Raw genomic sequence first — 72,089 nt, 5'->3', positions numbered from 1 at the left:
TGCTCAAGTCAGTTCTCTGCCTCAACAAGAATTGAGTGCTCGAACGAAAATTTTAGGAGAGTTTTGGGATAGAAAATAGAGCTTAGAGAATAACGTATCTGGGGTCTCCCTTTTATAGGCGGAGGAAGCAACAGACTGATAGCGATGCCTGTAACCGTCTGGCAGTGGGCTGCCCAGAGTCAGGAGGAGTTTGTTGCAAAGAGTAGTGGGGTGGAATCGTGGCTATCACCGGGACATGCCACGTGGAGTCTGTCGCGGGGAGTGGAGCGGCGTCCGTTGTCGTGACTTGCCAGAGGATGGAAGAATCGTGCGGTATCCATCGCAGGAAGTGTAGCAAGATCGTGGGCATCATAGCGGTCTGCCAGGGAGTAATGGAGCCGCACGGAATCCGTCGCAGGAAGTGGAGCAGAGTCGTGGCCGTTACTGCGACCCGCCAGGGAGTGATGGCCTGTCGACTGAAGTTCGGCTGGAGTGTCTGGCGGAGAGAGGTGGTTAGCTATCCGTTTGAGAGGAGCCCGGAGTCCGGCTCCCGTAGGAGTCTGGATGAAGTATTCCTTCAGCCGAAGTTGGAGACGAGGTCCGGCTCCCGTGAGAGTCCGGACGGAGTCTTCCCGCAGCCGGAGTCGGAGATGAGGTCTGGCTCCTGTAGGAGCCCGGGCGAGGTCTACCTGCAATCAAAGTCAGGGGCGAAGTCCGGCTCCCTTAGGAGTTCGGACGGAGTTTACCAGCAGTCAAGATCGAGGGCAGAACCCGGCTCCCATTGGAGTTCGGGCGAAGCCTTCCAGCAGTTGAGGTCGGGGACGAGGTCCGGACGGAGTCTTCCTGCGGCCGGAGTCGGAGACGAGATCAGGCTCCAGTAGGAGTCCGGACTGAGTCTTCCCGCAATTGGTGTCGTGGGCGGAGTCCGGCTCCCGTAGGAGTCCGGGCGAAATCTGCCTGCAGTCGGAGTCGGGGATGAGGTCCGGCTCCCGTAGGAGTCCTGGCAGAGTCTTCCTGCAATTAAATCAGGGGCGAAGTCCGGCTCCCGTAGGAGTCCGGACGAAACTTACCAGCAGTTGAAGTCGGGGACCGAGTCCGGCTCCCGTAGGAGTTCGGACGAAGTCTGCCTGCAGCCGGAGTCGCAGGTGGAGTCCGGCTCCCGTAGGAGTTCGAGCGAAGTCTGCCTGCAGCCGGAGTCGGAGACGAGACCCGGCTCCCGTAGGAGTCCGGGCGGAGTCTCCCTGCAATTAAATCAGGGACGAAGTCCGGCTCCCGTAGGAGTCCGGACGAAACTTACCAGCAGTTGAAGTCGGGGAGCGAGTCCGACTCCCGTAGAAGTCCGGACGAAGTCTGCCTGCAGCCGGAGTCGCGGGCGGAATCCGGCTCCCGTAGGAGTCTGGGCGAAGTCTGCCTGCAGCCGGAGTCGGGGACGAGGCCCGGCTCCCGTAGGAGTCCGGGCGGAGTCTTCCTGCAATTAAATCAGGGGCGAAGTTCGGCTCCCGTAGGAGTCCGGACGAAACTTACCAGCAGTTGAAGTCGGGGACCGAGTCCGGCTCCCGTAGGAGTCCGGACGAAGTCTGCCTGCAGCCGGAGTCGGAGACGAGGCCCAGCTCCCGTAGGAGTCCGGACGGAGTCTTCCTGCAATTAAATCAGGGGCGAAGTCCGACTCCCATAGGAGTCCGGACGAAACTTACCAGCAGTTGAAGTCGGAGACCGAGTCCGGCTCCCGTAGGAGTTCGGACGAAGTCTGCCTGCAGCCGGAGTCGCGGACGGAGTCCGGCTCCCGTAGGAGTTCGGACGAAGTCTGCCTACAGCTGGAGTCGCGGGCGGAGTCCGACTCCTGTAGGAGTCCGGACGAAGTTTGCCTGCAGCCGGAGTCGGAGATGTGATCCGGCTCCCGCAGGAGTCCGAGCTGAGTCTTCCTGCAATTGGAGTTGTGGGTGAAGTCCGGCTCCCGTAGGTGTCCGGACGAAGTTTACCTGTAAGTGAAGTCGTGGGCGGAGCCCGGCTCCCGTAGGAGTCCGGGCGAAGTCCGCCTGTAGCCGGAGTCGGGAACGAGGTCCGGCTCCCGTAGGAGTCCGGGCTGAGTCTTCCTGCAATTGGAGTTGTGGGTGAAGTCTGGCTCTCGTAGGAGTCCGAACGAAGTTTACCTGTAAGTGAAGTCGTGGGTGGAGTCCGGCTCCCGTAGGAGTCCGGGCGAAGTCCGTCTACAGCCGGAGTCGGGAACGAGGTCCGGCTCCCGTAGGAGTCCGGATAAAATCTGGTAGTTGTAGGAATCTACCGTTGGAGAAGTTCAGCCGTTGACGAAGTCCGAGGTAGTTCGGATTGGAGTTGAACCTGGCTGGAAGAAGTCTGGAAGGGATTCGGGGAACAGCTGATAGTCGTAGAAAGTCGGCTGGCGGCGGAGCTCAGTGAGCACTTGGGATGGCTTAATAGATGACTGGGGGAACTCATGTTGAAGGAGCTCGGGTGGTGCAGTGGGAGTTCGTCCGTCGGGGGAATTCAGTCAGCACTGTGGGAATCCGGCTGTTGGAGAAGTCCGGAGAGATACCATCTGCAGTCGAAAGCCGGAGGAGTCATGGGAGGGTCAATCCTGTCAAGAACTTCGGCTGAGGGTATTTTATACCCAACAGGCCCGATGACACTCCTTGCCTATGGGCAAGTCGAGCAAAGACCACAACAACAACAATTAAAAAGCATCAAGCGGAGCCCACAAACTTCAAATCATCTGGACCAAAGGCCTGAATGATCAAGAAGCGAGGGCTAATCTAAAGGAGACTCGAAGGCCCCTCAAATGTGTAGAGCCGATAAAAAATTCTTGATTGTACGAGAAGCAAGGGCTAATTATAAAGGACCATCGGAGGCCCCTTAAATGAGTTGAGCTGATAAAAAATTTTTGATCGTACGAGAAGTGAGGGCTAACCACGAAAGACCCTTAAAGTTCATCAATAGAAGTTGTTAGGAAGGACACTCGAAGGCCTCTCAAATGAGTAGAGCCGATGAAAAATTCTTGATTGTACGAGAAGCAAGGGCTAATTATAAAGGACCATCGGAGGCCCCTTAAATGAGTTGAGCTGATAAAAAATCTTGATCGTACGAGAAGTGAGGGCTAACTACGAAAGACCCTCAGATTTCATCAATAGAAGTTGTTAGGACTGAAGACCTCAATGATCAAGAAGCGAAAGCTAATCCGAAGGACTCTCATAGGTCCCTCAAATGAGCTGTGCTGATGAAAAATTCTTAATCATACGAGAAGCGAGGGCTAACCACGTAGGACCTTCTGAGCCCACAAATGCAAGTTGTCAGGATCGAAGACCTCGATGATCAAGAAGTGAGGGCTAATCTGAAAGATCATCGGAGGCCCCTCAAATAAGCTGAGCCGATGAAAAATCTTCGATCGTATTAGAAGCGAAGGCTAACCAAGAAAGATTTTTGGAGCCCACAAATGCAAGTTGTCAGTATTGAAGACCTCGACAATCAAGGAGCAAGGGCTAACCTGAAGGATCCTCGAAGGCCCCTCAAATGAGCTAAGCCGATGCAAAATTCTTGATCTTATAAGAAGCGAGGGCTAACCATGAAGGATTCTTAGAGCCTACGGACAACTATGAGTGAAGAATGCCACTCATCCCAAAGGTGAGTAGAGCAAAAATCATTGACGACTATGAGCAAAGAATGTCGCTCATCCTAAAAGCGAGTAGAGAAAAAATCGTTGACAACTATGAGTGAAGAATGCCGCTCGTCCCAATATGAGTAGAGTAAAAATAGCCGATGACTATGAGCAAACAATGTCGCTCGTCCTAAGATGAGTAGAGCAAAAATCTCTTATCGCAAAAATCTCTTATCATCCAAAAAGTGAGGACTAATCTAAGAAATTCTTCGAAGGTGCTTCATCATCATGACGAAGATCGTCGTGATGATCAGGCACTTTGTCACCACGATGAAGCCTGCCATGATGAGAAGGCATTTTGTCTCCTTGATGAAGCCCACCACTATTTTGGGCACTTGGTCATCAGTATAGCCATGATGACTTCATCCAACAATCTCCGTACATCGGATGGCTGAATTAGGGATCGCGTCGGCTATTATATGCACTCCTTTCATTCGATCTAATTCTAGTTCGTACTCGAGACTAAGAGAGCTTATGTTATATGTAGAAAAAAAATTTTTCTTAGATAAAGCCGACGCACAGAGAAGGTGATCCCGATCTGACCTTGATGATGGCCGACCCAAGCTAATTTGGTATTTGGTTTACGTCAACTAAAAAAATCTCAAAATCCGTATGACAACCTACCGCGACCGAATAAGGAAGAAAATAATAAACATATCTCTACAGATAAGACATGTGACAACAAACTATCTCTCCAGATAAGGTAGAAGATTATAAGTGTATCGTGTCCGATAAAATGGGCTAATCATCTGATTCTCTTTCTTCCTCACGGTACCTCAGTCTCTGTCTATAAATATAGGTCCATAGGGGACCTTCAAGATATGAATTTTTTTTTTTTTGTAAAATATTCATTTATTCTCATCTGTTTCAAAAATCTGACTTGAATGTTGGAAGATCTCTGCTAGAGCCAACTTCGATCGGATACTTATTTTATAGGTTTTACTACCGTCATTCTGTCATCACCGACATGCAGTTGCTGTTCTACTCCAGTCAATCTGATCTAAAATGAATTTTTGCGGCAACAAAGCTCAATAATTATGAAGAAATGATAGTACATGTTTGATTTGGTTGCCCAGGATTATCGTTTAGCATCCTCTGTTGCCGACCTGCATTGTGAGGTGTTGGGAATGGGTTCGGACAAAGTTTGTGCGCGCTAATCTGCACAGAGCATTCTCCTTTCATGGTTGATGATACGATAGCCAATACAAAATTTGGGCCTGATTAGACCTACGCAATATGACAGACTTTCTCTAGCTTTGCTAGATTCTTGATGTGTTACCACGGTACCAAGCAGAGAATGACCATTCCTGCCTCCTAATTCTCGGTACCCATCTAGTAACGTCCTGACATAAATTACTGAGGATATCAACAAACATAATTGATAAAGTCGTTGAGGCTCCCTACCATTTCCAAAGATCTAAACACGGGTCCCGCTCTCCTTCAATTTTGGATAGGAATTCAAAAAGAAAATTATTGTGAATTGTCAAATTGTTTATCGTTTTCTCGATCAACATAAAACTTGTCGAGCTCTTTGGGATTAAAGCTTCTCCGTCAAGTAAAATTGGCACCCTAGTGAATACGTCTAGTGAATATCCTGGGATTCCTCCAGATTCGAACTTATTTATCTGCTGAAATGAATTGCATCCGTTTGTTACCCATAGAAAAGCATGCCCCTAATTATCGTTTTAAATTTTCCTTTATGAAGGATGTCACATCTAACGTAACATCCCTCTTCCACCCATAAAACGTGATTTGAGCGACAAAGAAGAAAGAAATATCCGCCACTGATCACGTGGCCCAAGCGAGAGCCAAGGAGTCCGTACGAGAGAGAGAGAGGGGGGAGTGGCTCCGTCCAGACAACGGAGCCGCGGAAGGCGACGCGCGCGCCGAGACACGCGCTCCCTTGCAAGCGCTTTACCCGGCACGGTCCGAGTCAAATCCGACTCCGCCCGAATCCCGATCCCCCCATCTCGGTAAGATGGTAACGCATCCGGTCCGCTCCGGTCCCCCACCGCGCGGTAGTCTATGAACACGTTGGCCCTTTCGCTGCCAAGCGACATCTAGCGGACCCACCAACTCCTCCCACGCGCATGCTGTCTCTAGCTAAAAATATAATTTGTTAGACCACGTTCGCCACATCAGCTGTGAACCACGCTAACCAGAGTTCAATATGTGCGGTCCACCCCACATCAGCTGTGGGCCGTGCCAATCAGAGTCCAACATATGTAAAAAGTGAAAAGCTCCATATATGTTGTAATTTCAAACCTCACTGCATTTGATCTCCATTCTCCAGCTACCCCTTTCCTTTTTCTTTTACTGTTTGGGAAGGAGGATGCTGGCGGCCTCAGCAACATTAGAGATGATAAGGAGGCCGACAATGAGACCCTACTCCTTCAAGACAAATTCTGTTGGAGATGAGCACCATTCATTCCATCATTTTTGGTAACATTACCAACATCTAATATATTATGAACCCTCTAGTTATTTTTGATGATCCTGAACCGTCACAAACCTATGACCTCCATAGCTATCTTTAGGCATCGTGTTTGGTATGCCTCCGATCAACTTGAATCGGAGGCTTTCAATTCACCAAAAAATAAAGGTTGGAAATTTGAAAATCAGAATCAAATCAGAGGAGGTGGAGGGAGTTGACCCACTACCACTTAGTGTTGGTGCTAAAGCCATGAATGAAGGGGAGCTAAGGGCGGACAGGGCCACCAGATTTTGATTTCAACAGTGGATGATGGTATTGTTATTGAGAATAATGATGGCCGAATAAAGTTCTATAGTGGAGAAGGTGCATTCATAACACCGATTTCTTGCGATAGTGAAGCTGAGACACCAAGCTATCTCTATGAGAGTAATTATAATTCGAAAGTCGGATTTTTGATCTCTAATCGGATTCTATAGGAGGAGTTAGCAAAAGAGAAAGGATCAATTGGTGGTAGAGAATTTAAATTTTTTTTTATTTTTTTTTTAATTAGAGCAAATATTGAATACGAATTTATCATTGTCAAATTCGGATGTCAAGACTTCTGGCATCCCTTTCTCCCGTTGGTCGGAAAAAAAAAAAAAAAAAAAAAGGCGAAATAGGGAGCCCAGAAATAGAGATTAAACGGAGTAGGATTTGAAATTGGAACCGTATCGGGGCCCTTTTTTCTTTAATATGCGGTGGACTCTGATTGGCATGGTCTACAGCTGATGTGGCGAGTCTGGTCCCATCAATAATTTCTTCCCCCTTAACCCCACGGACTCAGAATCCACGTGGCAGGTGGTGGGCCTGTGGATGCCCAAGTGGGCGAGGCTTTCCCTCCGTCCAAGGCGCCCACATGTGGTGGACTCGTGGCCGCGGAACGAGGCGGCACCGTCTCCCACTCTCTTCCCCGACCTTGTTAAACTTGTGGGCCCACGTGTGGGCCATCTTGCGTTGTACTTGGAGAGGCGGAGGGACGGATCAGACGCTCATGTGCGGTTCCAATGAATGCTGCTGCCTGCCACGGCTACTCTTTTTATTTATTACGTGCACACCAACGGTTCTGCGTGCAAGTCATTCTATTTGTCGTTACGTCTCTCTGAATCTTGTGCCTCTAGACCCAGGTCCTCTTAATTTTTGTTTAATCTTATTCTATAACTAACTCAATCTCAACTATGCTGCTGGCTGCTGCTGGTGCCTGGTTGCCCTCTTGCCGTGGACCATCTACTTCTATTATAATTTTATTCCATATCTAACAACTGGACATATACTACGCTCGTATTGCTTATATGCATGCACCATAACGACAATGTGTCAACGTCATCATAGACATAAAATCTAAACAATGTATACAAACCCCTCTGGATGAGAAAAAGAGTTCTGTGTACCATAGGCCTCCACATTTAAGAAAGTTTTAGTTGAATTATAAGTCTTCACATTTGAAAAGGCCTTGATGAGTTAGAGAAAAAGTTGAGCGAGTTACATATATGGTTCTGCATTATGGTAGTTCATTCTTGCCCCCTTTTATCAGATAGAGATCATGGCAACCCATACTTAATAGCTGGAAGAAACATTATATTTATGTTCTTACTTTTTTGGTAAGGAGTTAAAGCTGTAGAATGACATACTATTCAGTATAGGTCGAATGCACTAGTTTAAGATCCAGAACAAGCTCTAATTAAATCAATTAACAGTGGTAGAAGAAAAAAATTCGGAGAGAGAAAAATAAATTTATTTAAAAAAATAAATCTCAAAATAATGAGTTTAGCTTCCCTCTCACAAAGAAGTCTCGTGCCTGTATAAGACACCTCTCTCAAGTCACTCTCATCCGCCAGAAAAACAAAAATCCACCATCCTACTTCCAGTAAAAAATAAAATATTTGTATCTCTTATTAAAATATAAATTACTCAGATATATTGAGTCCAAGGCTCAGTCCAACCTAACATGTATCTGAATCCTAAAATTATTAGAACTAATAACTAACTAAAAAAAATCTTAAAATGTTTAGGACTTGGTAATGAATCTCCACAAATATTAGCTTGCCACTCTATCTCATTTAACATCAGAAATTTGGTTCCCAATGAGGTGCCTTATTTAAAGTATTTTACTTTGAAAAGTTACATACGGAGAAATCTCTTCTAAAATAATACAAAGTAATGCTTTGCAAGTTTTGATAAAAACTTCAGGGCTATAGCTTTTAGTTAAGACTTGTTGCGGTCAATCCCCTGTTGCGTCCGTCGTCGGAGAAGAACACCTGCAAAAAAAGTCCGCACTGACTGAAATTATGTCTGACGGAGACCCTCCGATTCTTAAGTCTGCAGAGAGTGGTGAACAGCAGATAGAATATTCAAAGTGGTAGAGTATCCGTTCAGAATTGCCTTACCAAATACTGTTTATCTACCTCTTTTTATAGACGTATAGTTAGTAACCATTTATAATAGTTAGACACGTGAGTTTCGCTTATCTCGACATTGTGTGATCGTGGGATGGGTGGTTATACTCACCACTAATCATATTCTGGCCATTATGCACTTTCTACATTGGCGGTTTCTGGTAAGTCGACTATATGTCGGTAATCAGAATATGTCGATCGTATGTCGGCAATTGTGGAAGTCTGAATGACCATCGATCGGTAACTTTGATATGCTGATGATCATCGATATGAAATTAGTCGAGTTGTCATAATTGGAGTTTACTGATGGCTGAGAATAGCCGACTGTTCGTCGGCAAGCCGATTGATAGTCAGTAGTTTGTGCTTATAAGGCCGATTGGGAGTCGGAATCGGAGAGTTGGCTGAATTGTCCCAACAGTTTGCCCTCCACTCCCAAGTCTAAGATAATCTGACATGTGGATTGTCACGTGGTCTAGCACATTGGACGAAAAAAGTTGCCACGTGTTGTCTCGAACCCTGATTCGATTGCAGATATTAATGATTTTTCAAAATATGAAGGGTCTCTAGCCGTTTTATCGTTTCGATAACTGTGAGATCATCATTGGGATGTCGCTTCGAGAAGATAGTCTGACGTCCGATGAATCCGGATGATTCGATTCTGATTAGTCGATTTCGATCACGTGTCCAGATGTTATTGTTCTATGTAATTCATGCGGATAGTGATGAGATGGCGTGATCTGAGGGTAGGTGCATCGAACTGTTCGATCAATAGTCGATTTTGATGCAGCTATGTGTCGAAATCTGAGAGAGTCCTGATTTGAATAATTTCATCCGGACCGTTGAGGGGTCCAATATATATAAAGTCACTTTCACTTGGACTTTCTGCTTTTCTATTCATCATTTTTCTCTACAACAGAAGGTTCTGCCTCAGGTGCCGAGAGCTTTCCCTGTTCACGTCATTTTCTAGTTTTGCAGGTCGAGTTCTCGTTTCTTTCTCCTAGGTTTTTTCTTCTCTTCTTCTAGATTCTTTCATTTTCAATGGTAAGTAGGGGTAAGAAGGCGAAGGTCTTGACTTCTCGAGATAGTTGGTCGGAGAATCCGACTGATGATTCTCCTTCGGATCCGGAGACGGAAGTCTCTTCTTTGTCCGGGCTTAATGTCGAACAACTCCAAAAACAGTACCATATCTCGGAGCAATATCAGCTTTTTACTCCTGGTTCGGATGGTCGGGTGAACTCTTCCCCTCCGAATCAGGTTGCATTTTATGTCAAGGACCTTCGGATCAGTCTTCGATTTTTGATTTCAAAATTTATCCCAAATCTTTTTGATTATTACCGTCTTTGTCCTGCTCAGTTGGCTCCGAACTTCATTCGGCTAATTATTAGCTTTGCTTTGTTGTGTTGTCTTATCCCGACCAACCCTCATCTTTTACTTTTTCGAGCTTTGTCTTCCATCCTTACTCAAAAGTCAAGGATTGGTGATTTTTCAATCCGAGGAAGGATCTTCTTTTTATTTTCGATTTTCCATCATCTATTCATGGATGGAAGAATTAATTTTTTTTCATTTCTTTTTCATCTTCTTGAGGCTTTCCTTTATGTTGGGGTGATCCGAGAACCGGCCCCAATGAGCATAGTTGGGCAGACATCATCGATCGAGAAGATTTCTTCTGAATTAAAGATATGGAAGTCCCAGCGCAACGAGAGCTGATGATAGAGCAAGCTCTTCATGATACCGGACTTAGTTCGGTAACTTCTTTAGGTATAGCATAATCAGTCGCTTTATTTTTTGTTTGTTTTTGAACTTTGTATTGAATTTTATCTTTTGATTGCAGCTATGCGGTCGACAGTGCATGCCTCAGCTATTGACATCCATCTACACACTGCTAAGAAGAGAGCAGCGATTGACGTCGGACCATCCCGACCGCTGAAGAGAGGTCAGGATGACTCTGGGTCGGTACCGACGAGGGAGTTCGACGTTCCATTAGTGGTAGCTCCTGGCACCGAACCGTTATAGCATTATCGGCCCCGACAATGCTTTCTCTAATTGAAGTGCTGTCGGTCAGAGTTGAAACAACAAAAGGTGAAGACGTCGCACCAGAACCATCAGCGGCTCCATCTACGAGGGTTCGGGCCGAATCTGCGATCGAACTATCTATCATTGCACAAGCCATTCCACAAGTGGCGTGGTCTCGGGCGCAGTCAAGCAACGATTTTATGGTAGTTTCAAGCAAACGACCGCCGACTATAGAGCGGAGAAAGGCACCGACTACTTCTGTCAATAATGGGTTGTCGGTGGGTCTTCCCACTCTCTTTGACATCCGAATCTCTATTAGTGAGTCGGCCTTGGCCAATCCGTTATTGGCCAAACGACTCATTGAGGCAGCTCTTCTCCTAACAGACAGAGAGAGAAGGAAAGATCGAATAGTATCCAAAATATTTTCTTCTTTTTACTCGATGATGCTTGGGGTAAGTTTTTTTCTTTTTTTTTTTCCGATCTGACTTGACTTATCTTTCTTTTTCAGTAGGCGCACGATATGTATGCTCTAGAGAGCGGATATTAAAAATTCATCGAGCTTCGTTGGATGTGCATGGACAAGGTCGCGATTGCCAACGTCGAGAAAGCTGTTGCCGTTGAACAACTCCAAGCGACAGCTGAATGGGAGAAGATGCTCCAAGAAGAGATCTCCCACACGATGATCGAACTACAGTCCTCCAGAGCCAAATTAGGGTCGGCTCAACAGAGCATCACGTCTCTTAAATCTCGGATCAAAAGCAAGAAGTATTCCATCCATCGGCTCTAAAAAGAGAGAGACGAATGCATAGAAGAGCTTGAGGTGGAGTGCAGAAGGTATCGGGCCACCATGGAGAGGTTGGCACTGGTCAATGCAGAGTCGGCCTCCATCAAGAAAAAAGCTGAATCGATGAAAGGTGCTCTGAGTTTGGCTATCGAGAATTTCAAAGAATCACAAGAATTCAAAGATAAAATTTTTGAGGGCGGATTTGCCTCCTACTGTGTCAGATACGAGGATGGCAGAGATGCAGTCAAAAAATTATATCCGAACTTGGATCTGAGCAATATCGTCTCCCTTAGTTCGGGAGAAGAGATTGCTGAAGAAACCACCATGTTGAATGAAGAAGATGCATTGACTGCACTAGAATCTGCTCCAACCACCAAAGTTGTACCAGAGCAAGGTGAAGAAGAAGTTGACTGGTGATTGGTGTAATATTTTTTTTTTCTTTTATAATCGGACTAAGTCCAATTTTGTAATCGAACCTTGGGTCCAATTTTGTAATCTCTTCTTCAATGAATAAAAAGATATTTTCTAAGTATGGAATCCCTTTTGAAACTTGTACTATCAATGTCATTGAATAACAGTCGGATTACCGATCATTCGTTGGAGAATTAAATGTCGACCAATAATCATAGTAAAGTTTATTCACTAGTCGGACATCAACCGACTTAGCTTGTATACCTTTTAGGTATTTAATAGACAGTGATAAGTCGAATATCTTTCAACTGATCATAGTCAAGTCGGTGTATTTCTTACTCGATCAGGATCGAGTCGGCATAATATTCTGCTTAGCTAAAGCTAAGTCGGCATGAATAGTCATTTGACTTAAGTCGATTTTTACAATGAAAAATTGAGATATAGTTGGTAGAAGTTGACTGATTATTTATCGATTTAATACTATTGTTCGACTTAAGTCAATTTTTACAGTAAAAAATCGAGATGCAGTCATTAAAAATTAATCGATTATTTATCGATCTAATGCCATTTTGTAGGTAACTTATAGATAATTGAAGCTTTCATCTTTCATGATTCTAAATCTCAACATTTTATTCTGAATGTCATTCATGTGAACAACTTTATTGATAGTACATCTTCAAATTATCGACATTTCAAGTCCAAGAAATAGTCATTCCATCAAGTGTCCCTAGCTGATATGCGTCTAGACGAAGTATCCCGATTATCCTGAGGGTCCTTTCCAGTTTGAAAATAATTTTTTTTAGTCCAAAGGCTTTGAAACTTCTGCTTTTCTTAGAACCAGATTTTCTGAATGAAAGACTTTTGGCTTAACTTTTGCATTGTAATACCGGGCTACTCTCTGCTGATATGCCACCATCCAAACTTGGACTTGCTGTCGGACTTCTGAAAATAAGTCTAGATCGACTCTTCGATATTCAGAATTGCTCAGCTCATTATATTGTTCCACTCTTATTGATGGTAATCCGATCTCAAGTGGAATCATAGCCTCCATTCTATAGGCTAGGTTGAATGACGATTCTCTTGTTGGTATACGAGGAGTTGTCCGATATATCCATAAGATCGGATATAATTCTTTCATTCAAAGGTCTTTAGCTTCATTCAGTCTGATTTTAAGATTATGTAGGATTGTTCGATTTGTTACTTCCACTTCATCGTTAAATTATGGATGGCTGACTGAGGTGAGCTTGTGCATAATATAAAATTTCATATAAAACTCTTTGAAATTTTGATTATCGAATTATCGATCATTGTCGGTGATGATGGTATGTGATAGACCAAATTTACATATGATTGATTTCTGAATGAGGTCTTCCATCTTACTTTCAATGATTTGTGTCAAGGATTCAGCTTCCACCCATTTGATTAAATAATCAATGGCAATCACTATAATTTTTTTTTGATCAGATGCCGGAGGGGAAGGATCAAGTTTGTCGATTCTCCATTGTGAGAAGGACTATGGTGCAATAATTGATATCAGCTGGCTGGTTGATGTTGTATGTTAGTATATTTGTGGCATAGTTCAGATCTTTGAACAAGTTCAGCTGTATTTTTCTTCATGGTGGGCCAATAATATCTTTGTCGCAAGACTTTATAAGCCAATGATTTATCTCCCAAGTGATTTTCATAAATTTCTTCATGAACTTCTAAGAGTGCATAGTCGGCATCCGTTGGTCTCAAGCATTTTACTAAGGAAGGAGAGAATGATCTTTTATAGAGTTGTCTATTCATCAAAATATTGCAAGGCCATCTACCATAGTCGTTTAGCTTCTGAAGGATCTGCAGATTGAGTTCCATCAGTCAAATACTGGATGGTCGGATCCATTCAGTTTGGCTCGTCATTGATTTGTAGCACTTTTTTGACTTTGTCAATACTCGGTTGTTCAAGATATTCGATGAATGTCCGATCAAGCAAGCTGAAAGAAGTAGTTGAGAGTCGAAAAAATACATCAGCTCGAGCATTCTTCGCTCTTGAAATGTGAGAGATCTCGAAATATTTTAAAATCGATGCAAGATCTTTTACTTTCTGAAGGTACTTCATCATAACGAGATCTCAAGTTTCAAACTCGTCCTTAACTTATCTGGTAATCAACTGTGAGTCAGTGAAGATCTTCAAGTTATCAATATCAAGTTCTTTGACAATCTTTAAGCCAGCTAGAAAAGTTTCATACTCGGCTTGGTTATTCGAGGCTTTAAAATTAAATCGAAGGACATATTCTGTTACAATCCCTTCGAAATTGGTGAGGATGAGACCAGCTTCACTGTCTTGTGCATTGGATGCTCCATCAATATGTAGCACCCACACTGATATTAAGTCGGCCTCATAAGTTTCAACTTGCTTCGATTTATCATCGAATTTATCCTCAAGATTATTGTTGGATATGATGCACTCGACGATAAAGTCAGCCAAAATTTGTGTCTTCATTGACGATCATGGATGATATTAAATATCAAACTCACTAAATTTTATTATCCATTTTGCTATTCGACCTGAAGTATCAGGTCAGTACAGAATTACCTTCAGCAGCTGATTTATCAAGATAACTATTGGATGTGCTTGAAAGTATGGACGAAGTTGCTGTGATGATATGATCAGAGCGTAGATCATCTTCTTCGCTTTTGAATATCTTATTTCAGCATTATGAATTACCTTACTGGTGTAATAAATCGATCACTAAATTCGATTTTCATCTTCTTGGATAAGTATCAAACTAATCGCCTTTGCTGAAGTTGCCAAATAAAGATACAAAGTTTCTCCCACATTCAATTTTACGAGAATGATAGAGATGTCAAATATTTTTTCAGATTCTCGAAAGATTATCGGCACTCATCTGATTAGAAAAAGTCTTTTGCTTGTCGTAAGGTCTTGAAGAAGGGTAAACATCTTTCTGCCGATCTTGAGATGAATCGGCTGAGTCCGACGGTCCTTCCATTGAGTTGTTGTATCTCTTTCTTAGAGCTTAGATACTCTATATTGATGATAGTCTTTATTTTCTTAAGATTAGCTTCAATTCCTCATTGCGACATGAGAAATTTGAAAATTTTTTTGAAAGTTACCTCGAATGCATACTTAGTCGAATTCAATTTCATCTGATGTTATTAAAGTATGTCGAAGGCTTCTTCCAAATCTTAAACATGATCAGAAATTTGAAGATTTTTCACCCGCATATCATTAACGTAGACTTTCATGTTACGTCCAATTTGCACTTTGAACAGTTTGTTGACTAGCCATTGATAAGTAGCTCCGGCATTCTTTAAATTGAACGGCATTACTTTGTAACAGTAGATGCCTTTGTCAGTTATGAAGGCAGTGTGCTCCTCATCTTCGGATGCTATCTGAATCTGATTGTAGCCCATGAAGGCATCTATAAAGTGCAAAAGTCGGTGTCTCGAAGTTACATCAATTAGTTGATCGATCTTTGATAAGAAAAAACTGTCTTTCAGACAAGCTTTATTTAAATTTATGTAGTCGATGTAGATTCTCCATTTTCTATTGGCTTTTCTCACCATCACTACATTGACGAGCCAATCGAGATAATTAGCTTTTCTAATGAAGCCAGCCGTAAGGAGCTTGTCGACTTTTTCGTTGATGACCTTCTGCCTTTCAAGAGCAAAAGATCTTTTTTTCTGCCTCACCGGCCTAACTTTAGGATCAATATTGAGCTGATGGGTTATTAGATCTGAAAGAATTTTTGGCATATCAGTTGCTAATGAAGCAAAAATATCGACATTTGCTCTTAGTAGATTCATTAGTTATTGTCACTCCGGATTAGACAATTACGATCTAATTTGGATCGCCTTCTCAAGATCTTCTTCTTTTAACGAGATAGAAATCAATGCTCGATTGGTTCACCCCTTTCTTCATTTTTTCTTTGATCCAATTTATCAATGGACAAAGAATCTTCAGATTGATTATTCTTTGTAAAGACCATGAAGCAATGTCAAGCAAATTATTGATCTCGACATATTTCTCCAACTTTATTTTTTGTTGTGAATCGGATCAATAAATGAAAAGTTGAAACTATCGTTCTCAAGGTATTAAGTCTAGGTCATCCAAATATGGTGTTATAAGCTGAGGGGACTCAGATGACTGTGAATATCAGGAAGATGGTACTTGATTGTGGATCTATTTTCATAGTTAATGAGAGAGTAATTTTTTTTTATGGTACTGCATCTCTAGTAAAACTGACTAATGGTGTCGAGATTTTTTTGAGTCGGTCAGTCGGTAGTCGTATTTAAAAAAAATTGAGTAAAAGATAACATCAGTAGAGCTTCCATTATCGACTAGAATTCTTTTTACATCATAGTTTGCTATGATTGCCGAAACGATGACAGCATTATCATGAAAAATTTGTATTCTCCGAATATCATCTTCCGAAAAAGAGATTATATTATCAAGTCATCGTTTCTTCGCCGACTCTTCTTCAAAAATTGCCCCCTTAGTCCGTCGGTCATCTAGAGATCATATTGATGACTCCCGCCGTAGGTCGATTGTTGATCGTTTCTTCAGCTTGTGGCTGAGGCTATTGGTCGGTGGGACGTTGAGTTGGACGATCTCATCAAAATTTTTTGAGATAGCCATATCAGATTAGTATCTTTATTTCATCCTTGAGTTAAATACATTGTTCGATATCGTAATCGTGATCATGATGAAACCGATAATACTTCTTGTTGCGAGTCTTCGGTGGCACTTTCATCGATGGAGAATGTCGAAGATACTCCTCTCCCTCGATCTCCATTAAGATCTGCACATGGGAAGCAGAAAGAAGAGTATAGGAATCATACCTGCTGCCATAGTAGTTTGGCCTTGGACTCCATCGACGGGGTGAAGCTCCCTTATTGGTCGCTGACTTACTTGATTCGGTCGGAGCTTCACTTTTCTTTTATTTTTTTTTTCTAACCTTTTTCTTTTATTTGGCGTCAGTCAGAAACGCCTTTATCCGTGCGAATATACTTATATGCGCGCTCCAAGAGTTTAACATAGGTCCGGAGGAGAGTCTTATCCAGAGAATAGGTGAATCTGGATCTCCTCAGACTTCTCTTCATGGTCGAGATGGCTATATCTTTATTAAGATCCCTGATTTTAAGTGTGGCCATGTTGAGACGAGCCACAAAATCTCTTAATATCTCTGTCTCATCTTACTTGATGGAGAAGAGACTATCAGATGTCCGTGACATCTTTCGGGTAGTGTTGAAATGAGCCACGAAGGAATGCTCGACCTGTTCGAAGAAATTTATGCTTTCCGACTGAAGCTCAGAATACCAGACTTGAGCAGCTTTTCGAATAGCTGTCGGAAAGCCAATTCATAAGAAGACATCGATTGTCTCCTAGATCATCATGAGAGCCTTATAGCTCTCCAAATGATCAATTGAGTCGGTGGAACCATCATATGGCTCCATCTACGGCATCTTGAATCGAAATGGGATCGGCTCGTCCAAGATACACTGAGAGAGAGGTTGGATAGTATGGAAGTCGTAATCGTTAGATTTTCGACCTTCCACCTGAAGTTGGGCAAGTTGGTGGTCGATCCCCTTAAACTTGCGCTCATAGTCATTGAGCCGCTATTGTTAGAAAAATTTAGGGGTAGAATCTCCTGAAAAACTCAAAGATGGAGAAGGAGAAGGTGTACGCGGCCTTTTTCCCTTCTTGATGCTATGTATACGAGAAAGAGAAGAAGATCGCCGTGAAGGATAAGCAGCATGATGAGAATGTTGAGAACATGATTGCTCGACTCAGTGAGAGCGTCGAGACGGTCGTGATTTTGGAGATGAAGAAAGTGAGCATCATGGAGGATGGCGGCTGTGCCTGGATGGCACTGAATGAGCCATCGACTCCTTCGCCCATGGTTGATACTATTGCTGTTGTTATTGGAGGCTGTGGACCGCCTCCGTCAACACCTTCATCTACTGCATTAGAGCAATAATTTATGCATTCGTAGTGACTACAGGATGCGAAAAGCTGAACTCTGTCAATGGAGGTGAGAGAGAAAGATGTTTCCGACAGAAAGATTACCTCGCAGATCCTATAGAATTATTCTGAACTCTGATCTTTGCCATGATTGCTCGTATTCTCTCCCTATCTGATACGTCAATCTGTTGCGGTCAATCTCCTGTTGCACCCGTTGCCAGAGAAGAGCATGTGCAAAAGAAGTCCGCACTGATCGAAATTATGTCCGACGGAGATCCTCCGATGCTTAAGTCAGTGGAGAGTGGTGAACAGCAGATAGAATATTCAAAGTGGCAGAGTATCCGTCTAGAATTGTCTTACCAAATACTGTTTATCTATCTTTTTTTATAGACGTGTAGTTGGTAACCGTTTGTAATAATTAGACATGTGGGTCCCACTTATCTCGATATTGTGTGATCGTAGGATGAGTGGTTATGTCCATCACTGATCATATTTTGGCAAAGCGTTGGTGGTTTCTGGTAAGCCGACTATATATCGATAATCAGAATATGTCGATCGTATATCAGCAGTTGTGGAAGTCCGAATGATTATCGGTCAGTAATTCTGATATGCTGATGGTCATCGATCTGAAATTAGTCGAATTATCGTAATTGGAGTTTGTTGATGACTGAGGATAATCAACTGTTGGTCGGCAAGCTGATTGATAGTCGGTATTTTGTGCTTATGAAGCTGATTGGGAGTCGGAATCTGAGAGTTGGTTGGATTGTCCCAACAAGAGTTGTAAAAATATATATCAAAATTAATTAATTACATATCCTATATCAAATAAATATTATTATATTTGAATTTTTAAAAATTTCTTATCCGCACGTGTAGGATTATAAATGCAACATCATTTTTTAAAGTGAAAGTTCTCAGCTCACATGTTAGAAGCCTCGGTATCACGTTCAATTGCACCCTAATTGTAAAAGATACAAAAATAGGTTTTGAGTGGGGATTTTTTTTTCAAAAAAAATATGTGAATAGCATATTGTAGTTGTAGGTCTCCTCTCTCCTCTCTCCTCTCTCCTCTCTCCTCTCTCGAGCAATTGTATTTACTGCATATGATTTTTCATAAACAGGAAAAGAAAAGATGGGCAAAGCATTTTTTTTTTTTAAATGGTGGACTTTGATCCAAACAAATTTCTTATTACATTTTGTTTTCCTAATTCTCTCTCTTACACACCCCCACACCACCCCACCCGACCCCCCCGGGGAGAGGCTAAAAGTAGGTATAAGAGTGATTATTTTATAACATCGTTTGCTAAGCTGCATCTTCTCGCAGCCGACACTGATCCCAATTCCCTAAATCACAGTCTCATTAAAGTGACATGAAGGTTTTTTCAGAAAAATCTCGGGTTTCACTCAAAACCTACCACGCTTATATATTCACAAGGGGACCTCCCAGGTCCCTTTTCCCTCTGTTGAGAGACTAGTTGGAGGGGTAGACAGGGCTGTCCACCCTTCCATATCTCCTCTCTCTCTCTCCCTCCCACCACTCTCCTCTCCTCTCCCTGTCACCCATCCCTCTGCGTGTCCCCTTAGAGAAAAACACTACCACGCTTCCTTTCAACCTCATACATACCTGCATTTAATGCCACTATCTACAAATACTCTTCTCCTACTCTCACCAAACTCCCACCCAAACATCAGCTTTGCGACTAACAACACCATGCCTTCTCTTATTCTCCTCGTTCTCCTACTATCTCTTTCTATTAATGCATGCGATGGCCGTCATCTAATTGTTCATGACAAAGATTTCAACAGAGCTTTCCATCACTCAAGCAAGGTTGGTGTAACACCTTCACCACCTTTGTGTGGAAAGACTACTTGGCCTTGTTCCGTTCTCTTTCTAACCTTTTATTTCCTTTCAGGATTCTGCAGTCGTGAGGCTCGACGACAAGACTTCAGCCCCACCGAAGCAAGCGTCATCGGAGGAAGAGATTCGGAGCAGTGCAACCGTGGGAAGGCCGAAAGACTTGGAGGCTCCTATAAAGGATGTTGAGGCAAAGAGAGATGCAGCAGTATCAGGTGCTGTTCGAATCCCATCAGTGGTTAAAGTTTCATGGCGTGTGCCTCGCAAGTGGCACAGAGAAAATCCAGGGTTCAATTTGGATTATATGGGCCCTAGAACCCATCCCCCATCCCACAACTGAAGCCATCTCTCCCTGTCCTCTTCCTATACCTTCTCTTTACAGTTTAAAATTAGTTAGGTAACACAGGGTATATGCATTTTGCTCGTTGCTGTGACCTGGTTCTCTTATCATTGTACTATAGATAACGCTTGGGTAAAAGAAGATCTTCTCTCTATTGCTTCAATATGTGAATATTATCTTGCATAATTTTTCGCTCTACACTCTTCTCTTCATAACATGATGCAATAGTTCAGGATTATTGATAGTGATTGGGATGCGCAGGGAGTGAGGTTCTAATGCCTTCCTCTCACGCTGGATTGCTACGAACAACCCGACCAAAGGTAAGTTGCACATAATTTTTCTTGTAGTTTTAGATGGGTGTGAGGAAGAGTGTTAATAGTAGTTAGGGAGCAAATGCACAGGGAATGGTGGTGAGAAACCCGACTCATTGTCCACTTCCTGCACCATGTCCTCACGGAGGGTGGCAAGGGTAAATTGTAAACGCGTGCATGCACTCCGTGCATGCATTCATCTACTGTTTGGTCTTTTTAATTGTAAAAATGTTAAGATTGGAAATTCAGAATAGAGAGTGACATGCTATGATCTCTTTGTTGTGTAGGTGAGATCGGGGAGGCGAGTGCAATCATTGCTAGAATACGAGTCTAATGAAGTAACCATAGGGTTCAACGAGACGAATGCAGTCGTGGACCTGCTAGCCATGGACTACCCAAAGCCCCGACGAGGACCATCGACTCACAACAAATAGAAACCTACGCGGGCGTTCTACCACAACTTATATAACTAAGGAATCAGGTTGCAGGAGAAAGTTGTTAACATTTGAGGAACAAGGTTCCTTCATAAGACAATAGTGCTTAGTTGTTTGATAATTGTAATAAATCTAAAATTAAGTAAGGAAAGGAAGTATAGAAGGTGTGGCAGTTGGATTTCTCATAAATGAAGCAGGCAGTTATCTGTTAGCTCTTGGCACTTTCGGTTCTCATTCAACTGCTGGTCCCTTCCCACATGGGATTACAGTATTTTTGGTAACAGGAATGTTTCATGTCTTGGCTTCATTTTCTCCATCAGATAAGTCACCACCGTGGCATGAATTCAGGTGGGTGAGACGTGGTCAAATTGAATGCCGACAAATAAAGCCGGGAGCCAAGAAGCACTTGATACTTGTTGCCTCTGATGTGGACTACTATACATCTGTTTTTTCCCCTCCCGTTGTGTATAAAAGGACTTCCTGTTTTTATTAATTAAGAATCTTACGACTTACTTTCATAAAAAATTTTAAGGATGGACAAGGCAAACAAGTAATTCTGAGCGACACAATAGAGTAACACTCCTCCAAAACCTATAAACTCCAACGCTGATAAAGTTGAAATTTAACACTAGGCTTTTGATCACACTTCCTAGCAGAGATTTTTCGTTACCTTTCTGAATTACTTGTTACAGCGATCTGAGTGTATAACTGGTTCAATTGATAAAATCCTGAATATATGCCAGTGACCTATGTTTGGACCCTGTCCACATTTCTCCTTTTTTTATCTCTAGCATGGACCATAAAAGCACATGCTAAGATACGAGAAATTAGGATGGCCATTAATGGTGGTGTGAATCATATGTTGGCAGTCCCTATCCTGTAGTTTCTGCAACCAAGGTCATTGTGAAGGATTGATGGGCATAAGCAAAGTTTGCCTTCTCCACATTAATACCCTTGGGTCCAACAGAAAACTACTCACCTCCAAAAATTAACTTTAATGGTGCTGTTTTATCTTCACTACTTCATGTTTGCAGGTTGTGTGCAGTTGGGTTTTCACTTCGGGAGACCCACGGTAGCAATTCAATAAACTACCGTGCGAGTCACAACAAAGCGAGCTGCTGGCTCCACCTGGGAGTCATCTGGGCCCCAAAAAAGGACTGGCTAATTATGGATTCCTTAATTTATGAAAATTAGAAGGATCACCTCCACCCCACTCGCGCGCCTAATTGCTCGAATGGATCTTTTTCTTGAAATATATTGTCATGAAATATTTAAGGTAGAAATTTGCCAAACCACCTCCACAGCCCCCTCGTCCGCCCAATTCTGCATCATAAATCTATCCGACCACCAGGCGGAATAGATTTATAACGTGAGGTGAGGGGATATCCCCCGTGGCGTTACTCTATTTCGGAGATGCAGAAAGTGTGGTGGAATAAGTCATGGTGAGGGACATCCTCCACTTATTTTGCATCCAAAGCTGCTTCGGAGATATTTCCTCCCCTCAACAGCGTTAGAGGCAATTAAGTAGCTTGCACGTGATTTTTTTTTTTTTTTTTTGGGACGTCTGAGAAGAGACATGTCCACATGTGATTTGGAACTGTCAAATCACCCACCAGCATGAATCTCAAAGTCTCAGCCACATCGTACTCAGTGTTGAATCAGGCTCGAGCTAATTATCATTTTAATTCCTTTCATTTATCTTAAAAATTTTAGAGCATAATTGGTTGAGTAAAATTGGACATGTCATGAGAATACAAATAGGAATGAATAATTCCCATTCAAACCAGTTGCTTAAAGAAAATTATATTCTCATTTTGATTTTAGATAAAAATAATAAAATTCAACCTCTAAAATTCGATTTTTATTTTTTTATAATATTCAAATGCCATCCTGATTCCGATATTAATTCCAGTCATCAATTAAATACATTAAGGATATGATCACTATGTTCCCCATTTCAATTTATTCAAGTTCTGATTCTGACTCCAGCTGCATACCACATGCATCTTTAATTCATTTCATTAAAACAAAATTCTCAAACCTCATCAATATTATTGAGACGTCTAACTCATAAACACAGGCTTTACCCTAGCCAATCTTATTTTCTTCCATCCACGATAGCCATGATTGAATTTAGAAATTCCAAGCAGAGGTATCCTTGTCATGCACGCTTGATAATTAACATAAAATTAGCATTCTGGTGGAAAGATTGGATAAAAGGATTGCACTTATCTGCCATCATGTCCTTTCTGTGGGAGTTGATTGCAGCAGGAAAAATTAGTGAACTATGCACCACACTACTCAACCATGTAAGTTAATATCTAATTTTATACATTACTGTATGTTTTTTCTTTTAAAAACCCAAGAAGTGACCCATGTGCAACTGGGGTGCAAATTACAACCAGGTGGTCCATCAAACTTCCATATTCCAAGTGCATCTGGGGACAATAGTTTCATGCCTCCCAAGACTGCTCCCTCTTAAGTCACATTAAATTAATAACAATCTATTCCTCAAATTGGAGCCACCAAGAAATGCATGAAGAGTAGATGAATGGGGTACAAGAAACGCGTGCCTTAGAAAAAGACAAACATCCCCGCCCCGAATCCAACAGCAAAACCGACACGGGTGTTTCCCGTGGAATCAGACGGTCAAGATCACCCAGCAGCACATGGGATGGATGTCCGTTTCTTGACTTTCTATGATCGATGGTGTCGCGAACTGCAGCTCACCACGAAAGGATGGACGGCACTAATAAATGGGGAGATCCTGATTCCAAGTGGACTTGTTCACGACCGGTAGTCCTCCGGGCCAAATTTTAGCCCAAAGTTGTTTAGATGGCTTGTGCAAAAATTTTAGGCCCAGGAGCCCAGGCTAGGTCTCGAATACAGATCCATTTAACAAGTGTACCAGGCTCGGACTCGGGATTAAAGCCAGGCCCGAGCCCAGCCCATCCTAATTTTTTTGTTGTGCTTTATATATATATATATATATATATATATATATATATATATATATATATATATATATATATATTTGACATATTTGAAGGTTTAATTGATAATTATTGTTAATATGTAAACTTGATGAGATAATGGACATATTTTAAATTATTATCAGTAATTAATTAATCATATTTAGTATTTTTAAAAAATATTTTAAAATATTTTTAATATTTTTGTATTTTAAAAATGGTTATGAAGTTCGAAGCTTGAAGTTTTCGAGTAGGATCAAGCACGGGCCTAGAACATAGTCTCGAAGGCCAAGTCGGGCCTAACTAAATTTGTAATCTTTAGGTAAAGCCTAGTCTGAACCTGGCCCGACTTGGCCTCTGAAAGGGTCTAATTAATCCCAAGCTTGAGACCAACTTCTAATGCTTAATCCAATGCTACCTCAAATGCATTGCCATTGCTTCAACTAGTATTATCTGAAGTATAAACCGTATCTTTAATCATGAGACCAAAAAGGCTTTCTTCCAATAAAGCCGACGGTTGCGTTAAGTCACTAACACACGAGACTGTTTAAACTAACACACGAGACTGCTAACGAACAGGTAGAATAAAGTTTAAATACTTTTTTCCACAAAACGTGCCATGAGATCTTTTAGCTAAATTAGAGAGTTGGATATTGACTTCAAGGTTTTGAAGTATGCTTTGCTTCAAAAGACGTCGAGAAGTCCAAGGCTCATCATCTCTATTTCCTTGCTTCCTCTCACTTGCAAATTCAAATTAATAAACATGAAGCTTATCATAACGAATAAATTAGGATGCGAGGGGTGCAGTAGTTAACTGATCGGCAACTGTAACAGAGAATTTGACCCTTCTCGAGGCAACATAAACACAATTGTTCTTTCCGGTTAACATATAAATGCACGTTCTGCTGTTATGAAAAGTTCAAGCAACGTCATCTCCCTTTTCCCAAGTCCTGTTATCTGGCTTTTCAAGCTCTCCGGGTACCAAATAAACTATAAAATAGATTTATGAAATAGGTAGCACATAAAGTTAAGAATGGTCATCATCTTTGTCATCAAGACAACAACATTGAAGCTTACATACCAAGAGGTTTTTTGGGTTCTTCGATGCTCTATCTATATGATATTTCTAAAGTGTGTGGAAATGAAGATTGCTTTGATAAAAAGTGCAGTGGAAGGGAGGTAGGACTCAAACCGGATTGGATAGGATACTAATATATATATATATATATATATATATATATATATATATATATATATATATTATTTTATTTGATTAATATAAATATGGATGCGAATATTATTCAGATGCAAAAATTTATATCCATATTTGTTTTAAATGAATATGATGCAATTTAGATACTAGAAGTATAGATATAACTATAGATATAAGTTGGATAATTAAATTTTATAATTATATAATTAAAAAAATTACTCAGATGATAAGTTAATAATATATTTATATAATTATATATTTTTTAAAAAATTAATAAATATTATATAAAATTATGTAGAGTTACGGATAGATTCAGATATTCGGATAGGGATTGGATAGTTGTCTATCCATATCCATATCCATATCTACATTTCTTTGATGGATATTGATATGGATATGGATATGGATATTAATTAGTTCATCAAATTTTCATCTATATCCGGATTGATTCGAATATGAAAAAAGATTCGGATGGATATTATCCATATCATTTTCACCCCTAAAAGTAGGTTATCCTCTTTTTATCCTGCTTGATATAAAGAGGTGTTTCACAATAAAATCACTCATCTTATCTTTTATCTTATCCTCCAACCCATCATGAATGAGAAAAAAACCTACAATCATGGCCTACTAGACATGGTGCTAGTGAGAGCTACACCATCTAGTCGAATGCAAACAAATCTAGCACAGAAGTTTATCCATGGAGCCATATGGCATGGATGGCACTTAGGTTAAGATCTACCAAAGACTTTGGCCTATAAACGAATCAATCCAATTAATAGCTCTCACGTGGTGAAGCAAAATATGTACAATAGGGATGCAATGTTACATATGATTATCAATGTAGGATGTTAGGATTCCTTTATACGCTGCACGAGGATTTTGGACCCATTTTTTGTAGGAAGAGAAGGGGAAAAAGTGCAGCGAATGAAAATAAATTAAAAAATCTCTTTTGTTTAATTAGAGTTTTCAAGAAACAGATTTTGAAAAATGATATTTTTATAAAAATAAAATTTTCATGTTCTATAGAAAAGGCTTTCTCATTATTAGGAATTAAATTTTTTTTCTAAAATTATCTTTAAAATAATGAATAGAATGGGTAATATTTTTTTTATAAAAAATATAATAGATAATTTATATAGCTTTTATAGAAGAGTAAATATTCGATCAAATATAAGGTATTCTGTCACTTTCTTATAATCAATCAAATATATCAAAACTACCCAGACATCATATTTTTAGAAATTAGCTTCCAAAAAAAAATATTTCAATGAGGTAGGCAGGAGCTGTGGACAGAAAGGATTCTCATAGAAAAACATTCTGTTGTCATTATCGGTTGGATCCGAGATGACTCGAGTAGCTGAAAGTCCATCCACTCTTCTATGACATCTAGACTTCTCTTCATGATTCTTTTGAAATATCTTTCAGGAGATGAATAGTATGACAGATTGGATCACATCTTATGTTATTGAGTACATCATATAGGGTAGATGTCTCACTAGGACATTACCTTTCAGGACCTTTTTGATACCATGTGATGCAACAGGAAGAAAGAAGAAATAAAACAGAAAATAATAAAATACATGGATTAGCCAAAAAAGGACTCGCCTCCACGGGGCATGCAAACTTCACTATGAGAAAAAAAAATATTATAAGAGGAGATCTCACCTTCAACCTTCATTCTTCTTCACAGAAAGTTCTCCCTTACAAAAGCTCTCTCTCTAGGAAGATCCTCCTGAACCCCTAAAGCGACCGCTGTCTAGGAGCCTCTCTGCTCCTCCTCTCAGCACCGCTCGTCTCCCTCTCTTCGTGGGTTCTCGATTTTTTCTGAGCTCTTCTTGGATCAACACTGCACCACTCACGAACCACCCCACCTTCTGTTCATGATTAGACCCTTTTAAAGGCCTTAAATCTGTGTTAGATTAGGTTAAAGACTCCTAAACTGCCTAAGAGAAACTCCCTAAATCACCCAGAAAACTTCTGGAGCAGTTGGATCAAAATCAGAAGCAATCCATGCCCTTAGATCACGCACCGATCCATGAAATAGTCCGTGGACTGCGAGAAACGCATGGAAAATGCCCATGCGGTCCACGTGCCTTCCTGTAAGCCGTCCGATCCATGATGGACTGGGCTAGGGCTCCTAACGCGGGTTGCGTGGGACTGGGCTGCGCTTGCGCGCATGCTTGGGCCTGGGTCGGCCTGCACACTCAGGCGCCTGGGCCTGGGCCGCGCCCGCACAATGGGCCGGGCTCTGTGCGCCCAGGCCGTGCACTGCTGCGCCTGGGCTACGCATCGCCGCACATGGCCGTGCTGCCACCGGCTGCCGGCGGTCCTCCGTCGCTTCGGATTTCATGTCGATTTCTCTCGCACGTATCTTATCCGTCCGAACTCTATTTGAGGTGATCTTGAGCTCGTTGGATTTCATTTTTCGTTACGGACCTTGTTATGGGCTCAATGTGGATCGAATCTCAAGGCATCAAATCTTAACAATCTCCACCTCGACTCGATATTCGGCTTTCTCCTGACTCAAAGAGCTTCTGGATCTCCTCGCCTCCATGTCCTGGGGCAATCGCCTGCTGATCATAGATGGACAAACATAGGAGTCAAGCCAGACCGCTCGATTCCATTTTCATTATATGCTGTGCTCCTCCTGATCTGAGATCTGCTCGGGTATCATCCTACGGCAATAGGAATCTCACTTTGCGATATTGCTTTTCATCCTCCTGAGTCTGGCGTCTCATGCTCGATCTACCTCCACTTGGAGCTCCACCTTGCTCTGAGCTCCTCCTGGCTCTTGAAGCTCCACCTCGCACTGGGCTCCCCATCAGATATTAATGTCCTCTCTTTTTCTTCTTCTCCTCCGGAACAATCCTATCGTCGCATAGTACCTTCAGGATTCCTCCACCAGCTACCGTCCTGTAGCCTCTCGAATTCAGTCTGCTCAGTGAGATAAAATTCTGTCTGAAATCAGATATGTATCGGACCTCTCTCAATCTCCTTACTGTACCATCATGTGTCCTCCAACTAACCATCCCGATGCCTCTGATCGCACAGCATGATTTATCCGACAGATAAACAGCATCCTCACTGCTCTCTAGCGAGTCAAACTGATTTTTTCTGCAACATACATGATAGATATATGCAGAATCTAAGATCCACTACTGAAAAAAAGTAGATACCTCATCAGATATCTCCAGGACATCTCTCTCTAAATCGCTACTGACCATCGCTACAGCAGCCATCGTCCGATCCCTGAGTTGAAAGCAATCTCTGGCTAAATGCCCCAACTCGTCACACCAGTAACACCTGGTCTTGCTTAAGTTCCTTATCCTGGACTTGGACCGCCATCATCGCGATCTTCTATCGCTCCATCTATCGCCTTCTGCTCCTCCAGAAACTACCAAAGCTGAGCTACCGCCATTTGAGCTGGAAGCCGGGTTCTCCCTCCTGAGAACCTCGTTTTGGAGTATCACCGCGGTGACCTCGTCCATCTTGATGGTGCTCTTTCCCATTAGAAAAGCAGTCACCAAGGACTCATACGAAGGTAGAAGCGATACTAGCAAAATTAGTGCCCTGATCTTCTTCTCAACATTCTCGCCAATGAGGTCTGTGAGGATCTTTTGGAAGTGGTTGACATGCTCCTGCACGCTCTGTCCCTCAGCCATCCGCAGTTGATAGAACCGTCTTTAGAGGAAAAGAGTGTTGGTGAGAGATTTTGCTATGTACAACTCTTCGAGCTTCGACCACAGTACCGTCAGAGAAGTCTCGCTAAGCACATAGATCACCACCTCATTCGCTAGGTATATGCGGATGGTACTCACCGCCTGCATCTATAGCCGTCTTCAATCTTGCACTTTCATGCTAGTTGGTTTCTCCTCGCATAACAGAACATCGATCAACTCTTGCTGGATGAGCACGTTCTTCACCTTTGCCTGCCACAAGGAGAAATTGCTCTTTCCATCAAATTTGTTGATCTCCATCTTGATTGATCCTGTTTTCTCCATCTTCAGTCTTGCTCACCACTACTGTAATTTGCATCCTTATACCACCTCGCTCTGATACCACACCACCTTTTATGACCTTTCTCGATACCGCGCGATGCAGCAGGAAGAAAGAAGAAATAAAACAGAAAATAATCAAATACGTGGATCAACCAAAAAAAGACTTGCCTCTACGGGGCATGCAAACTTCACTATGAGAAAAAGAAATATTATAAGAGGAGATCTCACCCTCAACTCTCGTACATCCAATTTTTTTTCTCATAGGAAGTTCTCCCTCACAAAAACTCTCTCTCTAGGAAGACCCCCTGAACCTCTGAAGCGGCTACTGTCCATTGTCCAGAAGTCTCTCTACTCCTCCTCTCAGCGCCGTGCGTCTCCCTTTCTTCATGGGTTTTCGATTTTCCTGGGCTCTTCTCGGATCAACGCCGCACCACTCATGAACCACCCCACATTCTGTTCACGATCAAACCTTTTTAAAGGCTTCAAATCTGTATTAGATTAGGTTAAAGACTCCTAAACTGCCTAAGAAAACTCCCTAAATCACCCAGAAAATCTCTGGAGTCATTGGATCGAAATCGGAAGCAACCCACGCCCTCCGATCGTGCACCGATCCACGGAATAGTTCGTAGGCCGCGAGAAATGCATGGAAAATGTCTATGTGGTCCATGTGCCTTCCTATGCACCGTCCGATCCACGGTGGACCGGGCTAGGACTCCTAGTGCAGGCCGCATGGGCCTGGGCCGCGCGCCCAAGACGTGTGCTGCTGTGCCTAGGCCGCGCACCGCCGTGCGTGGCCGCGCTGCCGCCGCTCTGTCGGCTTGCCGCCGGCCGCCAGCAATCTTCCACCACTTCGAGTTTCATGCTGATTTTTTTTTCGCACGTATCTTCTCTGTCCGAATTCTGTTTGAGATGATCTTGAGCTCGTTGGACTCCGTTTTTCATCGCGGATCTCGCTGTAGGCTCAATGTAGACCGAATCTTGAGGCGTCAAATCCTAACACATCGAAGATTAGACTTGACGATAAGGTGAGATGTGTCCATGAGTCTTATAGGATCTTTTGTTCTTTGAATTTATGGATTGTACTCGTATTAGGATGATGTAATCGTCCACTTATATCAAAAAAAATATCAGAGAAAATTCTTTCCACAAAACAGACAAGTCCTTTCAAAAATTCAATTATGACTGTACCAAAAGGGTGAGTGATGATATGTATCATAAGTGAGAAGAGATTTTGCACAAGGAAGAACCAAAGGTAGAAAGTCTAACCAGTTGATAATTGAAACGAACAAAAAAATGGATGGCTCGCTGCCCCACTGAATCTAAATCATCCCAGGGGCCGGGACACAAAAATACAACAAAAGTTGATCAAACTACGTATCACTCGCACCCAAACGCCTAGTTGGCGGCTAAGTCGCCTCCGTGGCTGGAGCCCGTCAAACGCACCGTCTGATGAAACCGAAACGATACGAGGACGACCCCCCTTACTTTTCCTCCCTGAGAAGCGGAAGCAATGAGACAGAAAAGAGAAGGAATTTAAAAAAAAAAAGAAATGGTCGGGAGATTGAGCAGCGTAGGATCTCGGATCATGGGAGGCAACGGCGTGGTGGGGCGATCCCTGGCCTCCTCCCTCCGCAACCGCTCCGGCATGCCGAGAGGCCTTCCCGTCGGTAAGCCATCGTCCCCGACAAGCCCGTAATCCATCCCTCTTCTTGTTCCTCCATCTTCTTTCTCTCCTGTCTCTCTCCCAGATTGGATGGAATGGAATGATTGTGAACCTCACAGGACCTCCTTTCTTCTTCCTATTCTTCATGCATTTGTTTTCTTAATTCAGCTCCCGGTTCACGACGAACTGGTTTGAGATAATGGAACCCCATGCCCGGAGCCCTGCATGATCGCCTCGCCGCTACTATCGGCAAGGTATCGCGGACCTTATGCTTGTTATTCCAATATTAGGGTTTTAATATTTATTGCCTTTTTGGGTTACCGTTGATATGTTTGAATAGATCATCGAATATTTTGTTGAATTCTTTATTTTCGCGCACAGTATGAGGCATTGGGTTGGCTGGGCGGAGGGCTGGGCTTTTTCGCTACGCTTGGGTTGCTAGCTGTGTGGAATGACAAAGCATCAAAGGTTCCCTATGTGAGTATCCTTTCTTTTTTTTTTTTTTCCTTTTTCTTTTTCTTTTTTTTTGAATTTTGACAATATCTATTCCATTTTCCCGCCACTCCATTTTTATTATTCAAATTATATCTATATTCATTGACTGAAATCAAAATGATTATCTCAAAAAAAAAAAAAAAGAAAGAAAGAAAAAAGAAGAGAGAGAAGGAAAAAAAATGATTAACATCTTATGTTATAGCTAATCTCCGAATGGTTACCTTCGCTTAGAATGTTTGTAACGTTGACTTTCTCGAAGTGCACAATCAGCAAGTTTTCTTAACGCCCTTGAATGAATGCATCATCTACAAATTCCTTCCAGCATGTTTTGAGAACAAACAGAGAACGTGAACCTCCCTGAATATATAATACTGGTATATTAGAATCTAATGGAACACTAAACAACTCTATTTGTAGCCCCCCAAAGTGCCCTTGCCATGGCCTTTTAGACTTTAATTTGCATCTTTAAGAAGCCATGCAATTTTCCAACTTCTGACCCTCTGAATATGCATGAGAATTCAACTTAAAACATCTTGATAGAGGAGACCAATTGAACAATCTAGTAGAGATATTCATTCTAATGGTCCCTATGTATTCATCAAACACACTGAACAACATCCTCGAAACAGCTAATCTTATTATTTGAGCTAAAGACCTTGTTCCTACATTTTTGTATCACTTGCAGGAAACTAAGCAATGCAGAAAATCCTTGTCCAAATATCAATGCAATCAAGAAGGTTCAAATAGAATGAGGCTTTATCTTGTAAGATTTCTCTGATACCACATCTAGAGAACACCTCTGATAGCTCTATAAACTGACTGTGTCAAGTGAAAATGTGGTCAAACCTATCTTCTGACCAGTGTCTCTTATTCCTTGTTGCTGAGTATGGTTAGAAGCAACATTAATCATCTATGTGCAATGCTTCATGAGGACCAGATTGGATTATTCTCTCTTCCTACAACTCTATTGTTGATTTTGAATGGAACCCAATGCCCTGCATGATGCTTGCTTCCATCACCACACTTGACCATCATTTGGTGTCATCATTAGCTATCCCAATCATATGGCCCCACCATCAATCATCGACACTCGACCTGCCATTTCCATGTTAGTTGTTGCATTTCTGTCTGCCATTAACACTGTCTGCCTCTGTTTCTACTTTTCCAATTTTCATTTTTTCCTCTTCTATTTCCTCCTTTCTTCTAGGTTAAGTCTGGCTTGGCCTCTTTAACCCACCAGCATGTTCAGGCCAAGGAAGTTGTGCTTGTTGATTGGTTGAATCAAGTTTGAGCCAGCTGTTTAGCACTTCATACTTGCTAGTTGAGGCCAAGCTGATCTGAACCAGATCTGACCTCACCCTGTTGCATCTTAGCACATCTTATATTGTGTCTTGGGGCTAAAGGACTAATTGAGGTGTTTTGTCTTTTACATTACTTTCACCGTCTATTATTGGCCATCTCACTAGTCAATTCCAATGATTGCCAAAGTCCCATCAAGCAAGCTTCCTGCCTGGTGGGATATTTGAACATCATATGTCAAGCAGGACAGATGTCTCACAGCTATGTTATGCACTGATGGAATTCCACTTGTAATTTTGGAAGACTATAATGAATCTATTTTTGTACAGGAGCAGTTGCCAAATTGGTTACAAGAACTTTAACAATAAATGGAAGCATTATACTATCTCTGGAAATATCACTAATATGTAACAAGTAATTCTGTTGTGCAAATCATGGTTAATTTATAATTACATCTGCTTATCATTGGAGACCAGTGAAAGGATCCAAGGATCTGTTTTCTCCTGATCCTATAGATAGTTTTGTCAAATTGTTTATATCATCTGATCTGCTTGTTTTTGATTTAATATTTTCTTCTATCATTATGTTTGTGCCTACAAGTTAAAGCTGTGATTTGCTGCATAAAATTCTTATCCTGGTTTAAGGCTGTAAAATTGCTCATTTGTGAGCAGAATACATGTTTTGAACTCTGAATCCATGATTTCTTGGGGTATAACTCAATTCATCGAGCCTGGATGCATGATATTCTATTGCAAATGACAAAAAACTTTGCTGAAGTCCCCTTCAAGAAAAAATCCACTGATTTTGATGCTTCTAATTCCTGGATTTCTTTCATGGTTCTGAAAAAATATGGGCACACCTAATGGTGTGAGAAGTTTTCAGAAATATTAATTTTGATTTATATAGACTTCTCATTATCGAAGTTATGATGAGAGGAAATTTCTGATTACATTGCATGCTACTCATTTGGCAAGAGGATATTGAGTTCTGGTTGGGCAGTTTCCTTGCCAGCCAAGGAAGCACTTAGTGTAATTTTGCTGTAAGTTATGTTCTGATGTTCTCTTTGTACTTCCAGACACCAAAAGTCTATCCATATGACAACCTGCGGGTGGAGCTTACTGGAGAGCCATAGGAGCAGTCCATGAATGGTTCAGTTCAGTACCTGATGCTGTGCTGATACTGCCTGTTTGCAAGCGTTCGCTATGACCGAAAGAGAAGAAATAATGGATTGTGTGCAATGCTTGGTTTGTTATGCTCTGGTTCCTGATTGTCTTCGTGAGATGAACTTGTGCATTTCTTTCTTCTGGTGATGAAATTTGTCCAAACGGTTGCATTCAGTGCCCTACAACTTGGCCTGTAGCTATGCTTTTCTTATTTCTATAAAACCTCTCATACATACCAGCAGCATGGAAGTGATCTCAGACTGCAATTTGCACTTTGGGTCTGATTATTCTTTTTGGCTATGTTTTTCTACCATATCCATTTATTGTATTTTTGGATTATAGGAATTGCATTCCCTACATCCTCTGCTCATCAAGAGGATGCTTTCTTGGAATTGGTTTCATAATTTATCCCATGAGAGCGGATTGAACACGCACCATGATGATTAGGGGCTGTTTTGGTTGTCAAATGTTTTGAAAGCAGGCCTCATATGATCCATAACAGATGAGTTTAGTGAAAATATTTGTTCTTGTGATTTGATTGGAGAACCTTGTTTAGAAAAACTAATAAATTATGAAACCTGAAAAATTGATTTTGATAGGAAACACGAATGCTCTAGTTTCTCAAAATCTGGTTTCATGCTTTTCTACTCTGATAATGTGGATGGACGATTTCATAACATATAGATCCCTGTGCTATTTCCTGGACTGATTCTGGCTTTTTACTTGTACTAGTTGCAGTCCATTATTCTAATACTTTCTACTTTGATTAATGCTATAGTAGTTCAGAAATGTCATCAAAAAGCTGGTCTGTTACAATTTCGTTGCTCTCATTGTGAGATGGGCCTCATGATGAAGCAAAGCGTGCATGACTCCTTACCAGCTTTTGACTGTGGAATAAATTTGGAGGAATAAGAAAAAGTTATCGAGTACTGGAAACCTGATGGGTTCTATTCCATGAGATAAACGTGTTCTAGTGTTTGGTTGGAAGAATAAATGCATGGGATAAGAGGAGAAAATAGAATGCATTAAATGTGCTTTGTGATGGCTGGTCTTTTATCCGGGACAAAATTGCTCTCCTATTTTATTATTTACTTAAGAATTATGAGTGGATGGAAAAAATTGAGAGGTAATATGGCGATTGGATTGTGATGTGGGAGGGAACAATCCCGTTCCACTCCTCATATATACGATTATCCCGCAGGCCGGAGATGCTGGTTTGTTGCGGAATAGGCATTGGATTGTGATGTGATATTATTCTCTCGCCCCCATCTTGTTTGAGTAACGACTAGGGTATTAGTTTCAGTTTAGTTTGGAGCTTCTTTGTGACGGCGACCAAGGCATGTAGGCGATGGGCCATACAATAGGATATGACCTGATCCTCCCCCTAAATATGGTTAATTCTAATTTATTAAAAAAAAAATATTGCTAATTCTAACAGCCCGCACCTTAGAAATGGTGCTTCTGTTGTCAGAAAAGAGCCAAGAAGAAAGCTAGACCGGCATTATGCTCTTTTATTAGACGAGAAAGTCGATTCAATCAAAAAAAAAAGTGCTGGAAGGTTTTTTTTTTTTTTACAGTAGCTTTCTTGGATAGAGGAGAAAATAATGGAAAACTTTTTTGTGATGGATCTTTCCTGAACCTTGTGAGATCTTGATCTTGGATGCGCTTTCTGCCTTCAAACGAATAGAAAAATCTTTCTTCCTCCTCTTTTTTTTGGGCATTTTTTTTTATTTTGATGAGAGAGTATCTCAACAAGACAACGGTAGGGAATTGTCTCGCTGGATACCTTTGTCTCGTCTCTTTCTTTTTGATCTTTCTTTTTCTTGAGACCTTTTCCTTCACACGGGAGTGAATTCACTAGTGTTTGAATGCTCTAAAATGCTATCTTTACGAACTGAAACTATGGAATATTGATTCAAAAGAGTCGGCACAAACATTTATGAAACTAAAAGAAAGGTTAGGAGTTGGTTAGCCAGAAAAGTTAGACTGACCGAATCTCTTCTTGACTCCTTCCTAATTCCCTTGTAGCCCTCTCGCTGTACTAGGGGGGCTTGACTTCTCCTGGGGGATGTCATGTCGGCTAACAAGTAGTTTGTTTACTCTCTTTACGAGCGGAGAAAGCTCTATTTCCACATAGGAAGAAAGGAAGACAAACCTAACAGAACAGGTAGTTGGTTAAAGAAAAGTTAACTTGATTGGGATAGCGAATAAGTAGTTATCTAAGCAATAACCCGGGACCTCTTCTTTCAAGTAAGGAGCTCTTCCAGTCCCTCTTCTTTCAAGTGAAGAGCAACATGCATATTTGGGTTAGTTCTCCCTGCCTTCTTCCCTTGCTTTCCCCTCCTTTTTCCTTGCTTTTAGTGTAAAGTACTCTGTCTTTCAAAATTAAGTTTTGATTTTTGGGAACGAGGAAGCCTTTATGCACATGTATAGTGCAATAAAATTGATATGAAGTACACTATCTAACCATATTTAAATATATATTTAATATTCATAATTTTACTTTTTTTGTTTAAAATTTTGAATGATAAAAATGCCACTTCTGTTTTGAAAAAATTAAGACATCCTATGACTATATTATGATATTTTATGGTCAAATTATGACTTTCTGCACACATGAAGTCATATTTTTTTTTAAAAAAAATTATAAAAAAAAAAAGATATTTTCATCATTAAAAATTTATAAAATTTTTAAATAACGATAATGCTCTTTTCCTATGACATCCTATGATCAAATTATGAACAGAAAGTCATAATTTTTCAAAAGAGAAGAGATATTTTTGTTATTCAAAATTAAAAAAAATGAAACTATATGTATTAAATGCATATTGGAAAGCGATGACTACTTGGTCCAATTAGATGGGATAATATATTTTTTCTAAACTGCATGTGGTAATTATCTTTTGGGGGACATTGGTTATGGGCCACCCATCTTTTGTTACGTTGCTTTGACCTGCAAACTAGCACATGGTTGAACGACCGCAACCATCCATTTAGAGGACAAATTAGATTCAAACCTTGAAAGTTGTTGTTTTCCAAGTTTTTGATTTAAATAATTCTAATGCTAGTTTCTTAAATGATTAATAGTGCGTGCGGGGAGTCGTTTCTTTGTTTCGAATCCGAATCCGTGACATTCATGTTAGACTGGAGTAAAAATCTGACAATTTTTTTTTTCCAAATATAATTGCATGGCTTATTGTGCAACGGGGATTAATGTGACCACGTACAAAAATAGAAACAAGAAGGGGATATTTGCACTCAGCATCTCATGAAACTTGTCAAAAAGTAGCGCCGAGTAAACCAAACGTGACAAGAACTGCCACATAAGCAGAGAACACGGGCATAGCAGGTCAAGATAGATCATTTTTACTTTTAAATTTTACTTTCTTTTGGAGCAATTAAAGCTTTGTCGAATCATTTCATCAAAAAAGATCCTGTAAAATGGATATGTGGGATCATTGTGGTTGTCCCTCAGGCTAGTTTTAGTGAGCTGCCAGGGAACGAGGGGACCTGTCAAATGGTGTTATGGAAAAAGAGGGCATTTGGGCCTAGATCTGACTATTGACTATTGATGGTACAAATCTGACTATTGTTAGTGGATGGCAAAAAGAGGTTGGAATTTATATTTGCAAACAACAAAGTTCTCTCGTGTTAGTGTTTTTTTTCCTTGTTTTCTAGCGGCATTTTGGTATTATCTATTATTCTTAACCCAACAGAGCTTTGATTTTATATTCAAGAGTTAAAATTAAAGGGCCATTCTTTGAAGGATAAATAACTAATCTAGGAATCTCTATTTTTTTAGATAAATATTTCTTAGACAACATTAGATAGAAAAATTATATATTATATATATTTATATATATATATATATATATATATATATATATAAATAGCTCCAGAATCTATTATACATGGTTTCTTGTATTACTATTTTTTTTGGATAGGTTGCTAAGATATATCTATATTTTTCATAATGTTTTTTAGTATATAAATATATCTACTATATATATTATACATACACACACGATATCATTATATATTATATTATAATGATAAATTACCTTATAATAGTAAATTATATTATATTTTATTATATTGTTATAGATATTTTAGGAATAAAATAAAAAATTTATTTTTTTGATTGATGAAAAAAATGACTTATCTATCTTCTAGATGGGTAAGACTTTTCTTTCATTTCATGAATCAATATTTTTTATGAGAAAATAACTTATTCACTTAGAGAGAAGCATGAAAATATGGATAAGTTGGAAGTCGACCAACTATACCATAATATTTATCCATCAAAGAATGAGCTTTAAGGTTTTAAAAAAGCTGATAGATTTTCAAAATGGATCAAGTTAATTAAGTTAATTTCAAAAATATATTTGATGGTGGAAGCTTTTCCGCTAAGTTATTCCAACACTTTTAATTACCAATCACTTTGAGAAATAGGTATATAGCCTTTATAGAGATCACGAGAGATGTAGAGATAGGAATAATAGCAAAGCAGGCAAAGACATGGGTGACCTTGTTTGCAATTCTTGAAGCATAGCGATGCTTGGTACGAGAGCTATTTCTATGTTAGCATCGTGCGGGTATAAACATTTTGCCTTTTTAATCCGACGGTATATATCTTCTCTTTAAAAGAGACACCTTTTTTGAGTGAAAGAAAGTATTCTTCAAAAGAGATACGTAACCAGCCATTTGTGGTCTCCTCTCAAATGGAGGTCCCTAATTTGTATCATGCTTCAATAACCATGGTGGAGTAGTGCAAGTTTTTCCAAGCTCTAACTACTACAACACATGACAAACTGGACACTTGGTGGAGGATTGCCTGCATCATCTGCCTACTTCTTACAGTGGAAGCCTACCACTGGTTGTCTGCATAACGTTACCATGCATCGGATGCTGATTCCTTTGTACCTTAACTCCTGGCTACCAAAACCTCCGTTGCACAAACCGGGTTCTCTCCCATAGATTTCTGACACCGTGATGCGTGACGAGCCAACTACAAACAAATGTAGTCAAACGCCATTAAGATGCCGAGACACATATGTGAAGAATCCTGCAAGATGTTATCTCCCCAATGTATAAAAAGCTACAGCATTTTCTGATCAAGTACTTCACAAATTTCTTTTGGTGAGCACACACTAACCGCTACTTAAATAGTTACGAGACGAAAGGGGTTCACGTGTTTCCTTCGAGGACTGAACCAGACCATATAATACTAACGCCGAATTGAGAACTGCGGACCCACATTTCTATCCACTTGCAGTCGGGCACCGTCTTTTCCTGTGTCTTTTGCCACGACAAAATACGAGAGGAGGATAGAGTTTTTTTTTGAAGCTGGAGAGGAGGACAGAGTTGGAGTGCCCTGAGGATTACTTATCTTCCACCACCCGTCATTTATTCTTGAGAAATTAATTTTTTTTTTTTTTGGAACCAATGGCCAATATTCTCCGAAAAAGCATGGTGCAGTTGGATTGGATAGACGACAATCTGAACCACATGGATCCGGTTCAGACCAACCCATGCATAGCTAAACTTAGAGTCATGGGTGGCATGGTTATTTACCCAGAACGTTACCGCCAAATGGCTTGGGTGTGGACCTCATCTTTCCAGACTCGAACAACCTTGATCAACAAGTACTACACTAACGTCAGTCCCTAGATATTAGAATTGTGCCATGTACACTTGACCTGCAATGAGGCTCGGCACACTCCAGACCCCACCGAATGATAATATCTGATATATGAATACTACTAGCTAGGGCTAAATATTGCACTTCTAAACTACCTAGATTCAGAACATCTTGGGGTCAAGTTGGACTCAGTGCCACCGTACTTGCTCAAGCTTAAATAGGCAATGAAGTTATTATGAAAGCTCAACCCAACAACAGAAAATCCAAATTAATTAAGCCTCAAAGTAGGAAAACCATGACCCAAACGTCCAGGTATGGTCAGATGATCAGAACCAGGGACAGGAGGGGGGGAGAGAGAGAGACCATGGACTTCCATGAGGCGGGGAACTAGATCGGTGCTATGGAGATCCACAAACCCAGTGCTGTTCTCATACCCTTCGAATAATAATTCTGTTAAAATATACTGAAACACTTCTCTTTCAAGACAAGATCAAATTAAAAAGAAAGGCGGAAAGCGCTAGATAATTGGAAAAGAGTTCACGGGTTGGGCTTAGAACTCGTTATAAATCCACCTACCGTGCAATAATATTCCTCCTATCCTTAAGACGCTATCTTCATGGCTTCCAAATTAACCGAGGCATCACTGCTTCTATCCATGGTCCTTACGTCCATTGCATTGCCGGTGGCATTCGCCTGCGACTCGTGCTCCCACCCGACGTTACCCTGGCCTCCGTCCACAAAGAAGCCACCCAGAATGCTGCTTCCACCTCCATCCGAGGGTGGCGGCGGCCTTCCGGCGATAATTAGTACACCTCCGGCCAAGTGCTCGTTTGACATTCTCAAACTCGGGCTTTGTCTCGACGTGTTGGGTGGTCTGGTCCACCTTGGTTTGGGAAAGCCGGTCGAGAACGTGTGCTGTCCGGTGCTGCAGGGCTTGCTGGAGTTAGAGGCCGCGGTGTGCCTCTGTACTGCTATCAAGCTTAGGGTTCTCAACCTCGACATTTATATCCCACTGGCCCTCCAGGTCCTCATCACTTGTGGGAAGGACCCTCCTCGGGGTTACGCTTGCCCTCTCAACTAGCGAGCTTGGTGTTTTCTCAAGAAAAAACAAAACTAGAAAGTTTGGTGCGTTGGAAGTGGGTCGTGACGCTTCTTGCATGTGATAGGGTTCGGCATTTGGTTGAGGGTTAGGGTTAGGTTGTCTTTGATTGAGAGCTGGCTTCACTGGTGTGAAGGTTGCTAGATTGTACCGACTTGCAATGGCTTTTTGCCTCAAAATCATTTGTAAGGCTTTTAGGTTGTACTGACTTGCAATGATTTTTATTTGAATCCAGTTTGGTTTTATTTGGAAATTAATGTTGCCTGAACCGTTGTGTGTACGCTATTGTCGTCTTGGGTTGCAGCGTCCAATTTTTACAAATAAGAACGGAATTGCAGCCAAAAAGGGTCCAAACCAGGTTTTATTGCGATAAGTGAAAGTTCTCTCAGTTGTCGGGCCAAATGTTAATTTTTCCCTCAATAACATACGGTAGATCCGGGTTTTGTAACAATGTAGAACCCATCTAAAAATAATTAACTAAATAATATTATTTATATTTTTAAATAAATCTGTACTGTAGTATTCTCTGATTCATATCAATTACGGGCTAGATGTATTTTGATATCACTTATAACAATTTAAAATCTCATTTTAAAAAATCCAGCCAAAATTTTGATTGTAGATAAATCCTTTTATAAATATATATTGTTTAGTATTTCACCAAAAATATGAAATATTTCATGAATATTTCTCACCAATGACTTCTTGTAAATTAATCGGGGAAGATATTCACACTTTCCTTTTGTGTCAACTTGGTCAAATTTGTTCGTTGCCATACACATCCTGGTTCCTGTATCTGTGGATGATCATGCTATCATTCATGGTGCCAGTGGAAGGTGAATATGATATTATATGGTAATTTTAACTTCAAAATAGTAAAAGATAGGTTAGGTTTTTCTTGAGACGTTCGGAAGGGAGGACACCAATCAAGCTATTACTGGCTGCAAAAAATGCAAGGGGTCTTTCTTTGCAAACAGCCCGAAATTTAAGGCTGTTACAGTGATTAGAAAGTGAGTAGTTTTATTTTAAATATGGAAGTTTCTACCGTGGGTACATATATATATATATATAAGTGATTAGAAAGTGAGTAGTTTTAATTTTAAATATGGAAGTTAATTTCTACCGTGGGTACATATATATATATATATATATATATATATATATATATATATGATGCAGAGGAGGTTTTGACATGTGCTAGATTATTTTATGTAGGGATGTAATTGGATTGAAGAAAATCCAAAGTCCAAACTGATCCAAATCAAATTAGAGGATTGGATTGGATTTTTGGAGTTTGGTTTTAGATTTGAAGTAAATTTTTAAAAATTTTGAACTTTAGATTTGAATTTAATGTTATAAAATCCAAATCTAATCCAAAATATAAACTATGGATCCAAACCAAATCTAATCCATTCTTTTAGTTTGGATTTTTGGATTATATATATATATATATATATATATGTGTGTGTGTGTGTTTCAAGTTTATTTTCTTTTAAATATATTTTTTTGATATAATGTTTCTTTTAAATGTTATGAAATTTATTATATTTTGACGATGTAGTTTTTATTGAAAATCTAAAACTTATGTTTTTGACATAGTGCTATTATAGCACGACTTGTTGTAACTCTTAGTATTGAAATTTATATTTTTTATTTTTTATCCATTACTATTATAATATCAGTTGTTAGATGTAGGGTGATATTGTAGAGTACGTATAAGTAGTACATATTTTGAATTCATATAATTTGCTTTTGAATGATCATCCAAATTGCAATCTAATATATATAAAAGTCTAAAAATCCAGTCCAATCTAATCTAACTTTTTTGGACTGGATTGGATTAGACTAGTAGAGTATTTGGTTCGATTTTGGAGCCAAATTTCTAAGTTAAAAATATTTTGGGTTGGAGTTGAATTTAGGTATAATACAATCCAATTTATTTATACTCCTAATTTTATGCAGCTTCGAAGGAACATTTCATTTGAATATTAATTCAGACAATGCAGGGCGATCAAGGCCATGGATTTGTATCTTGAACATCCTAGCTATAAATGTAATACAATCATGGATTATCATCCTTTGATCTTTGTTATTCAAACTTCTCTCTCTCTCTCTCTCTCTCTCTATATATATATATATATATATTAAATTTCATAATGCTCTTGAACAATATTTTTCACTATATTTCTGAAAAATGATGTATAATAAAATTTCTATTACAAACATTCATTTGTGAATTTATAATAAAATGAGCATAAGTTAAACCATTTACCATGATGGTACTATATTGTCCAAATAGACAGACATTATGTTTAACAACTTTTGAATTTTTAACAATTTTCAATACCTGATATAGATGGTAGCTATTCTTAGAAAAATCAAAATGCAATGATGTCCATATTTTTCCTTTGTTGGTAAAAATGCAAAAAACAAAAATATGTTATAATACTAGTTTCTATATTCCTTCCAATTCAATGCACTATGATATCTTAGATAGTTAATTTGTTATTATTAGATTCACTATGTTATTTACCGTCGCTAATAATCAGTTTACTGTCACTAATGATATTAGTGACGGCATGCGTTTGCTAAAAATCTGACGAAAATAATCTCATCGCTAATTATCATTATTAGCGATGGTAAATTCATCGTCGCTAATAAAGATAATTAGCGATGGTATTAGCGATAAAATTTCATCGGTAATAATTTTAATTTTTTTTCTTAATTAAACTATTAAAAAATTATTAACGACGGTGATTTTATCGTTACTATCATCTTTAATAGTTTTTTAATTTTTTAATTAAAATATAAAAAATTATTAGTAATGGTAGTTTGTGTCGCTAATGCCGTTGCTAATAGTTTTTAATTTTTTTTAAAAAAATTATAATTAAATATTTTAAATTTTATTTTAATCACAGTAACAAGTCATAATATTTTTTAAAATCTATTATAAATATGATAACAATTATGTAATACAATCATAAATATAAAATTAATTATATTATATTAAAAATATAAATTATATAATTTTATATATAGATACTGCTTTATAAGTATCAAAATTGCATACACATAAAAAAAAAATCATATACGATCCTCTTCGTCATCCTTCTCATTTTCTTGCTCCTGTACGTCCTCTGCAGCAGCTGGTGAATGAGAACCAGATATCCCAGCATCTAGTAACAAAGAAAAATAAAATATTATTAGTAAGTTTCGATATAAAAATATATGTATTGATATGGAGATGTATATTTTGATATACTACTTCAATTCTCGAACAGATTATTTCTATATATTTCATTCGATGATACGAAGCTATAGACACCCTGGCCCGATCCATCATTTGGATAGTTAGATTGAATTTTTAATCCCTGATATCTCCTTTCCGAACTCAAGTCTAAATATATAAAGTTTCTAAATATAAAAATTTAAAACAAATAAAAAAAATTATTAATAGACTTATCTGCTATGATAGCTGTGACAACGAGCTCAACTGATCGTATAGATGTGGATCTCGAAGAATCTCAACAACCGTATCGCAGACAGCATCTCGAAAGTTTTGAGGTTACTGGCTCCAAAATCTCTGTACGATCTCCTCCATATGTGTGTCAGCCCATGTCTAGATCATCAAGCCCTGAGAGGAGGATGTCGACGAAGATCCTTGAGCTAGTGGAGGGTCGAAGTTATGGCCGAATCCTATGATCAGACTTCTACTCACCTCTTCGATGGCCCTAAGTCATCCTTCGAGGTCAAAGAGAAGTTGAAAGAATAGGTCCTCATCGTGTTACAATACAAAATACTCTGTATAATCCACCTATACAATTTAAAAATTCATTAGTCCATATATATCAGTATATATAAAAATTTAATAAATAATATGTCAAGTTGTTACCATGATCTGTCGAGAATAAAGATCTAAATAATCACCAGTTCTTCTAGACCGATGTGTGGCCTCCCATATCTGCAGTTGTCCTGATGTACAATTCAGATACCATATTTATAATAAATAAATAATAAAATTAAATTAATTAAAATATACATATAGTTTATTTAATATAAAATTAATTTAATGATAGAATTTTTATCAATCCGTCGACCATAATATATGTGCCAATGGAGCCGCCAGTGTATTTGATCGGATGCTGCTGGGTGGTCTGATTTTATCGTGCTCTCTGCCGCCTATCAAAGTACTTCTTAGTACTCCACTGATCACAGAAGGCCTCCCATATATCCATCCGCATCCAGTGATCTGTATAAGATTTTTAGTTTGATGGTGACTCAAAATTGGAGTGCTCTATAGCAGACTGTCAAAGGCTATACAGTCCATCCCAGAATCTCTGCATGGCTACCTCCTCGAAAGTCCGACGACTAACCTCCTCATCTTGAGGAGTTTCAAATCGATACTACCCCTGTAAGTAGAAGCAACTGTGTATTAATAAATAGAATATAAATATACTATAAATTTAAAAATTAAATATTTTTGACTTACCAGGAATATCTCCCAGGTTGCATCACAAGCCCCCGATGGTCAATTGGAAAACTCATTCATCGATCCTGGCATCAATCATCGAATGATGTTGGTAACCACACGAGACATCCTAGGCTCTATAAATATTCTGTAAAATTTATTTTGAACAATAAATATTAGACTCTAAAATGACTAAAATTTAAATATATTTAGTGAAGATATATAGTACTCATGTATGGCTCTGAACGTGCATGAGCTCTCTATCCTTCAGCCGAGTCAACGGTGCCACAAGTCGGACGGGTGCTCTACCATGCCTCTACCTTTGAGAGTTGGGCATAGCTCCGTGTGACTGTAGGGTCACTGATGACCCCACATCGTTCGAACCTAAAAATATCAAGACATTATAAAGAATATTATATTAGATAATAAAGAATAAAATAATATAAAAAAGAATATCTAAAGTATTAGAGTTTATCACGTGGTACATGTGGTGCAGAGGCATGCGAGCTAGCGGCATAAGAGCTCTCTCCTCTAGAGCTTTCTCCTCGACTGCGATGGCTCCGATCTTGGGAAGATATGATCTATAATCTCTGAAAATTAAAATAACTATGTATCAGAATAAAATAACTATGTATCATATTTATTTAACTATATATTATGACACTTTAACTTTATACCAGCAGACCAACATATTATTATATATTGCTGGATAAGAATTATTTTTCTACTGATATATTACAGATATTAACTAATAATCTTATATAACATTTTTTTTAGACAGTTCTCTTAGTATATTATGCACATCTGGCTGCTTTTCGTGCGCGATATTATATAGAGTCTGATCTCTCTGATGGAGGATCAGCATTGGTTGGTGGGTTTAGCTTCTCGGTACCTTTTGAATGTTTGGTATCATTCAGATATATGGCAATACAAGGAAAGTATTTAAAATGAGTTAGAGATGGAGAAGTTCATCACAAGCGAGGAGCACTATTCATTGGCCTCTTCAGATGTTTGATGTCCTTTGGATTCTTCGTCTGACTCTTCCTCTTCTTCCACTTCTTCATCTTCTTTCTCTTCTTCTCCTTCTTAGATAGGATTATCCTTTAAAACAAACTCAAAATTATCTACCTCCTCATGTTGGCTATCATATAGGAGAAAATCTGGAACATCCAACTTTGCATTTATATATAAAAGATTGATGAATTTCAGATGTTTCATTCTCTTGAAAGTATTCTGGTAAATGAGACTCTTCTTCTTCTTCAAGCACGTAATGAACGGTTTAAAACTTAATTTTGCATACAGCCCACTATTCTTTTCTTTCTCTCTCCCCTGACGAGAATAGAGTATAATACATTTGAATAGCTTGTTGGACTTGCACAAAGGGATCATTGACATATGCTTTTAATTCATATTTAATTTTAATAATTCCATACCATGAATCAACCTTCATATAATTGTCGGTATCATGAAGGAACCAGATCTAGGGTTTCAGGGTTAGATCTTGAAATTTTTTCAAGATCAGGCAGCGGAAGACTAAAATAAATCAAAATTTATCTTATAAAATTAGAGAATCCCTAGATCTAAGATCTTATTACATAATTATTATATGATATTAAATTAATTATTAAAATATAAAGAGAAAGAACTACATGTCGATCATATCAACATGTTTCTATACTACATCTAATGTATGTAAAATATACTAGATCAGATCTATTACCTTCCAAGTTAGATGTTCTAACTTTGCTGATCCGAGTTTGAGAATGATGTTGCGAGCTGCACATATGTCCGGCCTCTAAGAGTTGTCTACACGTCCACGAATCACGATCAAAAGTCCTGATCCAGAAAATCAGTACATTATACTAGTACTATGCTGATTCTTCTTCGACGGTCGATCAGATGTCTCTTTCTTCTTGATTTAGACTCTTCCAAAAATGAGAAGTAAGAGAAGGAGTTTTAGATGTGAGACACTCTCAGAAAACTCATAGATGGAGGAAGAGAAGAGGTGAACACAGTAACCCTAGAAGAAGACCCTCTTCTTCTTCTCTTTACTCTAACCTAGATACTTAGTTTTGTGTCTATTATATCTCCACACCCCAACACTCTTTCTCCCTGATTTTCACATGCCTCAAAGGTCTCTCAATGCTCTATAATCCATAAAAACCTCAAGAAAAAATTCATCTTAAATAAAAAGATATGAAGAATTATTGTCTAGGTCAAATACCTAGTCAAGAAAAATTCAAACAGGACAAGACAAGGGGTGCCCAACTCATGGGCGCCCCCTCTTTCTATTTCTGCCATGGACCACCAGCAAAGGATGCACAATATGTGCCATAAAAACCACAAAAATCTCAAAAAAAATCTGAATAAAATCAGTGCCATAAGGAAAGAGTTTTGGTTTCCTAAAATTTTATCTTATAGAATTTGAAATCCAAACTAATTCCTACTTTGACTTGGTCCATAATCACATTCCATGTAAGAGAGAAAGAGTGAAAAGCTTTGGAAGTACGTGAAGGCCTGAGAGAGAAGGTTTTGTCACACAAAATAAGAGAGAGTGGGCATGGGGGGCTAAGGTGGCGCAAGATGGAATCCTAATCTTACTAGGATTTAATCTATGACTTGTTCAAATTTGATTTCTCAAATCAAATCAAACCAAAATCAAATCAACCCAAATAGATCTTAACCCAATTAAGAATTTAATTTAATCAGATTAAATTAGATTTAAATCTGATTTAATTTCTAATCGAATTAGAAATTAAGTTGATCCAAGTCCTAATTGGACTAGGACTAGTTTTTTCTTGTTCTTGGCTTATCCAATAAACCAATTGAACTTGATCCAATCAAGTCCAAACTAAATCTAATTAAATCATATTCAATTATACTTAATCTCAGCCCATTGGCTTAATCAAATTAAGCCAACTAGCAATTGAATTGCTAATCGATCCTTCTGCAATACTTGCACTAGGTTAAATGTCAATCGTATTGATTGTTTAACCCTAGAATGATTCTTAATCGTTGATCAACCATCTGATCGGATCGTAAACTCTAATGTATGTGACCTCATAGATTCGAACCTAAGTCGGTAGTATAGAAATAAATTTCTATACCAATCAAAGTGACAATCTAGCAATGGTACCCGATGGTCGGATAAGTTGAATGTGTAGAACAACATCCTTAAAATTCATGCAGATATAGTTTCCATATAATTCATCCTCTTGACCAAAATACTCATAGAACACCTCAGAGTTCAACTGTCAACTCTGATCAGGTTGTCCATATTGTATTTCAAAATATCAAATCCATCTGATAGATTATCCTGATCAAAGTTTTGCTAAATTGAAATACAGCGACTCATTCTTCTCTAACTTTTGGAGTACTTGACTTCACACTCTGACTTCACAAGTACTTGAATGTTCCTAGAAGCCTTCCGTCACTGAATTAAAAATTCAGTTAGTCCAGTACCAAAGCACAGTGAGTTACTTACAAGTCACTAAGGTGATCTCAGGTTTAAAGGACACTTATACCTATATTTCATCAGAGACATTCTCAACAGCAGAATGCTCTGGAGTTGGTCACGTTCAATGATGATGTACCCTTACATCTCACCTGTATACCATACCAGTGTCTCCACACTCCTTGATTAAGAGGACAACCAACCTATATGGCCTACAGCGATCTATGCTCGATAGAAGCTGTCGTCCTTATTAACAGCCTATCATTTGATCGTGAACAGTTTTAAGAACTAATCGATAAATCTTCTCTTTTTCGAATCTAAATAGTCCTAAGAACTTCATCACAACAACGGAGTTCATTAGAAGATGAAAACTTATGATGAAAATACCAAAAATATATTTTATTTATTAACAAATCAATTACAATATAAGGTTTCTCAATCGTCAATAGATTGACGATTGACTTTTGGGATATATTTCTCAATAACTCTCACTTATCCTAAAGCCACTCGGCACAGTATCTAATACCCATCTTCGACTTGTGGTTGTCGAACTCCTTTATCGCTAGGACTTTAGTGAAGGGATCAGCTAGGTTCTTCTTTTCATCGATCTTCTGAAGATCGACGTCACCTCGATCCACGATCTTCTGGATCAGGTGGAAGCGACGCAAAATATGCTTCGTCCGCTAGTGTGTTTTGGGTTCCTTTGCTTAAGCTATGGCACCAGTGCTGTCACAGTAGAGCAAGATCGGACCATCGAGGGAGGATGCTACTCCAAGCTCGATGATGAATTTTTTCAGCCACACAGCTTTCTTCGCAGCATCCGATGCTGCGATGTACTCCGCCTCACAAACAGAGTCTGCCACAGTATACTGCTTGGAACTCTTCCAGCAGATAGCTCTACCATTCAGAGTAAAGATATAACTCGACACGCTTATACTGTCATCATGGTCAGATTGAAAGCTGGAGTCTGTGAACCCCATAAGTTTCAGATCTGACTTACAATAAACCAACCATTGATCCTTAGTATTTCTCAAATACTTAAGGATGGCTTTAACTATTTTTCAGTGATTTTTTTCAGGATCAGATTGGTATCTACTCATTACTCCTAATGAGTATGCCATATTTGGCCTTGTACATATCATGGTGTACATGATAGATTCCACGATCGAAGCATATGAGACTCTACTCATATGCTCTCTCTTTTCAGGAGTTGTCGGACAATCCTTCTTAGAGAGAAAAATTTCATGGCCTATCGATAGATAGTCCTTCTTAGAATTCTCCATGCTGAACCTCTTCAGCACAGTGTCTATGTACGTGGACTGGAATAATCCAAGCATCCTTTTAGATCTATCCCTATAGATCTTCATCCCTAGGATGTAGGATGTTTCACCCAAGTCTTTTATGGAGAACTGCGATGACAACCAAACTTTTATTCCCTGTAGTGTGGGAATGTCATTCCCAATTAAGAGAATGTCATCCACGTACAAGACAAGAAATACCATAATTAGACCATTTGCCCATTTATAGATGCAGGGCTCTTCTCCATTCTTAACGAAGCCATACGTTTTGATCACCTTATCAAAATGTATGTTCCAACTCCGAAAAGCTTGCTTCAATCCATAAATGGATCTCTGAAGCTTGCACACCTTAGACTCATCTGTAGATATAAACCTCTCAGGTTGCATCATATACACCTCTTCGGTCAGCTCTCCATTCAGGAAAGCTATCTTTATATCCATCTGCCAGATCTCATAATCCAGATGGGCAGCTATTGCAAGAATTATCCGAATGGATTTGAGCATTGCCACAAAGGAGAACGTCTCATTATAGTCAATACCATAATATTGATGATACCTCTTGACAACCAGACGGACTTTATAGGTCTCCACCTTTTCATCTGCACCCTTCTTGCTTTTGAAGATCCATTTACACCCAATGGATTTAACTCCTTCAGGTGGGTCAACCAATATCCATACATCGTTGACCTGCATAGACTCTATTTCGAATTTCATAGCTTTAAGTTATTTCTCGAAATCAGATCTCTGCATTGCATCCATATAGGTGATCGGATCCTCATCGTTCTCATCGAGTTCGATGGGATCACCATCCCGGATCAAAAAATTATAGTATCTATCCGACTGATACAGTACTCTATCGGATCGTCTTAATGGTGCAGGTACATTGGGCTCCAGATCTGATCTAATCAAATCTGACTCAAGGCAGCTATTGGTGTCGGTCCTTCTACCTGTTGAACTTCATCAAGTTCAACTTTAGAGGCAACAGTTCCTTCATCAAGAATTTTTTTTTTAAAAAAGATTGCCTTAAGGTTGACGAACACCTTTTATTCATCTGTATGATAGAAAAAATATCCTTTGATATCTTTGGGGTATCCTATGAATGTGTATTTGTCAGACCTAGGTCCAAGTTTATCTGTAACTAACCGTTTGACATAGGTCGGACACCCCCAGATCCTAAGGTGTGAAAATGCTGGCTTATGTCCTGTCCATATCTCATATGGAGTCTTAATTATAGACTTACTTGAAACCTTATTTAACAGATAACAGGTCGATTCGAGTACATATCTTCAGAAGGATATCGACAAGCTGGCAAAATTCATCATGGATTGGATCATAGCTAACAGAGTCCGATTTCTCCTTTCAGACACACCATTATGCTGTGGTGTTTCTGGATGAGTCCATTGAGAGAGAATCCCATTCTCTCTTAGATATGTGATAAACTCACTAGAAAGATATTCTCCTCCTCGGTCAGATCGAAGAGTTTTAATACTCTTCTCAGTTTATTTTTCTACTTCACTTCAAAATCGTTTGAACATTTTAAATGAATCTGACTTATGTTTCATCAGATAGACATATCCATATATGGATAGATCATATGTGAAAGTGATGAAGTAGAAATATCCATCTCTAGCACTTGTGCTCATGGGCCCGCATACATCAGTATGTACTAGGCCTAAGAGCTCAGTAGCTCTCTCACATTTTTTAATAAAAGGTGATCTGATTATTTTATCAAGAAGACAGGACTCACAGGTTGGAAGTGATTCACAATCACTGACTTTGAGGATTCCCTCTTGAGTCAACCTATTTATCCTGTACTTGTTTATATGACCTAGCCTACAGTGCCATAAGTAAATATCTGATACACTATCTAATCTAGGATGCTTGCCAGTAGAATAGACTACGTTAACAGGTTGTGATAACATATACATACCATTATTCAAATGTCCACAAAAAATAGTAACATCATTCATAATGATATTACAAACTTATTTCTTTATTGAAATTTCATAATCATTTTTGATCAGAAGGTCTACAGAAATAACATTTAAAAAAAAATTGGGACAGAAATGACAATCATTAAGAACAACGATATTGGACTCAAATACAAGTTTCAAGATTCCTAATGGTAGAACTGGAGCTAGTCTTCCATCTCCAATATTCAGGAACCTCTCACCTTACTCAAATCTCCTACTGACCTGCAACTTCTGCAATGAATTGCAAATATGGTAAGGGCTATCGATATCCAATATTCAGTCAGTTATATCACAAATAGAGAAATTATAAGGAGTTATCATATAAATACTTTGCCCAGTAACAGCTTGCTTATTTTTTTGCCTGTTCGGATCCAGGGAGGCAATGTACTGAGGATAGTTTCTCTTCCAGTGCCTCCACTTCTTACAAAAGAAGCATTCAGTTTGACTCTTATCGAGCTTGATCTTTTTGGTCTGGCCCTGCACTGATGTCCCAGCTTGAACTTGCACCTTCTTCACTTTCTTCTTCTTGTTCTTCTTCCCTTTCTCAAAGGGTCGAGAACCAGAAGACGAACCTCCCACTAAGTTCACTGACTCCTTGTGGAGTTGGTGATCCTTCTCAAAGTTCTGAAGCAACCCCAGTAACCCATGGTAGTTTACTTCAAGCTTTGTCATTCTATAATGAGTGAGGAATGGGAGATAAGACTTGGACAGCGAGTTCAGTATTGTATCTTTTTCAAGCTGCTAATACAAGAAAAAGTCGAGCTTGCTCAAACGCTCCATCAGCTCGATCATGTACAATACATGATCAGTGACAGAGGCACCATCCTACATTTTGGCATTGAAGATGGCACAACTAGTCTTGTGCCTCTCCATGTCATCGGGTGTGCCAAAAACATCCTCCAACACTTAAAGCATGTCCTTTGACTGAGACATCTCAAATCTGCGACTGAACTCATTGCTCATGGCAGCAAGCATGATGCAGCACATCGTGGTCCGATCACTGAGTCACTTTTGATAAGTATCTCTGACTGTTCCACGTGCATTGGCAGCTGACTCCTCAGGTGCAGGATCCGTTATCACATATAGGATTCGTTCATGCTCTAGGACTATCTTCAACTTTCGATACCAGCTATCGAAATTGAATCCCACCAATTTTTTATTGTCCAACAATGATCGGAGTGATAGAAAAGTGGCCATATCTACACAAAAAAAAATCATAACATAATTAGTAATTGATTCATTAAACCTAAAGATTTGGACTTTAATCAAAAGGTTTCTCCCACTATTTTATTCGAATTGATAGCCTCTACCTCCAGTTTGAAGAATTATCCTAATTTCTTAGTGGGTACTAGAATCCACTTAGACTGCACACAAGTCCAACTTTGATTGGCCAACCCATGTACATCTAAGGGTAGGTTCATAACCAATTATTTCTCTAAATAATTTTTAGTAATTTTAATTTTGCCCCAGTCCCTAATCAGTAAGCTTTGGCCTCCATTGAAAAGGTCTGGTTAGGTCCAACCATTAACATGATCATACTTGGCCCATCTAGCCAATGAATGATTAGGCCCAACTTTGGTTGGCTAACCTAACCACCATTTAGAAAGATGCAGTCAAAAAATCATATTATGAATAACAATTCCATCAGTCGATAAGCACCAGACTTTTGGACCTCCAATGATTATCAACTGATGGACCCATTATCATCCACTTAATGGGAGGCTATGATATAGTTATCACCATAACTATTTCATTTTAAGGACCTAATAATTTTAGAGAATTTAGTTGATTTAGAGGAGGAGGTCAGATGAACCAGCTTATCATGATCCTCCCACTAGCTTCACCAAGTTAGCTTAAGGGAGATCATTAAAAGGGCTGGTCTAGGAGCACCTAAATCAGTCACACTGATTTATCTAGCTGACAAGGGTCGGCTCGAATAGCCAAGTGATCCGATCAAAACATAATTTCATCAAGAGATCAGGTAAGTTCGATCGGTGGGAGGGTCTGCCAAAGCTTGTCTTAGACACCATCAGAAATGGTCAGGTAAGTGGGTTGCCAATTAAAAATCATCGGTCTGGTTTACCTTAGATACCAACTGATTTAATTAGTTTCGTTAGATCAACCTAATAATTCGTGCTAGACCGCTTAGCTAGGAATCAAGTCTATTTGGTTTTCGTTAAAGATATGGACTTGACCAACTACAACTATTGTAATTGATCTAGAGAATCCTTGACCTAATCTAAGACAACAATTGATTAGATTTAGTCAATTCTCTAATTAAGTCCATCTTTAATCTAACCTTAGGTCTAACCCAATTAATGGATCTAATTTTCACTAACCCATTAACCCAATGTGTTATGGTTTGTGTCTTAGGTTCTTCAATTCACAATCTTAGAACCTAATCAAACAACTTCTTAATTCTCAATTAAGTTTTGGGCTGAGGGTTGGGGTTCGGCTTTTCAAAAATAATTTTCATGTTTGTAAAATATTTTTACAATATGATTCTTACTAACCAAGTTGCATGTTTGATTCATAATCAAAATGTAAGTGAAATAAGTATGAAACTACTTTAGATCTAATCTAAACAGGTTCATGTAATTAAAATAATTTCAACTTTAAACTGCGTAAATTTTTCAGACAAAAATATGATGGTTCTTTGTGCGAAAATTATTAACAAAGAGATTTTATTTTAGATTTAAGCATCTTTTAAATCTAATAATTCATAAACTTAATTTAGATCACATCTAACAAATTTATGATTAAAGAAAGATCTACACAAACTAAGACAACCTTTGCACTCTAAGGGGTAAACCTTACAGCAGGACAACCTACAGTTCGTGATTGATCTAAAAATTTTAATTTCAGATTTAACAATCAGATTATAAATTAGATCTAATCTAAGAAATAATCTAAGTATGTATAAATAATCATGTAATAAACAACCTAAGCTTTGATACCAATTGAAGGAATCAGATCTAGGATTTCAGGATTAGATCTTGAAACTTTTTCAAGATCAGGCAGCGAAAGACTAAAATAAATCAAAATTTATCTTATAAAATTAGAGAATCTCTAGATCTAAGATCCTATTACATGATTATTACATGGTATTAAATCAAAAATTAAAATATAAAGAGCAAGAACTACATGTCGATCATATCAACATGTTTCTATACTATATCTAATGTACGTAAAATATAATAGATCAGATCTATTATCTTGCAAGTTAGACATTTTAACTTTGCTGATCTGGATTTGAGAATGATATTGCGAGCTGAACACGTGTCTGACCTCTAAGAGTCGTCCACACGAGCTAACGAATCACGATCAGAAGTCCTGATCCAGAAAATCAGTATATTATGCTAGTACTGTGCTAATCCTTCTTCGATGGTCGATCAGATGCCTCCTTCTTCTTGATTTATACTCTTTCAAAAATGAAAAGTAAGAGAAAGAGTTTTAGATGTGAGACACTCTCAGAAAACTCACAGATAGAGGAAAAGAAGAGGTGAACACAGCAACCCTAGAAGAAGATCCTCTTCTTCTTCTCTTTACTCTAATCCAGATACTTAATTTTATGTCTATTATATCTCCACACCCCAACACTCTTTCTCTCTCATTTTTACATACCTCAAAGGTCTCTCAATGCTCTATAATCCATAAAAATCTCAAGAAGAAATTTATCTTAAATAAAGAGATATGAAGAATCCTTGTTTAGGTCAAATATCTAGTCAAGAAAAATCCAAACAGGGCAAGACAAGGGGTGCCCAACTCATGGGCGCCCCCTCTTTCTTTTTCTGCCATGGATCACTAGCAAAGGGCGCACAATATGTTCCATAAAAGTCACAAAAATCTCAAAAAAAATTTGAATAAAATCAATGCCATAAGGAAAGAGTTTTGGTTTCCTAAAATTCTATCTCATAGAATTTAAAATCCAAACTAATTCCTATTTTGACTTGGTCCACAACCATATTCCATATAAGAGAGAAAGAATGAAAAGCTTTGGACGTACGTGAAGGCCTGGGAGAGAAGGTTTTATTGCATAAAATAAGAGAGAGTGGGCGTTGGGGGCTAAGGTGGTGCAAGGTGGAATCCTAGTCTTACTAGGATTCAATCTATGACTTGTTCAAATTTGGTTTCTCAAACCAAATCAAACTAAAACTAAATCAATCTAAATAGATCTTAACCTAATTAAGAATCTAATTTAATCAAATTAAATTAGATTTAAATTAGATTTAATTTTTTAATTGAATTAAAAATTAGGTTGACCCATGTCCTAATTGGACTAAGACTAGTTTTTTCTTTCACTTGGCTTATCAATAAATCAATTGGACTTGATCTAATCAAGCCCAAATCAAATCTAATTAAATCATATTTAATTAGACTTAATCTCAGCTCATTGACTTAATCAAATTAAGCCAACTTGCAATCGAATTGCTAATCGATCCTCCTGCAACACTTGCACTAGATTAAATGTCAATCGTATTGATCGTTTAACTTTAGAACGATTCTTAATCGTTGATCAACCATCCGATCAGATCGTGAACTCTAATGTGTGTGATCTCATAGATTCGAACCTAAGCTAATAGCACAGGAATAAATTTTTGTACCAATCGAAGTGACCATCTAGCAATGGTACCTGACGGTCGGATAGGTTGAATGTGTAGAACAACATTCTTAGAACCCATGCGGATATAATTTTTATATAATTTATCTTCTTGACCAAAATACTTATAGGACACCTCAGAGTTCAACTGTCAACTCTGATCAGGTTATCTATATTGTATTTCAAAATATCAAATCCATCTGATGGATTATCTTGACCAAAGTTTTGCTAAATTGAAATACAGTGACTTATTCTTCTCCAACTCTTGGAGTGGTCAATCTCATCTTGATCACACTCTGATTTCGCAAGTACTTGACTATGCCCAGAAGCCTTCCGTCACTGAATTAGAAATTCAGTTAGTCCAGTAGCAAGTCACTGAGGCAATCTCAGATCTAAGGGACACTTATACCTATATCCCATCAGAGACATTCTCGATAGTAGAATACTCTAGAGTTGGTAACGTTCAATGATTATGTACCCTTACATCTCACTTGTATGCCATACCAGTGTCTTCACACTCCTTGGTTAAGAGGCAACCAACTCATATGGTCTATAGCGATCTATACTCGATAGAAGCTGTCGTTCTTATTAACAGCCTATCATTTGGTCGTGAACAGTTTTAAGGGCTAATCGATAAATTCTCTCTTTATCGAACCTAAATAGTCCTAAGGACTTCATCACAACAATGGAGTTCATTAGAAGATGAAAATTTATGATAAAAATATCAAAAATATATTTTATTTATTAACAAATCAATTACAATACAAGGTTTCTCAACCGTCAACAGGTTGACGATTGATTTTTGGGATATATTTTTCAACATATCAAACCATTGGTACTTAAATAGAATGACATTATTACCTCTAATATAGGTCAACTTAATTACTATATTTTCGAGAATTCCATAGTAGTCATTCTCCGCCTCTGCCCACTAGCTATCCTTTATACAAATACCACTGTTCATTGTACTCTTATAATATTCATATTACTGTGTATAAAATTTAAAATCATTTACGTTGCAGTCATTATAACATGTCACGTACTTTGTTTGTCTGTAACCTAATGATCTTAGCTTCTTAGATATGGATTCACCTCCTTGCATAATAAATATATTATTATATCAAATATTTTATCATTTAAAATGGCTTACATAATAAATACATCCTATCATCAAATTATAGGTATAGAAGGTCCTATCCTATTCAGAAATTATATTAATTTTATAGATCAATTACAATAATCAAACGATACGCAATAGGGGCCAAAAAAAATTTTGATAGTATTTTTTCTTAGTTCTTCCCATACGGCTAAAGACGTATGAGGAAAACTAAACGAAAATATTGTCTAAAATTTTTTTCAAACCCTCAAGATACCGTTTAGTTATCATAATTATCTATAAAATTAATTATAATTTTCAAACTATCCAAATTGGACAGTTAATTGATCAATGTACATAATTTTTTGATCCGTACAAAAATATATAAATATACGGATGTCGTAGAATATATATGTTAATCAAAAAATGAGTCTATTGTTATATGTAATGTAATATTTTTAAAATTTTTAAAATACTGAATTTTTAAGTAAAGAACATCATTGCAAATGGAGACGATCAGGATGTGCATCCTTCGCATATGGACTTGGAGTGTGCCAGATGATTAGATCGTGCGAGCACACCAGCATGGCATCTTGGCAAATCCCATCCTCGAGGTTCCAAAATATTGAGCGGGATTGCAAATAGGATTGGAAATGGGCTGAGGTGGGCCAGGCCATACCCCTCCTTGAGTCCGGTTCGAAAATTTTTTTTGGACTTCGAGCCAGGTATAGGACCTAGAGTCCAATAATCGAGCTACTCCGACAGCCATTGAAGTAGATGAGCAGGCTAGAATCGATCCGACGGTGGTCCAATCTCGAGCACCTGCTGTCAAAATTAGTAGGGCTACTCTCATCGGAGAGCTTTCCAAGATAGTTCTACCTTTCAAGAATAATATTAATTTAAATAATATTATTAATAATATTATTTAAATTAAAAATATTATTAAGTTAAATATTATTAATATTTAGATTAATAATATTAAAATTTAAATATTTTTAATTTAAAATTAATCAGATAAATATAATTTTAAATATTAAAAATCTAAAAAGATGGGAACGGATTGTACCGATGGCGACGGAGCCATCGCCGTCGCCATTACTAAAAATCATCTGGCAGCTCCGACAGCGGTGCGGGTCCGGGGGTGGGTCGGTGTGGGTCTGGTGGCAGGTCAGTGACATGACGCTCCGATGGCTGGGTGTCCGAAGGGGGAGGGGTGAAGGGAGAAGGGGGAGGCGCTCACGAGTTCGGTCCAGCAAGGGAGGGGTGGAGGGAGAAGGGGAGGGGCACGCGCATGCGCAGTCCAGCGAAGGGGGAGACGGCTGGGGCCTCGATCCGATAAGAGGAGGGCGATCCGAAAAAAAGAGGGTTCGAAAATATGCGATCCGATGAAGGGATACCGGATCGAAGGTAGGGACGGTGGTGCGAGGGCTGGGTGGAGGTCGGGGGGCTCCAACGGTGCGCAGAGGAGAAGGGTGACAGGAGGCGGGGGGGAAGAGGGGAGGCGGAGGGTGATATGACAAGAGGAGGGCTCGAATACACGCGATCCGATGAAGGGATGCTAGATCGGAGGTGGGGATGACGGCACGGGGGCTAGGGGGAGGAGGTCGAGGGCTCTAGTGGTGCGGTGGGGGAAAAGAGGGATTGAAGGCGAGGGGGAAGAGGGGAGACAGTCCGGGACCCGAAGGGTATTTTTAGGACACACTATTAGCGACAATTAACTTTCATCGCTAAAGCTGTCGCTAATATATATTTTTAAAATTTAAATTTATAACTATCGCTAATAAGTATTTAAGTCGTTGCTAATAATTCACCGACCTTTTAGCGATGAGAAAATTTTTCGTCGTAATGTTCGGTCGGTAAAGTTTAATATTAGCGATGGCACGTTCACCGTCACTAAAAGCCGTTGCTAGTACTTTATTTTTTTGTAGTGATTTCATGTAGTGTAGCTAATTTGTAGATTCTATATGGTATTCCTCCATGATTTTTTTTTCAATATAAATGAATTTATCATATGTATTTATGTTACAATCTTGTTTATATTTTATACAAAGCTAATTACCATTATTGGCACCACTTGTTGTCAATTGAGCTAGCTGATTCCTTCCTCTTTGAGCAAGAGATCTTAAGTTCAAGCATGAGTGTTGGTGAATAACAACTATATTTTAAAAATAAAAAAGGTCATCGTTGTCATCATTATCATGGCCATTATCATGTTAATATTAATATTATTGCCATCATCATTATTATTATTTTAGAAATACAATGAAAATAATTTAGTTGGGGGAACTTAGCATTCTGTCCTGTTTTCTAAAAAAAGAAGCACAATGAAGATACCACGAGGTTTAAGTGGATACCTATCTTATCAAAAAGTAAGAAAAGAAATGATAATCAACTGAGAAAATGCTACTTAATTATTGTAATTTACTAATCCTCTACATAATTCTTTCAACTCATAATCATGATAGCAAATATTTATTAAGCTATTCAACATTAAAATAGTCTCCAAATTTTACTACAAGAAAATAGCATTTTAATGACAACTTTTATAGCCAAAAATTAGTATTTCTCCATTTAAAGTAGTTTGCATGTACATAGCAGCAAGGATAATAGCTTTTGATAAAATATGCAGATACCTAATATGACCACTAGATATTCATTTGTATTCATTTGCCATGATAATATTTTTAGTCAAAAATAAATATTGTCTTTAAAGTTTTAGCGACACTGGTTAAGGATGCTGTTATCTTTTTTTTTGGCCACCAATCCATTGTGATGTAATTCTTTAGTGATGATTTTATGACTTCTAGTGATCATTTTTTACCACCAAAAGTTTATATCGTCTTTGTAGCTTTCAGCTAATTAACTTTACTAGTTTAAGAAGTTGTGTTATCAACTCTGAAGCTCTCTCTCTCTCTCTCTCTCATGTTAATGTTAATTTATCCGACGTTACCTCCGGCCGGTTTTTTTTTTTTTTAAATACATTATTTGGTTGAGTGAGGATCCAGGGTAATAATTGGCATGTTATGGGGTCGGTACCTAGAACACGACTGCACGAACAAAGGGACAAAATGCCACGTAAAATATTTATCACGAAAGCTATGCTTGCTGAAAAAAGGTTATCAAAAAAAGTTGCTGTCCCATCAAAATCATCCCTTTTTTTCTCTTTTTTCTCTTTCCTGTATGTTTAGATTCCCATGCAAAATACCGAGGCGATGGGGACGACCAAGGGAAGCTCCACAAGCCGCTCACGGACTGCACCGTACCACCCGGAGGACCGACCCGTGAGAAACAGTGTCTTCTAATTTTAGCCGCGTGCTCTGCTATCCCTGGCGGCTTTGGCTTCCGATGAGCCAAGCAGTGACAAGACCGAGAAGCTATGGAGTCCCCCGGGACCACTTCGTCACGGGTTATCATAAACAACCGCTGTGCAGTCCACACGGTCACCAACCGGCCTTTCGTCCACCACCATCCTACATATGCTTGTGGCCCATCAGACTGCCACTACTTTTAATTATTGAACGATTAGAAAGTAGCCAGTATTGGCGACCAATAGGCAGCTCAAGGGATCATCCATCTGAAACTTTTGTCTGGCATCCCTTCCATCTTTGAATTCTCTTTGCTTCGAGTTTTCCATGAGATTGTAAAGAAAAACTATTAACCTCACAGAAGACTTTTGAGTAAATGATTGCTCCAACTTTTATGGATAGACATGGTTAGCTACTTAGCTTTGCTAGGAAACACGTTCATTCAAACTAGGGATTGCACCAGCTTTTGTTTTTTTTTGTTTTTCTTTTTTTTGGGGGTAAGAAACGGAGCCCGAAGCTGGAATCAAACATAGGATTGCGCCAGCTTTTCTAAATCAGCCGGCAGGAACAAAGCAAGAATTGCAAAGCGAGCTGCTGTAATATGTATTCTCGTTGGTCAGCAAAACCAACCCGCTTCTTTTGGAGTCAAATATCTGTTAAGCAATTAATTGAGGCTAGAAGTTCAACTGAAAAGCATTACTTGTCCCAATACATATGTTACTTGGCTGCTAGCACAGTTCCCTCCATGTATATTATCACAGTGAAAAAACAATATTATATAGATGCAATGAAATGGAATTAATGACGCATGACAGCTGGCATTATAAGAATATGAATGTTCCTAATGCACTCAAGTTGGGAAGTTTCTACCCTACCAGTGAAGACAATACAAAGATTCTCTCCCTAAAATATATGAAGCTACTTTACCAATTCAGAGGCTAAAGTTTAGAACCTAATTGATCTTCCTTGATTTGGGGAGGATGCAAATGTAACACCTTTGATCTTAGCTTGCTCTATTCCCATAATTCTAAACTCTAATTATGTTTAGGTAGAAACAACATATATCAAAGAGCAATGACAATCATATATATATTTTTAAAAGAAATATCAATGTAAAAACCGTTATAGTGTAATAATACCAAGTTAAAGTTTGCTTGAATGATATGCTTGTTTTACGATCATTCCTACATGCATCTTGATATTTTATGGATAAAAGATTGTGAAACAAGAAAAAGGAAAGGAAGCATGGAGCAACTATGAGATATACATAAGCATAAAATGCATAAATATATGCAAACTACATGTGAAATGACCATTGACATGCATCGAGGAATGAGAATAAAATTTTTAAAGAAGGATTAAATATAAAATGATAATCAATCCGAACGGACTCTAAAATTTTTCCGACATTATAACCTGTATAAATATTTATGATGTCACCGCATAAATACTGATTTCAAAATAATTATTAAAGTTTTTTTTTATGCCAATAAATATGGCAAAATGAAGTTGAGGCACATCAAGCATACAAAATCAAGTCTACTTGATTGCATAAGTATGACATATAATGCACGTAAACCCTATGCCAGAAAAAGGGTGTTTCATGATGTCCAATTATTTTAGATGCAGAGGACACACGGGCTAATTATAAATACCATGATCACATTTAGAAAATCCAGCTAGGGCCTAACCTCAATAGCATGATCATCAAGTTCTTTGGCTTGGCTTTGGTAATTAATTAGGATGGGAAAAATGTTCACAAATCAAACTTTTCCATCGTTAGGTAAGGGTCACGTCTTAAACCCATCTTCTTTTGATGGTGTTTTAGAAAAGATGATAATAATGATGTGGATGGTGATTTTAGGTGCGTCAATTAGTTCCAATGTCTCCTTCCAATGGGGGACACGTGAGCCCTAAATCACGTGAACAGTTGTAGATATCTCCAAAACCAAGTAAAAATAGCGTCAGGGATCCCCATATGTGACACTGAAAAGCCGACATCGCGTCAAGTAGCTTAGACAAATGAGTAGGTACCAAATCGCATCTACATCACATGATATTTCTTGCGCTAACGTTGGGAGCTCCGGTGCATGGACGAAACCCTTCTAGATGGAATTAACTTGGGTTGAGTTCCGATTACCATGAATTTTGGATGCTGGCAATGCCTTTCTCCAAAGAATCCGATGATCGATCATGCGTTGCTATGGAACAAACTGGCGAGCTTAACTCCTCTGTAATGCTATTTGGGTTCTGCATCTTCCTGTAGCCACTTAATTTGTAATGCCTCTTTCTGGAACAGCTTGTTCTGCTGTACATTTTTACACTTTTGAATGAATGAAGCTGGGGGCTGGTCTTCTCAGCCTCCATTATGATCAAAAAAGAAAAGAAAAGAGTTCCGATTCTCAGAGGGGGAAGAATAAAGGCACGGGCCAACAGAGTTGGGGTTCTGCTATCGGCTGCAGTTAATTTGTTGGGAGATTTGGAGGAAGAGGAAATTAAGCACGGGTATTTATCAACAAGAAGGGTCACACATAACATTCTTCAATCTTACCGATGTTGGGGCCATCTCTGTTTCTCTATGTTGGAAGCTGACCACATGGGATTAATTATCGAAGAGACTGGAAACCTTGGCAACGGCTACTACTACTATTCGTGCTTTTATGCTGGAACCTAGGGGCTGGGCGACGGCTTCTCTTCTCCAACCTCTTCAACTCGGATGGGAGAGCAACTTGGTTGGGCTGGAGGTTAGAGACAACAGCAACACCCATAGTCTGTTAATCTGTGTTGGATTGTGCCACTTTCTATGTTTCATTCGATGATTTGGTCTCACTGTGTTTTGTACAGTATAGGGGATTTGGGGCTGTGTTTTTTGTCTGTCTGATTTCTTTTCTATTCCTCTGTGACAAGCTTAGCTTTATTATCTTGTAAATAATTCTTTGAATAAAGCGGGGTGAAGCAGTCTACTTCCTCCTTTTCGCATCAAAAAGAGTTCCGATTCTCAGTGGGCAAGGGATGTCACCCAGATTTGAAAGTTTCTTTTGCTCCATGTCAAAATTGAAGTTCTTGACTCTCTCTCTCTCTCTCTCTATATATATATATATATGTAGCGGGGTGAAGCAGTCTCCTTCCTCCTTTTCCCATCAAAAAGAGTTCCGATTCTCAGTGGGCGAGGGATGTGATCCAGATTTGAAAATTTCTTTTGCTCCATGTGAAAATTGTTCTGTGTGTGTGTGCGCGCGCGCGCGCGTGTGCGTGCATGTATGTATCCATTTTCTTTCAACGTAAGACAAAACGAGCGTTAAAATGAAATTATTGGACTACAAATGAACGGTAGGCTAGGTTGTCTTTTTTTTTTTTTTTCTGATATAAACGGAAGGCTAGGTTGTCGCTGATAATTTTCACGTATGTGAAGAGAAGCGAGTTCAAGTGATCTCTAGGATGGAGCAAAGAGTAGCCTTGGGATGTACACGCGTATCATGAAACACGTATGTTCCAAAACTCTACCTTACCTTTTCAAAACCATTTTTAACCGGGGGTAACCCATACGAACAAATTGCGACAGAATAAAAACCACAGGGACGGTGACAAAAACAATAATGCAAGGTTTTCTCCAAAAAAAAAAAAAAGGAGCAACTCAAAAGAAAATATTAATTAGAATCAAATCTTATCACCAGGAAAAAAAGCGTGAAAATTAAATACTAAATGGAACTGTTACCACCAGGAGTGCAAGTACGCGAACAATCTGCAACCTTCTCCAAGGAGGAAAGCTTAATGACAAGTGCCAAACCAAAGCAGGCCTTCACAAATTGTCCAAATGCGTAAAACATGACACAAAAAATACAACCAAATAAATACATCCAACTTTAGCCCCATAGCACATAAACATAACATGAAATTTTCCCCACAGGCGGCACCGACATAGATAACACTTTTTGGCTCCAAATTGAGAACCATCGATCCATTGACCACACATAACGGGAACTTTTTGCTGTTGAACCAGGCTTATTTATCGTCTCTGCTCCTAACTCAACAACAGTGACAACTACGGCTACAACCCTGACATCAACAAAACCAAACGGGGGAAAAAAAAAAATCCAAGGACCCAAACAGTCTATACCTGAAACAACGCGAGCAAAGAGACCACAGACAAAGAGATCAAAGGATGTAGGTGGTGAGCAAGTACTTTAAGGGCACTGGAAGCCAGTGGGAGCGTTCTTTCCGCAGTAGTTGATGAGCAAGCTGAGGTCGATAGGAACGTTGAGGCTAATGCCGAGGATGTTGGCCTTGAGTGCAGTGCAGAGGCAGACGGCGACCTCCAGGTCGGCGAGGCCTTGGAGGAGAGTGCAGCATGGCTTCTTCGGTGGATTGCCGAGGTTCAGGTTGATGAGGCCGTTGAGCACGTTGGCGCACACGCCTAGCTTCAGGGCGTTCATGGGGCACTTGCCGGAAGGGCTCGGGGGCGGGGGCTGGGGGTTGGGCAAACACCACAGCCACAGCCACAGCCATCGCAAACCAGAGCAAAGAAGAGCAGGTTGAGAGCAAGGAAGAGAGCAGCTGATGCTGAGGTCTTGGATGCCATCGCTAGGAATAAATCACAAGCACCTAAGTGGGATGGTTTAAGCACCGGGGAAGTGGGAGCGGTACCAGCTACGGGTGCTTGTGATGGAATGATTCGGTATAGGTATGGGGATTTATAGAAAGTTGGTAGATATTTTTACTTTTCTAATGGAGAAAGGAGGGCCAGTAGATTTTGTGGCAATTTGTTTATTGATGAAAAGAGAAAAAAGAAAGAAAGGAAAAAAAGAAGCTAAGCCATGTGGACTGGGTGGTGGCTGTGCATGTTTTAGCTGGCACGAGGAGGGAAGGACAAGGGAATGGCTTGGAGGGTTATGAGGGTGGGGCAGGGGAATTTGGACAAATGCCTATGGACTGCCCTGGCAAAACATCAGCATTGCCTCATAGGTTGTCCGGCGTTGCTGCAGCCTGCAACGTGGTGTGCAATTAACGACTAGAATTAGTTCAACTTGGATACCGCCTATACATGTTAAGCATTACAATTTGGCTTGTTACCTCCTAGATAGAGCACGCTCATTTTCTTTCTTATTTTTCTTTCCTTTGTGGAGATGGCCTCCGTTTGTGTGAAGCCTCAGAGCGGGTCAGTGAACTGATTCATCCTAGCAATCCCATCTGACCCAGGTACACATATGAGGGTACGGTGTTCTTCTTGCTCCACTAGGCTGAGAGCTCGGAACCTTTATCACTGTGGAACGAAATTTTCTGCCATGCTCAAAAAAAAAAAAAAAAAAATCGTACGGTATTATATACACATTAAGATATTTATCAAATAATAATAATAATTATTATTATATAATATTTATCTAAATTATTCAAATATTTTTAAAATTTATCTATTTATTTTTTTTAATATTTTAATGTACACGTACAGTCACTCATCTTTTGATGGATGTCTCCGAAGCATGCACAACATCCTGCAGTACTTTTTGAGTACCGCAGAGGGTCCATTTCTACTATCATATATATATATATATATATATAGGAAGGATATGCCTTGAAGATTGGAGAGATTTTGGATCTGACGGATTGGGATCCATCCCAGAATGGCTCTCTTCGTTTGGAAGTTGGCTTGGGGTCGCCTACCCACAAGAGGAGTTCTAAGAGAGTAGGGAATGCTCATTCCTTTGACCTGCCCTATTTATGACGAAGGTGATGAGATTGTTGGCCAGGCGCTTCTCCAATGCATGCATGTGATGAAAAAAGAGAAATTTTTTTTTTTATTTTTCTATCTTTCCAGAGTGCATACCAGGGCCTATAAATACAGATATATGACCCAAATATAGACAAAGAATAAAAGAATATGTCAAGAAATAACAAGAATATACTAAGGAATAATATCCCTGGATCCTTAATTGGATATTTTTCTAATAGGTTCAATCCTTCCAATACTCCCCCTCAAGATGAGGCGAAGATATCTCGAAGTCTCATCTTGTCAATCAATACAGAAAAAGATAATGAGTTAAGCCCTTTGATTAGAATATCTGCCATCTGATTAGAAGACCGAATGTAGGTAATACAGATCTAGTCCTGATTAATCTTCTCCTTGATAAAATGACGGTCAATCTCGATGTGTTTGGTATGATCATGTTGTACCGGATTACTTACAATCTCAATTGCTACCTTGCTGTCACAATACAACTGAAGAAAAAATTTGTTCCAAAGTTGTAATTCTTGAAGTAGCTTCTGAAGCTAAAGAAGTTCATATATGCCTAGAGCCGTTGCTCTATATTCAGCTTCTGCCAATGATCTAGCCATCACTGACTGTTTTTTGCTTTTTCAGGTAACTAAATTATCTCCTACATATGTACAATACCCAAAGGTAGATCGTCTATCATCCAGTAACCCAGCCCAATTTGCATCAGTAAATCTCTCTATCCGAAAAGTGTTGTGTCGTGAGAACAACAAACCACGATCAAGACATCCTTTCAAGTAGCGTAATACTCTGAAAGCTCCCTCCATGTGCTATTCTCGTGGATCATGAATGTACTGACTGATGACACTGACAGCATAGGCTATGTCGGATCTCGTATGGAAAAGATATATCAACCTTCCAACCAACCGCTGGTACCTTTCTCGATCAACAGGAGCTCCACCATCTGTCACTGTTCAATGATTCTGATTTATCAGGATAGCAGCAAGCTTTACCCCAACATCCCAGTCTCAGAAAGCAAATCTAGTGTATACTTTCATTATGACAGAAAAATTTCTCTGGATGATCATCCAACTTCTATACCCAGAAAATATCTTAGTGGACCCAGGTCTTTTACCTCAAATGCTTTCTTCAGTTTTTCTTTGAGTTGCTTAATCTCATGATGATCATCTCCTGTTATTATAATATTATCAACATAAACTAAGAATATAGTTTTTTTTTCTTGAAATGCCAATAGAATAGAGTATCATCTGCAGTACTCTGTCTATATCCCATTCCTTTTACAGTCTGACTGAATCGATCAAACCAAGTCTGAGAAGACTGTTTAAGGCCATAGAGTGAGCGCTTTAGCTTGCAGGCTTTTCCAATAGTTGCTCTGATCTCAAATCCTGATGGTATCTGTACGTATGCTTCCTCCTTAAGATCTCCATGAAGAAATACATTCTTCACATCTAACTGATGTAATTCCCAGCTAAAGTTAGTAACACATGATATCAGTGTTCGAACAGAGTTCATCTTGGCCACTGGAGCAAAGGTTTCATCATAGTCTACTCCATATGTTTGAGTGTAGTCCTTTGCTACTAGCCGAGCTTTGTATCTTTCCACCTTGCCTTCTGGAGTCTGCTTTACAGTATACACCCACTTACACCCCACAGGATGCTTACCAACTGGCAGAGTGACTAGATCCCATGTTTGATTTTTGGATAAAGCAGTTATTTCTTCTAACATCGCTTCCTTCCATTTAGGTTCTACCGTAGCCTTTTGCCAGGTACTAAGAATACAGATGGAGTCTAATGCAGCTATAAAGCTTTGATAAGATGGAGACACATTCTTATATGAAACATAGTTAGCTATATCGTAATGGTAACGAGCAAGAGGAACAATACTTATATAATGATCAGCTTCAGACCAGAGATGCTTCAACTCGGTGGCATATTCAGTGACAGATAGATCACCCTGATGAAGCTCACGTAATTGAGAACGGATCTCAAATGCTTGAGTAGAATTCTGCTTTTGTGAGAACATTTGGGCCACCATCTCCCAGACTTCCTGTGCAGTTTCCAGCAACTGTATACTTCTGGCCACACTTTGTGTCAGTATTGAGAAGAAATGCTAGAACAACAGAGTTCTCCATTCTCCATTGAGCCATATCCTGCTCACTATTAGCAGGTTTCTTCTTTGTGCTGGTGAGATATCCTTCCAAACCTCGTCCTTGAATAAACAGACGAGTACTTCTCTCCCATTGCAGATATGTCGCTGGGCCATAAGTTTCATAGCTATTTGAAGAGCATTTAGTGATCCACTATCTCTTGACGAACCACTAGATTGAGTGGTAACTGTAATAAGCTAATCCAGTAGACTTTCGAGATCTTGCATAGTAATTAGATTGGCCATTTTCAAAAAACAGAGTATGATAATCTCACCGACACACTATCAATCAATCACTGGATACTCCACTGATATACTATCAATCAATCACCGGATACTTCTTAATTACAGACTTTCAAGCATCAAGCCATCAAATTTCTCCATCCATAAAATTTCTCCATCCTTTTTTTTGGGCGCTATTTTTTTTTCTTTTTTTTTGGGGGGGCACTCCTCTTTTTTCTTTTTTTTTTGAGAAAAAAATAAATTAAAGAAAGAAAAAAGCGTTAAAGGAAGGAACTTAAGTTTCCTTCCTTATCAACCATTCTCCGTGAGAAGTGGCATGCGTTCAAGGATAGCAGAGGGCGACAGCCGGTGGTGTTTGATCGACGTCAGGGTTGTGGAAGAGGGCTGAGGAGGGTGGATGCGAGGAGGGCAGAAGAACCTAGATCGGCGACGATGGGAGGGGATGTGAAGTCGGCAGGCGAAGGCAGCCGATGAGCGTCGTGGCCATGGGAGATGGCTGAGGATGGAGGCAGCAGTGACGAGGTGCTTGTGAGGGGTCTGGGAGGAGCTGGAGGGAGGAGATATGGGAGGAGATTATTAGGGTCTGCAGCGTCGACGATGAGGGAGTGGATCTCGAGGGCAGAGGAGACAGCGTCCGTGTCATGGATGGCGGCTGCGACGAAACGGTCGAAGGCGGAGAGGGGGGAGAGCCATCGGACGGCGTCGACGGATTTGATTTGGATACAGAGATGGTGACAGACCTTTTGAGGAGCTGATGGTTGCTGCAGTTGATAGTGGCGGATCAGAGGAGATTGGGAAGAGAAGGATGGTAAGAAAAGGGAAAGAATAAGAGAAAAAAATTATGATTGAAAAAATGGATCAGGCTCTGATACCATGATGAAAAAGGAGGAAAAGATTTTTTTATTTTTTTATCTTTCAATAATACATGCAAGGACCTATAAATATAGATATGTAAATCCAAATATAGATAGAAAATAAAAAGATATATTAAAAAATAATAAGTATATATTAAAAAATAATATTTTTAAATTTTTAATTAAATATATTTTTAATTAGATCCAATCCTCTCAACAGCATGCTAGATGGATCTAGGGATCGGCGGATTACACTTGGACTACTGTCCAGGCAGCAGATGATGGATGACCCTTTTCGAGGCAGACTGGGGAGTGTGGACAGGAAGGCGATCGGACTTTGAGGCACTCGAGCAGCGTATGTTGCCTGCAGGATTGGGCTAGCCAAGAATACTTTGGTATTTGAGAAAAGTAGGCCATTAGGCACTCATTGATTAGAGAGACTACAGTGGCTTGGGACGCTGAGGCTCCTTTCATACTCCTGTAGCGATCCAATTGATTTATATATATCATCTGGGAGTTTTTACCTCCAAATTTCCTCAAAATCAACTACAATAATAGCATTTTAGAGGACGCACGACTGGCATAACAGATCAGATTTTGTCATCAATGACTAAATTCTAGATTTGCAGTAGCAGGAGATAGCCAGATTTTGGATACTTCAATTATTGAGGGAGACTATACCATGGTTATCAGTTGGATCTAAGAGCAATGGAGACCCCTTCGATTCATCTCCTCCTCAAGAGCTATGTGAGGTGCTTCAAGGGGATGCATCTCCTTGACAACCAAGCATGTGCATCAGGAGGCAAACAGGAAAGTAGATTGAGTCGCTCCTACGTGATGGACACTCATGAGCGACTTTATGGGCCGACCAGTTATTGGCACCGACAGATCTCCATGACATTTTATTTTCTGAATTTGTTAAACGTATACACCACCGATGGATGTGAGTCTAATCAGAAGACTCAGTTGCATAACCCCACCTCTCCCCTAAAAGTACGTAAAGAGGTTGAAGTTTGAAACTACCATGTGTAGACAGTTCCTACACAGGTGTCCCAAGAAACAGGATGTGAAGCCACTGTTGCTTAGGACGATCAAAAGATAAAAATGTATCTCAAATTTGCTGCTCTTCTCATGTTGATATTTGGTAGAAACTAAAAGCATTAGATAGCTGGATCTGAGTTGTATTTTGATAAGACTCGGAATTGTCATGATAAGCTCAAATCAAGGTTGGCTTTTTCTAGTCTACTGTCTGCCGACATTATTGCCACCAGCGTGGTTTGCCTGATTAGACTAAATTTCGAGAGTTAACATTTTATTTGTAATCGTTCCATACTCGTTCTTTCTTTCATGAGTAACCGAGTTAATATGTAGTTAATTCAGCTATCTATGCCACGTATAATGTGAAAAATAGGAGGACTTTTACGAGTGAGTCCCTATATCTCACTTCTAAGAAACATGGTTAAAAACAAATGATTTGAACTAAAGCTCCATGATTAGATTTATTAAATTTATTTTAAATAATCCTTTTTAGGGTATGGTGGAGGAGGGGGATGGGGCCACAGAGCAAACAGGTCTGAGCCTTTGTGCGGAACAGAGGCCCTACGAAAAAAGGAACAAAACACCAGGGACTCCTAATTTGTGCTTGCAATTATAACCGACAGAATCACAAGTCGCCTACCAAATTCATTTTCCTGTTGACTAAACCACGCGCATCTCATGTGCCGATCACTCTACATTAAAAAAAAAAAAAACAAAGGCTTTTACAAAGCATTGCTCATGGCTTGTTTTAAATGTAAGTATTTGGTCAACCTGTTGTCATTCTTAACTCGCCCATTTTTTATTCTACCATTCACCGGACATGGAATCGGTCCATGAAGATATGGAGTGGACAAGTTATAATGCGACATCTCCAAGCAACTCACTGTATGTGGGATCCGATCCATGTATTTTGTAGCAATATTATTTGGGACAAAGATGAGCAGCACGTACAGAAAAGAGCATGCTTTGCCCGGAACCTAGGTTGCATGCATGGTAGGCGGATGCCACGGATGTAATGGCCCAACATACCGCAGCTAATATGGGACTAAAAGTACAAAAAAAATATTATTTGAATGAGTTGAAAGGTGTTATTGTATTTTTTTGACTCTAGATAAGTACTTAAGATTTTTCTGACACAACCGAATTAGATACGTGACAATACGGCATCTTTGTTCATTTAAAAGCCCAAATCCAATCACAAATATGACGATTGATTAGTAATCAATTTCAAAAGAGCCTATGCTATAGTATCCACCTAAAATAATTAGTCAAAATATAGTATTTGGATTCTTTAAATTTATATAAATATCTAAAATCTTTCCAGCATACAACCAATATATGGCTAATATATACTAGAAGACTTACAGCCCAAGGGACTAATTAAGCTATTAGATGGAAGATCATTCCAGGCTTATAAACTTAGGTGACACTCTTATATTAGCCAATATGGAATTATAACAACCTCCCAACCCAACCTAATGACAATTTTGTCACTTGATCCTTATATCCCCGACTAAGGGTCCACATGACTGTTAAAGCTATAATGTACATTGGGTCTGGCTCAATACTATTTATCACACATTTATACCCCAAAAACTCAAGCTATCAGATGGAAAACCGACCCAAGCTTATAAACTTAGGTAGTCCTCTGTCACCTAATGCGTGAGTATGACAACAGGCGCTCATGACAAGACTCGAATAAGCTAATTAACAACT

The 72,089-nt window shown here is 39.3% G+C and overlaps 3 protein-coding genes and 1 non-coding gene across 4 annotated transcripts; 3 read left to right on the top strand and 1 right to left on the bottom strand.

The window, feature by feature from the left end:
- The first annotated feature begins 19,128 nt into the window (after positions 1-19,128).
- LOC105054015 (uncharacterized) lies at positions 19,129-20,836 on the top strand. Its single transcript, XM_010935383.4, has 4 exons — positions 19,129-19,513; positions 19,599-19,755; positions 20,142-20,200; positions 20,479-20,836. The coding sequence occupies exons 1-4, from the start codon at positions 19,319-19,321 to the stop codon at positions 20,623-20,625; spliced, it is 558 nt and encodes a 185-aa protein (XP_010933685.2). The 5' UTR covers positions 19,129-19,318; the 3' UTR covers positions 20,626-20,836.
- A 9,468-nt stretch (positions 20,837-30,304) lies between these two features.
- On the top strand, positions 30,305-33,823 carry LOC105054343 (uncharacterized). The gene is made up of 4 exons (XR_003802181.2): positions 30,305-30,478; positions 30,643-30,728; positions 30,856-30,951; positions 33,344-33,823. It is a non-coding gene; the product is annotated as an uncharacterized protein (transcript).
- Positions 33,824-39,433: 5,610 nt separating this feature from the next.
- On the top strand, positions 39,434-40,418 carry LOC105054016 (36.4 kDa proline-rich protein-like). Its single transcript, XM_010935385.4, has one exon. The coding sequence runs from the start codon at positions 39,689-39,691 to the stop codon at positions 40,151-40,153; it is 465 nt and encodes a 154-aa protein (XP_010933687.1). The 5' UTR covers positions 39,434-39,688; the 3' UTR covers positions 40,154-40,418.
- A 23,690-nt stretch (positions 40,419-64,108) lies between these two features.
- LOC105054017 (putative lipid-binding protein AIR1B) lies at positions 64,109-65,042 on the bottom strand. Its single transcript, XM_010935386.4, is given in 2 exon segments — positions 64,109-64,848; positions 64,851-65,042. Coding segments are annotated over 2 exon segments (393 nt in total). The 5' UTR covers positions 64,945-65,042; the 3' UTR covers positions 64,109-64,549.
- Positions 65,043-72,089: the final 7,047 nt, after the last annotated feature.

Source organism: Elaeis guineensis, chromosome 11 (genome assembly GCF_000442705.2).
Source record: "Elaeis guineensis isolate ETL-2024a chromosome 11, EG11, whole genome shotgun sequence".
Taxonomy (NCBI): domain Eukaryota; kingdom Viridiplantae; phylum Streptophyta; class Magnoliopsida; order Arecales; family Arecaceae; genus Elaeis; species Elaeis guineensis.
This window is presented reverse-complemented; position numbering and strand designations above follow the sequence as displayed.

What these genes read in the sequence shown, in the direction of transcription:
- LOC105054015 (XM_010935383.4), top strand. Translation starts at nt 19,319, where the DNA reads ATGCCACTATCTACAAATACTCTTCTCCTACTCTCACCAAACTCCCAC. An exon ending in CTTTCCATCACTCAAGCAAG is followed by an intron (nt 19,514 to 19,598) that starts GTTGGTGTAACA and finishes ATTTCCTTTCAG; the next exon opens with GATTCTGCAGTCGTGAGGCT. An exon ending in TACGAACAACCCGACCAAAG is followed by an intron (nt 20,201 to 20,478) that starts GTAAGTTGCACA and finishes TTTGTTGTGTAG; the next exon opens with GTGAGATCGGGGAGGCGAGT.
- LOC105054016 (XM_010935385.4), top strand. Translation starts at nt 39,689, where the DNA reads ATGGCTTCCAAATTAACCGAGGCATCACTGCTTCTATCCATGGTCCTT.